This window comes from Acinonyx jubatus, chromosome X (assembly GCF_027475565.1).
Source record: "Acinonyx jubatus isolate Ajub_Pintada_27869175 chromosome X, VMU_Ajub_asm_v1.0, whole genome shotgun sequence".
In the NCBI taxonomy this organism is placed as follows: domain Eukaryota; kingdom Metazoa; phylum Chordata; class Mammalia; order Carnivora; family Felidae; genus Acinonyx; species Acinonyx jubatus.
Window position 1 is genome coordinate 104,128,334 of NC_069389.1, and position 66,115 is coordinate 104,194,448.

At 40.0% G+C, this 66,115-nt stretch overlaps 2 protein-coding genes across 3 annotated transcripts; one reads left to right on the plus strand and one right to left on the minus strand.

The window, feature by feature from the left end:
- Positions 1–3,155: 3,155 nt before the first annotated feature.
- On the minus strand, positions 3,156–34,877 carry ZDHHC9 (zinc finger DHHC-type palmitoyltransferase 9). Of its 2 annotated transcripts, XM_053201681.1 has the most exons (11): positions 34,661–34,877; positions 34,248–34,315; positions 32,765–33,066; positions 22,762–22,922; positions 18,031–18,189; positions 12,386–12,523; positions 11,429–11,467; positions 10,565–10,677; positions 9,115–9,218; positions 8,615–8,711; positions 3,156–4,745 (listed from the first exon to the last, which is right to left on the minus strand). In XM_053201681.1, the coding sequence occupies exons 3-11, from the start codon at positions 32,929–32,931 to the stop codon at positions 4,629–4,631; spliced, it is 1,095 nt and encodes a 364-aa protein (XP_053057656.1). In that variant the 5' UTR covers positions 32,932–33,066; positions 34,248–34,315; positions 34,661–34,877; the 3' UTR covers positions 3,156–4,628. The 2 variants fall into 2 exon arrangements, with proteins under 2 accessions (XP_053057656.1, XP_053057657.1); XM_053201682.1 differs by lacking the exon at positions 34,248–34,315.
- A 21,588-nt stretch (positions 34,878–56,465) lies between these two features.
- On the plus strand, positions 56,466–57,319 carry LOC106981582 (coiled-coil domain-containing protein 169-like). The gene has a single exon (XM_053201952.1). It carries the CDS (start codon positions 56,568–56,570, stop codon positions 57,210–57,212), a length of 645 nt encoding a protein of 214 aa, XP_053057927.1. The 5' UTR covers positions 56,466–56,567; the 3' UTR covers positions 57,213–57,319.
- The last annotated feature ends 8,796 nt before the right edge of the window (positions 57,320–66,115 follow it).

Here is a 66,115-nt window from a genome sequence, read left to right on the forward strand (position 1 = left end):
ATATAAGATACATATATATAGAATTTTATATATATATATACACACACACATATATATATATATGACTAGAAAGAAACACACCAAAACAGTAACAGTGATAATTATATCTTTCTTGGTGACGAGTTGATGGACAGTTTTTAAAATCTTCTTACTTTCCTATACTTTCCCAATTTTCAACAATGAGCATGTGTTGCTTTTAAAATTAAAAAGCATTTTAAGTGTGTGAGGGGAGGAGGATGTTTGTTTATATTCTGAATTTTCCAAATATTTAGAGGTAGAAAGGGACTTTTGAGATAATATAGTGTTTCTCAGCCCTATCAGCCCCAATACTCCCTTGGAAGATACAATATTTTGTGATGCACACTTTGCCACTCTGAAATGATGACTTTCATACTTAATATAACCAGCTTCTACACATAATTTCCAGAATAGCAATATAATACACTAATTACAATATGAAGGAGAAAAACAGGAAATTTGTTTATAAGATAATATGTATTTCAATACGCAAAACCTGGGCGAGACTATACTAAAAGATATGAAGTAGTCAGAGGTTCCACTTATACATGTAGATCCACTGTGAATGCAATTGCTACAAAGAAAGATAAATACAGGTACGTTGTATTGGCAACTTAAAAATCCATGAATGGCATTGTTGTCAGTGACATGATTTTCAAAAGTCACAACTCTTGGTAAAGTTCTGAACCAAATATAGTACCCTGTTCCCTCAACTTACAGAATTGTTGCATTCCTGGAAATTCAGTGTATATATTAAAACTGTAAAAACATATTTTGTGTTGATTTGTAAAATAATTAGGCCCAGCTAATTGCACTAGGTTTTCCCACCTACATTGATGTCCTCGAGGACGTTCAAAAGTTTACAGATGCAGATTTCTAGTTCCCATTCCCATTTTGTATTTACCCAAAACATGAAATTCACAATGACTTCCTTTTTTGTAAGTTGGGCTTGCATCCTTTAAAACTAATGATATTCACAGTTTTAGCCTTTGGTACTATTTCTAAAGCCTATTGCCTAAGAATAGCAAGTGATTCCTAGAATGTATTCTTAAAACTGACACAAATGTGTTTGGAATTATTGAAAGCACTGTTCTTCTTTAGTAGCACCAAAGCACAAGAGCAAATTACCACTTTTTAAAAACCATTTACTGTGATCCCTCGGTGATTTTCCCTAGCCTGGCCCCAGCCTCAGGAGTATAAAATGAACAGAGCTGGAAGAAAAGGACTAACAGGACTAGGCCATGGAGGGGGGTGGGGGACTAGGTTGCTAGGTTACCGCTTGAGCCATTCAGAGCAGTCCCAGAGGAGTACCAGACACAGAGGACAGGTCCCTCTCCCTGCCCCACTCAGCTGAGGGCCCTCTCAAAGGAAGGGGGGGGGCACAAAGGTGGGGGAGGGGCTGGTCACTCACACTAGGCACAACAAGTAAAGAAACAGACATCCCTGTATTTCTAAAACCATTCAAGTCTCCTTCATTGATTGGCTTCACCCCAAAAAGAAAGATTTCTTTATTAAGAAATACCAGAAAGAGAAAAACCTACCACACATACACATTTGTAGGCTCACACAAAAGTGCCGAGATTTACATATTAAATTGCATTTAAGTTAGAAAATATATTTAAAAACAAAATACTTTTTTCCCCCAACAAGGTAAAGAGATTTGGTCAGTAGGAAAAGGGGCCGTAGGGGTAAAGGCAGGAAGGTCAGGTCAGGAAGAATGGAATTTAGCTGCTATAGAATTGGAACCCACAACTACCACTGAGGAAAAAAAGCAAGGGGGGAGATGATGTTCTCTGCTAGGGCTAAGAGGATCCCAGAGCCAAATGGACATGGAGAAGTGTTCCCAAATAGCCAAATTCCACCAACCCCCAGAAGGTTTTGGATCTGTGCCAGCCATACTTCTGGGGAAGTGGGGTGCATAGGAAACTTAAGGGATGGAGAGGAAGGGGAGAGGTGGAAAGAATGTCAGCCATTGAAAAGAGTTGAACAATTTAAGGCTTATTCCCCCGGGAAGGACCAATTCTTCAATCTCCTCTCTAATCAGAACTCAGACTAGGGACAATCACAGCTGGTGCATGGTATGAATGGGACAGATCTTCAGGCCAAGGTCTTAAATACAGAAGATTTATAAAGGAAAAGAAAGAGGGCAGGGAGTATGAAAATGCAGAAACTTAAAAAAAACTCATTTCACACTAGAGATAAGGGATTTCCGTGTTTACCATTCACCTCAGAAAGAGAAATTTTCTCTGACAGATCTCAGGGACAGCAGAAAAGTCATTGAGGTAAGTTGAATGAGGAGAGAAATCTGTCCAAACCCAAGAGAAGACATGGGCTGAGACAGGGTAGGCTGAGAACTGACTAAAAAGGGGTTCATCTAAGTGTCAGGTTAACTGAAAAAAATCTAGTAACTTCCAAACTCTCCAGGTTTGGCCTTATATTGAACTAACTCAAATCTAACTACAAGAATAAAACTGAGAGATCCAGAAAAAGAATGGGAAAGTAGAGGCAGAAAGGAGAGGAATCTGAGACAGTCAGAGCCAGTCTCCCCACTCTCCCTAAAGATTGCTAAACTCAAACCTTGCTACAAGAAAAATAGGAAGACATACAAAAAATCTGCAAGCAGCCAAACTTCATTAATTGTGATTAACTGGGAAGGGTGAGATAGGTATTGGTAAGGAGTCTTGACTTTAGACCATTTAAAAAGAAATATATACCATCACTTGTAAAAGATCACTAACAAAATATTTCCAAGAGGGGGCCCTGATGAGCCTGCTTTAATAACTAAGACTCATTTGCAATTAACAGCATCCCTCTGCATAAAAACAATATTCTAATAAAGAATGTGTTCTCTTGAGTAAATACAATCCCCTCCAAGCCTCCCAATCTTGCTAACACTGTATATTGCCTTGAAAGCCCTTTTTTCATAGCCCAGAAAAAGGTAAACATCGGCCCAGAATGCAGTATAGATCAGTGGAGAGTTTGGGAGCTATCTCTCCAACCCAAGGACCCCGTAGAAAATGGAAGTATGGGTAGTAACAAGCAACCCCTTCAACCCCCACCCCCAACCCCCACCCCCAAAGACATTCACACCCTCATGGTGGTTCTTGAAATGGAAAGGGGAAGGAGGAGGCAGGCAGTTTGCATTAGACACAGTTTAATCACCTTCAAATAGATTAAAAGTTCTGGTTTACACTCCCCCCACCCCTCCCCATAAGTCATCCAGACAGGACCCTGGCTTAGAAAGAGAAAAACACAGGTGCTCTAGGAAATATAGCCACATATAATACATAAATCTTCTTCCCTGAAATAGAGCAGATCCTGAGCAGAGCTGACTGGGGGCCACAGCCCACCCCCAGGGTGAAGCGGCTCTGGGACTCTGCCGGTGGAAGTGCTGGAAGAGTGGGGCTTGGAGGAAGCCCCCATGTGGTTACCAAGCCCGAGGTGGGCCAAGGCCTTGGAGTGGGTTTACCCGGGAGGGCAGCAGTGCTGGGCTTTCCCTCCTCACTCAGCCGAGGCCTAATGGAAGTACTGGTTATTCTTTTTTTTTCTTTTTTGAGGGGACATGGGGGGGGGGGAGAGGAGAGGAGAGGAGAGGAGAGGAGAGCCTCTCTGTGCCTTGGTTTCCCCATTTGTGCATTCAGGGCCTCTACAGGCCTCACACAAGGAGTCTGAGGGGGTAGTGTTTAAGTGAGCACTCAGGCTTCCTCTGAGGAAAAGGAACCACCCAAGTGCACACTTTTATTACTGCCATTCCTGCTCCTAGTGGGAGCAAGAGTCAAAAGGAAAACAAAAGGAGCTAATGAGAAAGGAGGAGAGATGAGACAAAGAGTGCAAGGGGCCATGCCGTTGGCATCTCATAAATTCTTACTAAGAATGGCACAGGTATTAAAAAGGTTCCGGTAGTCTACAAGAAATGTGAATTGTTGTCTCTACTGCAACTACTTACATATATCTAACTGGAAACGGGTGGGGTTTGGGTGTTAGAAAGTGGGCAGGGGACAAAGGAGAAACTACATGAATAAATACAAGTGGAAGGTACCTGCCCCATTCCTGAAAGGATTTGCTGGCAATGTTGGCACTTTGTAGCCAGGAGAATCCTCCAACCCCACTCTCCACCCTCTTCACTTCTGAAAGTCCCAAGAATCCCTTTAGGATTCCCTGGCCAGAGTTCTCTATGACTGCCTCTGGACTCATGGCATGCAGCAGTTTGAGAGGATTTGAGCCAGTCTCAAGACCCTTTATCCCCAGAATTGGACCACTGACCCCAAGCAGGAGAGCTGGGATCTGGAGGAAAGAGAAGGGAGTCCAAGGAGACTCCATGGCTGAGGCCATGGAAAGCCAGTGCTGGGGTCCAAGAGACCCATTTGTCCAGTTACCAGAGGTGACTGACATCTTCTGCAACTGTCTTGAGTCCAGAAATTAAAAAAAAAAAAAAAAAAAAAAAAAAGCTTGCAGCAAGAAAATGCCAGTGTGCAATTGTGTGAATAAAGACCAAAGAAAAATAGTAACAGGGACAGCTCACTTGCTCTCTGTCTCAGGTTTATATCTTCTCCCCTTAAATCTCTCACAGCCCTAATTAAACACAAACAAAAGTCTCTTCCATAGATAGGCTACTTCTCAGCTTCAGTCACCTCCTGTGGTGGCTCTGGGGGCTCTGGGGGTGGCATCTCTTCAGGAGTGCTGGTGTCCTCCGGCATCTCATTTGGGCTCAGATGTTCTGTTGGGGCCTGAGAAGAAAAACATATCAAATTCAATACAAAGCTCTCCCTCAACATCCAAATGGAGATAATCCATAGACACTGAACTCTTCCTCTCAACCCATCAGCCACACTGATGCTACAGATATGCAGCCACCCACACCAAACTCAGAACCAAGACTAGACTATTGTCTTCTCAGCAAAATGCATCTGAAGTTAAGTTCTAGTCTTCACTGTCTGCAGAGGATAGATGTTTCCATTATTATTCATGATAATAATAAAAGGGACCACAAATAATTATGCAGACACCCCCCCTTCATAACAGAATGCTGTAACATACTTGTCTAACATAGGCCTGATTCAGTGATTCTCAATCTTTTTTTTTTCTTCGCCCTAACATACAGCTCAATAGAACAGTGATTCTAAACCAAATAGGGTGGGGTGGCAAAATCTTCAGATGGCATATGTGGTAGGAAAATGCCCCCTGAGTGATTCTAAAATACTACCCTTCCCTACATTCAACTTAGAGCTACTAACCTAGATTGTTACAATTTAAGATCATATTCATCAGAAAAATGATATTCAAAATGATGATAACAATTTATAAACAAGAGTTTGCTGTATTTTCAAAAAAAGAAAATTCAAAATTTAGGAAAGGCAAAGTAGAGAACAATGATCTACTTTACAAAAAATCATTCACTTAAAAGTAGGATTCTATTTGAAAAGAAAGTTCAAATCTACTAAAATCTATTACAATAAACAAGTCCAGCAAGGTTTCAAGACACAAGATCAATATACAAAAATCAACTGAATTTCTATAGAGTGCCAATGTACATTCCAAAAATAAAATTAGGAAAATAATTTCACCTACAATAACATCAAAAAGAATAAAATACTTATGAATAAATGTAACAAAAGAAGTATAAAACTTATATTCTGGAGGTGCCTGGCTGGCTCAGTCAGAGGAGCATGGGACTCCTGATCTTAGTGTCATGAGTTCGAGCTCCATGTTGGGTGTAGAAATTACTTAAATAAAACTTAAAGAAAAACCTTAGGGGTTCCTGGGTGGCTCAATTGGTTAAGTGTCTGACTCTTGATTTTTGGCTCAGGTCATAATCTCACAGTTGCATGAGTTCACAAGTGAGTGATTTGGGTTCAGGGCTGACAGTGCGGAGCCTGCTTGGGAGTCTCTCTTTGCCCCTCCCCCACTCATAAGTTTGCACTCTCCCTCTCTTGTTCTCAAAATAAATAAATAAACTTTTTTTTAAAAAAACCGTCTACTCTGAAAACTACAAAATATTGTTGAAAGAAATTAAAGAAGATCTAAACAAATGAAGACATCCCATGTTAACAGTTTGGAAGACTTTATATTGTTAGGAAGACAATATTCCAAAAATTGATCTATATAGATTCAATGCAATCCCCATCAAAATTCCACCTGGCTTCTAGAGGTACCTGGGTGGCTCAGTCAGTTAAGCATCCATCCGACTCTTGATTTTGGCTCAGGTCATGATCTCTCAGTTTGTGAATTTGAGCCCTTCATTGGGCTCTTTTCGGAGCCTGCTTGGGATTCTGTCTCCCTCTCTCTCTGCCCCTCCCCTGTTCTCTCTATCTCTCTTTCAGAATAAATAAATAAACATTAAAATTTCTTTTTAAAGAAGCTGGCTTCTTTGCAAACTGACAAGCTGATCCTAAGATGTATATGGAAATTCAAGGGACCCAGAACAGCCAAACCAATTGAATAAAGAATAAATTGAATGACTCACACTTCCTAAATTCAAAACTTACTACAACACTACAGTACCCAAGACAGTGTGATACTGACATAAGAATAGATACATTGATCGATGAAATAGGATTGAGAGTCTAGAAACAAACTCTTACATTTACAGTCAATTGATTTTTGACAAGGGTGCCAAGACAATTCAATGGAGAAAAAGCAGTCTTTTCAACAAAGGGTGCTGAGGGGGTGTCTGGGTGGCTCAGTCAGTTGATCATCCAACTCTTGATTTTGGTTCAGGTCATGATCTCAGGGTCATGGGATCAAGCCCTACATCAGGCTCTGCACTGAGCATGGAGCCCACTTAAGATCCCTCCCCGCTCTGCCCCTCTGCTGCTCATTCTCTCTCTCTAAAAAAATAAATAATAAAAATTTAAAAAAATTTTTAAAAAGGGTGCAGAGATATCCACATGCAAAAGAAAGAATTTGTAAGTTAACTTAAAATGGATCAAAGATCTAAATAAGAGCTAAAACTATAAAACTTTTAGGAAAAACAGGCATAAGCCTTCATGACCCTGGATTAGACAATGGTTTTTTACATATCTACTGACAACAAAAGCCCAACAAACAAACAAAAAAAGATAAAATGGACTACATCAAAATTTAAACTTTTTGTGCTTCAAAGGACATCATCAAGTAGGTAAAAAGACAACCCACAGGATGGGAGAAAATATTTGGAAATCATATATCTGATAAGGGACTAACATAGAGAATAAAGAACTCTTAGAACTCAACAACAACAAAAAAATTCAAATTGCCCAATTTAAAAATTGACAAAGAATCTGAATAGATACTTCTCCAAAGAAAATATACAAATGGCCAATAAGCTCATGAAAAGATGCTCGGCAGCATTAGGGAAATGCAAATCATAACTACAGTGAGATACCACTTCACACCTACTACGATGGCTAGAACCAAAATGCCAGATAACAATGACAAGTGTTGCCAAGAATGTGGAAAAACTGGAACCCTCATACACTACTGGTGGGGATGTAAAATGGTGCTGCCAGTTTGGAAAACAGTCCAGCAGGTACTCAAAAGGTTAAACATAAAGTTATATGACCCAGTGATTTCACTCCTGGGTATATAGCCAAAATAAATAAATACATATGTGTCTATGCAAAAACTTGTACATGAATGTTCATCATTGCATTATTCATGATAACCAAAAGGTGGAAACAACCCAAATGGGTATCAATGAATGTATAAATAAAATGTGGTATTATCCATATAATGGAATATTATTCAGTCATATAACATAATGAAGTATTGCTACATGCTATGACATGGAGGAATCTTGAAAATATGTCAAATGAAAGAAGCCACACATTATATGATTCCATTTATATGGAATATACAGAAGAAGCAAATATATAGGAATGAAAGTAGATTAATAGTTGCCTAGGGATGGGGCTGGGGGAACTAGGAGGAAAGAGAGAGTGACTGCTGATGGGTGCTGACGTTTGGTGAGGAGTAAGGAAATGTTTTAAAATTGATTGCTGGGATGATTGCACAACTCTGTGAATATATTACAAACCAGTGAACTATACATTTTAAATAGAGATTTTACAGTATGTGAATTATAGCTCAATAAAGCAATTATACAAAAAGAAAGTTCAAATAATACCTTTTGGGGAACATATTTTATAATGTATATCCTAAACAAGACAGCTGGGAGGTTTTCCACAACATCTACATATTCTAGGGAGGAAGCCCCTTCTACCAAGTTAACCACTCCATTAACTCTAACCCACTGCCCTGACCCCTATCTTTGCTCTGATAGCATTTTCTGCTTCCTTCCTCAAGGCACTTTTCACAACATTGAGCAATGGCCTGTTTTCTTGTCTCTCATCTCTACTAGACAATGAGCTCCTTGAGAGCAGAGACATCTTTGCCTTGTTCACTGGCATATCCCTAGCACCCAGCACAGTGACTGGCACAGAATGTCAAAGAAACTAAATCCACCTTGAGGGCACAAAGATTTGAAGACAATGTCAGTGGAGAAGCAGAGACAGAAGCTGGAGCCACTGGACATGGAGTTGCCTAATTGTATCTCAAAGGTGTAAATTTAGCCTACACCTTCTATCACTGACTCAGCCGTTATGTCAGGAATACTTACTGGGCTCTGTGGCAAAAGGCTGCTACTGGTCTCTTGAGTACTGGGAGGTCGACTTCCACTTTCCTCCAGTGGCAAAATACCCCTTCGATCCAGCACACTGAAGGAGAGAGGACAGTTAATAAAGCACTTTGTATTCCCCCCTCCACCCACCCACCCCACTGAACCTTGCTGTGTATACTGGAAAACATAAACCTGTCCTTTAGCAATCTAGCATTATCCTAGCACATGCCTCCTGTCTTCCGTTCTTTTTTCATTCCACAAACCAGGGAATACCACATTAAGCAAGGAACAAACAGATGAAATAAGAATGAAAGGTCGTCCCTTCAAAACAACTAGCCTGTGGTCTGTGGTCCATGCAGATATAGCACCAAAGGATAATCCTTGGGAATACCTATCTGACACGAAAAGGCCACATTCAGAAGAATGCATCAGACCAGGTAATAGGATCAGGTTGAACTGCTTGTCCCAAGAGTCCCAGGATTTTCTAGTCCTCTAAGTACCTGGGGGGCAAGGGGCCACATAGCACTTCACAGCAGTTCTTCACAATGTTGCCATGGCTATAGGGATTCTGGACACGATTCTTCCCTGTCCATGAGCCTTTGATCTGCAAGATAAAAGCCAAGGCTTGTATTAAAATTTACATTGAAGAAATGCAGCATGTAAGGGTGAAAACGTTCTGGGGATGGATGGTGGCGATGGTGGCACAACAACGTGAATGTACTTGATACTATTAAATTCTACATTTAAAAATGGCTAAGATACTGCTTCCGATTCTGTGTCTCCCTCTCTCTCTGCCCCTCCCCCATTCATGCTCTGTCTCTCTCTGTCTCAAAAATAAATAAACATTAAAAAAAATTTTTTTTAAATGGCCAAGATAGTACATTTTGTATTGCATACATTTTGCCACAACAAGAAAAACAAATACCTGCATAGACATGGAAAAATGTTCACAATAGAGTGAAAAATCAGGAGCTGGATAATATGTATTATTTTCCACTAAAAATACAAAATATAAGGGCGGCAGCGTGGCTCAGTTTGTTGAGCGACTGACTTTGGCTCATGTCATGATCTCACGGTTCATGGGTTCGAGGCCCACATCAGACTCTGTGCTGACAGCTCAAAGCCTAGAGCCTGCTTCGGATTCTGTGTCTCCCTCTCTCTCTCTCTGCCCTTCCCCCACTTGCACTCTCTCTCTCTCTCTCAGAAATAATGTTTTTAAAAAACATTTAAAAAGTTTTAAAATACAAAATATAGGGGTGCCTGGTGGCTCAGTAGGTTAAGCATCCAACTTCAGCTCAGATCGTGATCTCAGTGAGTTCAAGCCCCACATCAGGCTCTTCGTTGCCAGCACAGAGCCCACTTTGGATCCTCTGTCCCTCTCTCTCTTCCCCCCACCGCAAATAAATAATTAAATAAAAAAATACAATATATATATATTCATATAAACAAACACAGGAACAGGTCTGAAAGACTACAAATCATACCATTAACAATGGTGAATTTAAATAAAAACTGAAAAGAAACCAATGGTGACATCTAGGAGGTAAAGTTGTAACCTATTTGCTATTGTTTACTCATCTGTATTTTCTGATTTTCTATAATAAATATGGATTAATTGGTAATTTTTAAAAAGGAGGGATTTAGTCAGTGCAACTGTGCCTCTCCATTCCAAATCCAGAGGCACTAGCTAGCCTTTAAAGATGTATGAACAGCTGAAGACAGTGTACCCACTCAACCATTGAACCTCCTCTTCGCAATTCTACATAGGTACTCAGTTCCAACCAAAGCAGTCTGCTTTCTCCTCCACACAGTAAATTTAACAGTCTCCCACACCAGGTTGCCATTTGCCTCAACCTCCCAAGCCCTGGAGACTCAGTTCTCTAGCAGGTAATGACAGAATAGGCTTTGGAGAGGAGAATATGTGATAAGGAAAATGGAAAGTTGACTCACATCTTCATTGGTTGTCTGGTTGAGAGCCACGAGGAAAGTGTGAAATCCAGTCAGTCCCACGACGGACCAGAGTGTGAAGAAGCAAATGAGCACTTCTAGAACAGTGAGGTGATGTTAAGGAATGTTGAAGCAGCTACACCAGGGGACTCAAGCCTCAGCCCATACTCATGGCACCAATCACACCATCTTTACCTCTCAGAACATATATCACAAATGGCCAAGTATCTGTATATAACAACAGATGAATTCTTGACTCACTGGATATATGAAAGGAAAAGGACCCCTGTGTATTCACTACAAGTAGCTCTCTAAGAATTCTTGTGTATTTAAGTGTTCATTTATTTATCATTAGCTCTTTGAAGAGGACATTTCATCAAAGCTAAACAATGTTGGCCATCACTGCCAATGGAAAATCCATCAAAAAATAAACTTTGTAATGAAAAATTGGTGGGAAAAACAGAATGTGACTTCTAGAAATCCCATCTGAATCTCCTTTTCAGAAATACAACTGCTATACAAAATAAGCCTTAGCTGCAACAAAAAGGTAGGACTTCCATCAAGTGACATAAGAGGTATACTGAAGCAAAGACAGCCCACTAGAGGAGGCAGGGCTGAGACTGATCAGAAGGACTTAGGAGGGAGGCAGTGGAGAAAGGGGTGAGGGAAGGACCTCCTTTTAAGCCCTGGCCATCTTCCATTCTGGTTGCTACCACTACGACTACATTTTTTTTTATTTTAGACTTTGGCACTCTCTGACATCTGAAAAACGAGATGGTGGGAGAACTGCAGAGAGAAAGCCTACTTGAAACTAGTTTAAGAGGGCGTCACAGGGACATACTGCCAGGGGAGGATATGTTCCAGGAGTTTCTTTCAACGTCTCCAGGAAGCCAATTTTCAAGGATTCTGTTAAATTGGGAGGACAAGTGGAAAGAAAAATCAATAACTTTAGTAAAAAATGCACACTTACACTACTACCCACTCATTTTCCTCCCTCCCTATCCCTTGTTACAAGCTGGCAAGAGATTAAGCCCTCACTCAGACAAGGGACTCTCACCTACAAACTGGTAGTCTCCTCACTAAAGAGTTTACATTTTCAATGCAGGACCTGGCACTGGACTAGAGAGTCTGATAGAAGCCAAGCTTCCCACTCCTTTCCCTTTTCCCTAGCCTCCAACTATGGGCACAGATGGGGAATATTCATTCATAGCTAAAAGAAATCAGAAATATCCAAGAAAAATCCTCTCTCCTGATTAACCCGTATCTCTCCCTTATTCAAAATCTACTTGAGAACTCATCTCTTGATCAAGAGATACCCCCTTTAACTCCACATCCCATCTGCCTTTAGGGTTACTTGGTAGGTGTGTGTGTGTGTGTGTGTGTGTGTGTGTGTGTGTGTGTGTGTATTTTCTATCTCCCAAAGTAGACCATGAGCAACTAAAAGGTATTTTGCTGGTATAATCCCTCCTATCACCTGGACAGGGCAGCTCTTACAAGGCAGAAGAAGAAAGGATGCAGAGCCAACATACATCCTCAGTCTTTGAGACTGCCTCAGAAATGTCCACTAGTCTGGGTACAGGCCATAATCACAGCCTCAACCTTCAGCAGAGGGCCAATGAGAAGGCCAACACACTCAGTAAATACAGATGGATGTGAGCTGAGTTTTGGAGCTCTGCTCAAGAGCAGTGCTCATTTCTACCAGGTCCTAGGGTGCCTTTGCAATAGTAAAGTCCCACCAGGAAACCCAACTTCCCTCAGCTGTCCTTAAGTCTTCTCCCACTCCTCACCCCTATTCCAACAACACACACTGCCTTGCATACTCACTGAGGGCCACATAGACGATGTTGAAGGCGAAGACATAGATCGTGAGGAGGGAGAGAGACAGGATAAAGAGGTAGAAGTAGCGGTAGTTCCTCTTTCCAACACAATTCCCCACCCAGGGGCAGTGATGGTCGAAGCGCTCTGTGGGAGAAAGAGAGAGTCCAGTGCCAAAGCCGCCCAAACAAATCACACACAACATCTACATAACACCTAATTTAGAGACCCCCAGTGTCACTGCTGATTTCAACTGTAAAAAACACTGGTTTCTATTTTTCACTTTTTCACTATGTTTTCATAGTCATCTCATTTGATCCCCACAATCACCCTGGAAGTTGAGCAAAATAAGATATTCTTTTCCTCATTTTACAGTTGGAGAAACTAATGCACTGAGGGATCAGTGCCTCACTGCCTCACTGCTAGTTGACAAGAGACTTTGCTTTTCCAAAGAAAAACCTTTGGTGGACTTACTAAGTTCAGGAAGAATAAGTAGGTGAAAATACCCAAGGAAAGTTTTAAAAAATGTGTGGTTTTTCTTAACCTCTAGTTATTTTTTTTTTAATGATAAAACTAGGTGGCTCAGTCAGTTAAGCGTCCGACTTTGGCTCAGGTCATGATCTCACAGCTCATGAGTTCAAGCCCCACTTCAGTCTGTGTGCTGACAGCTCAGGATTGGAGCCTGCTTCGGATTCTGTGTCTCCCTCTCTCTCTGTCCCTCCCCGCTCGCATTCTTCTGTCTGTCCATCTGTCTGTCTCTCTCTCTCAAAAGTAAATAAACATTAAAAAATTTTTTAAATGATAAAACTACAACACTTAAAAGGATGTGGCATAGTTCAATGGAATGGAAAGTACCCAGAAAGTCTCTAGAATATTTAAGAATTTACTGTCTAATAAAGGCAGTTCTACAAAAACAGTGGTGAAAGGAAGTATTATTCTATAAATAACTGACACAATTGGCTACTTGGTGGAAAATAAAGTTAGATTTTTTTCTCCTCACACAATTAATCAAAATTAATTCCAGATGAATTAGAATTACATGTAAAAACAGAGTACAACCATAAAATAACTATAAAGAATAGATGAACATTTATCCCCTGTAGAGCAGGACATTTTTAGCATAAAAGTAATGGAAGAAAACACACATGATAAAGAAAAATATATTTGACTCCATAAACCTTAATATGCATTTTATATATGTTAAAAATACTATAAAGAATCTTTAAACAGGAAAAAAACCAATGGGAATGTATGTAAATTTTGTATGTTAGTATATGAGAAGTCCTTACAAATCAATAACAAAATAAAAATACTCCTTTAAGAAAATAGTCAAAGGGCAAAACATATATTTAAATGTTTTCAGATTCACTAATGATTCAGTGCAATACTAATACAACAATAAGACAATTTTTGCCTATTGAAATAAGAATATAAAAATAACATCCAGTGCTGGTGAGAATAGCATGGAATGGACACTAATATACTCTTTGTGGGAGTATAAATTGAGAGAAGCTTTCTGAAAAGCAATTTGGCAGTATGTGTCAACAGCCTTAATAAGGCTAACACCGCTTTGGCAAAATAAATTCATTTTTAGTAATTTCTCTTAAGGAAATAGAGATATGCACAGAAATTTAAGTTTAGCAATTTTTTATTAGTATTTTTTATTGTGGTAAAATATAAAGCATGCATTTTGCCAATTTATTCATTCTAAGTGTACAACTTAGTGGCAATTACTACATTCACGATGTTGCGCAATCATCACCACTACCTATTTCCAAATATTTTCATCACCCCCAAAGAGAAACTCTGTATGCATTAAAGAGTAATTCTCCGTTTTCCCCTTCCCCCAGTCCCTGGTAACTTCTAATCTTTCTATCTCTATGTCTATTCTACATATTTCATATTAGTGGAATCATACAATATTTGGCTTTTCTGTCTAGCTTCTTTCACTTTAGCACAATGTTTTCAAGATTCACCCACACTGTAGTATGTATCAGCACTTTCTTCCTCATTATGGCTGAATAATATTCCATTGTATGGATATACCACATTTTGTTTATCCATTCATTTATTGATGGACACTTGGGTTGTTTCCAACCTTTGGCTTCTGTAAACAATGCTGTCATGCTCACTGATGTACAAAAATGTTTGAGTCTCTATTTTCAACTCTTTTTGGTATTGATATGGACAGAATTGTGTCCCCCCAAAATTCATATGTTGAAGCCCTAACCCCCAATGTGACTGTATTTAGAAACACGGCTTCTAAGGAGGTAACTAAGGTTAAATGTCATAAGCTTAGGGCCCTAATCCTGTAAGATTGGTATCCTTATAAGAAGATGAGACACCAGGAGTGCATGAACATAGAAAAAGGCCACATGAACACAGCAAGAAGGTGGCCCACCTGCAAGCCAGACAGAGAGACCTCACCAGAAATCAATCCTGCCTGCACCCTGATCTTGAACTTCTAACCTGCAGAACTGTGAAAAAATAAATTTCTGTTGTTTAAGCTACCCAGTCTGTTGTATTTTGCTATGGTAGCCTGAACAGGCTAATTTAGGTATGTATATATATGTACACACACACACACACACACACACACACACACACACACACACACACACAAGGGGTGGAATTGTTGGGTCATATGATAATTTTAATTCTATGTTTAACTTTTTGAGGAACTGCCAAACTGTTTTTCACAGTGGCTATGTCATTTCATATTCCCACCAGCATTGTATGAAGGTTCTAATTTCTCCACATCCTGAAATTTAATCATTTTGATTGCAGTGCAATAATAATGAATAAAATGGAATAGTAAATAATATTTAATTATAGGAAACTGCTTAAATAAACTAGAATATTGAAAATTTTAAAAATAAACTAGAATGTAGCCATATGATGGATTATGCAGTCATTAAAATAATATATTCAAAACACATTTATTAAAGATCTGGAAAAATACTCAGGATATAATGTTAAGTGACAAAGGCAGGATTAAAAACTCTATCATGTGTGATCTATATAAGATCTAAATAAGTGGCACTGGAAGGAGATACAGCAAAATGGAGAGTAAATTTGGGATTAAGTTTTATTTATACTTTCTGTATTCCCCATATTTTGTACAATGAACATGGATTATTTTAATGAAAAACACACAAAGAATAAAATACATCATTTTTAAAAAGCAATAAGCTATGCACGGGTCAAAATAAAGACTGCAAGAATGGTACACCTCCTGGGGCGCCTGGGTGGCTCAGTTGGTTAAGCAACCGACTTCAGCTCAGGTCATGATCTCATAGTTTGTGAGTTTGAGCCCCATGTCGGGCTGTGTGCTGACAGCTCAGAGCCTGGAGCCTAGTTCAGATTCTGTGTCTCTCCCTCTCTCTACCCCTCCCCCTCTCTCTATCCCTCCCCTGCTCATGCTCTGTGTCTCTCTGTCTCTCAATAATAAATAAATGTTAAAATAAGTAAATAAATAAATAAAAATTAAAAAGAATGGTACACCTCCTGATTAAAGGGCTACAATATATCTTTTCAGAAAAGAAAAAGATGTAGAGAAGACACACACAAGTAGTAAGAATGGTATATCTCCTGACTAAAGGGCTACAATATATCTTTTCAGAAGAGAAAAAGAAGATGTAGAGAAGACACACCCAAGTGGTTAGGGTAATACCTGAATCAAGAATTACAGATATAGCCTCACTTTAAGCAAACCTGCCATAAAAATATTGGAAACTGTAGATTTATACAGATTTATTTTCACTACATTTTAAATTATACTTTTTCTGATAATATAATTAATATATGCTCATCATAGAAAACTTGAAAAAAATAAAAAAGAAAATGAAGGAAACAGCATCACTCAAAATTCCACAACCTATAGATAATAAACTATAAGCCTAAGCATTCTGGTGTATTTCCTTGCATATATCTTTACATATATTTTTTCAAATGTGCAACTGAGATCACACTATAAATGTAGCTTATCTCTATTTTATTTCATTTAGCATTCTGATATGAGCTTTTTCCATAAGTCTATTGCATAAATGTCCCACAATTTATTTGACTGCTTATCTACTGGTGGACAATTACATTTATTGAATTTTTAATCATTATAATAATCCTGAGATAAATATTTCCATACCTAAACCTTTTACCACATCCCTGATTATTTTCTTAGGACAGGTCTCTAGAAAAGGAATCACTAGCATCAAAGGGTATACATGTTTTAATAAGGCTTTTAAGAATCTCATTAGGTTGTCTTCCAAAAACTTTGTTCCAATTTACACTCTTACCAGGGTAGGACTAAGCATTATCAGGTTTTCCTTGCTAATATTCTAGATTTTAAAAGATCCTGTTTTAATTTTTATTTCTTTGATTTTTAGTATGGATGAATTTTGTTTCTTGTTAACTAGTTAATTGCATTTCCTGTTTCATAAACTGTCCATATTTCTACTGGAATGTTACTGCCTCTTTTTTTTAAAGCAATTTGTATGAGTTCTTTATATTTAAGAATATTAATAAGGAGAGGGAATTATTTATCAAAACCCTCACATCTGACCTTCTTGAAATATCAAGTTTCCTGGCTAATTTAAAATGAGTTTTAATTTATAAAAATCCTATCTACACACAGATTTTTACCATATAAATTAAGATATATCTTCCCAACCTTTGCCTAAAGAATTGGCTAATAAGAAGAAAGCAATGTACTCAGTCAGGCATATTCCATGGCATATATAAAGAATGCTAGAAGTACGCTTATTACATATATATATATATATATATATATATATATATATATATATGAAGTATACATATAAGAAGTATACACACACACATATATATATATATACATATATATATATAAAGAGTTGCACATATATGTCTATCGATGGATATGTTTACTGCCTGTTTCTGATCTTTCTCAGGGTGCAGCACACATGAGGCAATGCTTACAACTAAGCCACATATATGCAGATAGAAGCACAGACCCATGTATTATGCACACCTGCCACCCTTGCAGCATTACCAGAGAAAGATAAAATGACAGTTTTAGGATCAGACCTGTTCCAGTTGCATCTCACATTAATTACACGAACCTGCACAAAGGTGCTTCACCTATTTCCTCATCTGTGAAAAGGGGATAATACCTCATGGGGTTTTACAAGTCTTAAATGAGAGAAAGGGAAAGCACTTAGCACAGTGCCTCCTATATAGTAGGATCTCAATAAATCTTAGCAACTTTCTTCTTCTTGGGAACAGGATTTATATATCCCTTCTTTCCCCGAAGTTGCCCTCCAATGGACTAGGGTTTTCTTCCCCCTACATAAGATGGGTTCCACTTGAAACAAATCCAGTCAAGGAAAATGCAGATTTTAAAAACAGGTAAAGTTTACTTCCCCATTTACCAAAAAGGTTTTTTTTAGAAAATTTTAGACCAGAGGATATTTAAAATAAGATTTGATCTACACAAGTACAGTTGCTTTTTCACTTGTTCAGAAGCTTGCTTCCTATCTAAAGTTTCCTAACTAAATCTAGCTTATTTCCTATGTAAATCTATCTTCCCACCCCTATTGATTTTTCCCTAGAAAAATAACCCTGACCCTCTCCAACTCAGCCTTTCCCCCAGACAAAGCCCCTTTGGTTTTACTCACCCACACAGTTGTCACAGATGCTGCAATGGGAGGCCCGGGGTGGCCGGAAGATCTTGCACGTATAACAGTATTTCAGCTTCACAATCTGGTTGTTTATCTGAAAATTCTTGATACGAGGAGGTGGTCGCTGGCCCTGGGGCACTGCACCATTGGTAGCCTCTGAAGATCAGTAAAGACAGTTACTATCACTGCTAGCTAGCCATTATTTGAGTCCAAAAGCCCCACCGCTTCTCAAAAAGCACTGGGAGTACTCAATAGTGCCCTAAGGGCCCACTGTTTTCTACAGACTAGCATTCCAGAGGACACTTTCAACATCACAGTGTCCCCCCAAATTCCACTGAATGCCATGCAATTCTTTTGTGCATATGTGAAAAAGGGTTTCTTCAAGTTTTGGGTTTTTTTTGGCAGATTACAAAGAAAAGCATTCATAAAAGAAATAGAAATGGCTAAAAAATATATGAAATGAGGGGCACCTGGGTGGCTCAGTCGGTTAAGTATCTGACTTCGGCTCAGGTCTTGATCTCATGGTTCATGAGTTCAAGCCCCATGTCAGGCTCTGTGCTGACAGCTCAGAGCCTGGACCTGCTTTGGATTCTGTGTCTCCCTCTCTCTCCTGCTCGTTCTCTCTCCAGAGCCCCCTTCTCCTGCTCGCGCTCTCTCTCGGTCTCAAAAATAAATAAACATTAATATATATAATATATATATTATATATTCCATATATATTATATACATTATATATATTATATATAATAATAAACATTAATATATATATAATGAAAATACCCAAATTCACTAACAATCAAAGACATAAAAACCAACATAGATACTGTTTCTACCTACTATATTAACAAATACTAAAAAGAATAAGAATACCCAATGTTGACAAGGATGGGGAGAAGGTATTTTTATATATTACTGGTAAGCAATAAAGCAGTGGCTCCCAAAACTTTAAAGGTCTATATTTTTTGATCCATCAATTCTATTTCTAGGAACTTAACAAAATTACAAAGAGATATACAAAAGATGTTGGTGGAAGGATTATTTGTCACAGAGTCCCTTTTAATAGTGAAAACGTGAAAATAACCTCAGTGTCACAATAGGAGGTTGGTTAAGTAAATTATGATACATGCACAGGATGGAACATTATGCAACCATCTAAAATGATGTAGACAAGTGAATGAAGACACAGGACAATATTCACAATGTATTGCAAAATGAAAATGTAAGCTAAAAAGCAACATCCATAAAAAGATATTATCTTGCAAAAATAAAATATATGCATGAAAAAAGACTGGTAATACTTAGAAACAGAAAAACAACCTTTTAAAAATAAGAGTAATGTGTGCTTATTGTAAAAGGTTTGGAAAAAACAGAAAATACATATAAGAAAAAATAAAAATCACTGAGAGTCTCTCAACTCAAGGATACCCATGCATTTTGGTATATTTCCTTAATAGATAAATAAACATTCATGATTTTTAAAAATTTGAGATATAGATATGATTTTGTACCCTATATTTTTCACTCAACATTATATGGTAAATGTTTTTCCGTGGTTGTTAAATTCTCTTCCAAAAAGATGAATATTGGCAATATAATAATATTCCATCATATGCACATCCTGTAATTTATTTGACCATTCCATATAGTGGCGCATTTAAGTGGTCTCTGAGTTTTTACTATTTAAGTGATGTTGCATGCAAAAACCTAAAATATTACAGATAAAGCTTAAATCCACTTTGATCACCACCACTGGGAATCCCAGTTCCCACCTCCCTTCCCCAAGAATATATACGTGTGTTAAAATTAATTTCTAAAACAGAAAGAAAAAAAAGAAAAGCATGTTGAAATCTGAGTAGTAAATATGAAGTTGCTGGCATTAAAATAGCTAGGCCCATATTAAAAAGAAAAAAAGTTTGGGCTTAATTTCGGCTCAGGTCATGATCTCACAGTTGTAAGATTGAGCCCCATGTCTGACTCTGTGCTGACAGTGCAGAACCTGCTTAGGATTTCTCTTTCCCTCTCTCTCTCTCTCCCTCTCTCTCTCTCTCTCTGCCCCTTCTCCGCATGTATGCTCTCTCGCTCTCTTTTTCTCTGAAAATAAATTTTTAAAAAAGAAAAGAAGGACAAAGGAAAAAATGCTGAGCTAAAAATCCTTCTGCAGTAATTTGTATAACTCTCTGATTATTTCCTTTAGCTAAACTCTAAGCGAAGTGGAATTACCGAGTCAAAGGGTATGAACCCTTAAAACCCATACTGCTTATTGCCAAAATGCTTCCCAGGCAGATTGTATCAATTTGCACGCCCATCAATCTGTAGCGTATGAGAATGCCTGTCTTGCTGCCCCCTAGATGTGCAGGATAATTCTAAAAACAGAATAATTTTTCAATTCACTTTGATTTTAAAAATATCTACCATATGGAATTTTTTTCCTTTTTTTGAAGAGTGGGGTAGATGCTGTGAAATCAAACAATAACAGTGTGTCACAAGTCTTAAAAGGATGATAGCTATTCATTAGAGAATGATAAAAGTACCAGCATGCCACCTTAATATTCCTTTGCATGTGCTTTACATGAGGGCACCTGTGAGATACAGTTCATGGTTTGTCCTCCCCATGAGGCACTATGATACAAGGAAATCACAGTGTCGCCTGCTGCCCATCCCCCAGCCCTCATGCACAGCATACCCAGCATAGGGCTGAATGTAGTGTTGACAAAAACTTGCTAACATAAACATATGTATGAACTCAAGAATGCAATCTTCTACACAGAGAACATGCTAAAAGGGGAGGTCAGAATGTGACAGCTCAAACCTGGGCTCTAGGCCCAGTGATCTGGCAAAACAGAACTAACCTTGCTAACACCTGCTGTGAGATGCAAAAGACAAGTCAAGGCACTGCCTTGACCTTCAGTTTCTCCATATGTGAATGGAAATGGGATGATAAAAGAATAATCCAGATGGAGAAAAAATGGCACACACAACTCTCCCTCCTATCTTCCTCCTAACTACCCCAGCTTTACCAGGTCTCCCCTGAACTCCGGCTGCACCAACACACCTGGCCTCTTCTTTCTCCCCACCATTCCCACCCTCTCCCCATCCCTAAGTAGTTCAGATGTGCACAAGCCTATGTCCCCTTGGCTCAACTAAAACAGGATGGAATTTTTAAAAAAGAAATTCAGGGGCGCCTAGGTGGCTCAGTCAGTTAAGCACCTGGCTTCGGCTCAGGTCATGATCTCACAGTCTGTGAGTTCAAGCCCCACATCAGACCCTGTGCTGACAGTCAGAGCCTGGAGCCTGCTTCGGACATGTGTCTCCCTGTCTCTCTGCCTCTCCCCTGCTCATGCTCTGTCTCTCTTGTGCGCTCTCAAAAATAAATAAACATTAAAAAAAATTTTTTTAAAAAGAAATTCAGCAAGAAGCTAGAGGTAAATGCAGCTAAAATAAACAAAAGGAATACAAAAGCTTTCAAGCCACTCTAGGAGTATCAAACCATCATACTTTACACCTTAAGCTTGCACAATGTTGTGTCAATTATATCTCAATAAAACTGGAAGAAAAAACATCAAATGGAAATGGGAGAAAATATTTTGTTAATAATAGCATGCATATAAACATCAGGAATAAACTCAATATAAGAAATACAGAAACTAGGCTTTAAAACTATAAACATTTTATCCAAGGGCATAAAACTCAATCTGAAAATAAAAACACAACATTTTCTTAGATAGGCAGATAATATTATATAAATGTAGATTCTCTCAAAAAATATAAATGTAATGCAATACCTATTATAACCCTGATAGATTTGTGTGTTTTTAATTAAATAAAATAATATTAAAATAAAAAAACAAACAGTCTAAAAATCTAGAAGCATATTGGTGCTCCATGGGCATAGCTTTTAGTCTTACAACTTCTGGGTCCCTTTCTTCTACTCTGTCTGGCTTGGATGCTGACTCAAGCTACTTGGGTACTGGACTTGCAAACAATTTAGGGAGGCACTGATGTTGGGTCTGCTGGGTTCCCAGTCCCTGCTAGTACTGGTATCACAGCCTTCTTTCCCAGTGTGAGCTCCTAGGATATTCCCTCCTCTAGCCCTGGGATCTTCAGCTTTAATTTGTGGAGTCACCCTGGCCCGTGGCTATTGTATCACTTTATCTCTGTCCCAAAGAGACCTGAAAACTACACTGTAATCAGCCTATAACTGCTTCCATTTCCTTCCTTTACTTTCCTAGAATTCTCAATGGTTCTTGGCACCATGGCTGACTCCTCTCATCTTGTGTATTCCCTTAAATCAGGAATTCTTGGTGGGGCCCGTGAATGTGCTTCAAAAGATCTATAAGTCCCTGAAATTACAGCCACAATTATATGTATATGCAAACATATAAGAATATTTTTTATGAAAAGAAGGCTTATAGCTTTCATCAAAAAAATCGAATGCATTGATGACCCTTCAAAAGTAAAAAAGGCCATCCTCTTGGGAACAGTACAGCAGGACCTTGGTAACAAACCCCTCCCGAAATGCAACCCAACACAAGGAAGTATGAAGCACATGGCTTTCAAATCTTGCTAAATCTGCCTTACCAAATTCATAGGGTGGTCATGATCTCAGATTCAGTTTCTTACAGGGAAAAGGCTAGAAGTGATTCTTAATCTGCAACTACATGATTCTATTCCCTTAGTGATTAAAGTCACCCACTGCACAGCATCTTGCCAGCTGGTTAGAAAACTCACCTATCTCCATTTCTATGAAAGCTGCTTCATCTGGTAGGGCCCGCGGGATCACTCCAGGGTCACTGAAGCTGGTCCTCAACAGTGTAGCCATGGAGAAAAGGAAGAGCATGGCAGCAAACACAGGGATGGCAGGAGACAGCTGGACAGCCAGGTAGCGGCATCTGAAGAAAGCAGCCAATTGAACATTTAGTTATACCTACCCTGTATTGACCTCAAATTGTTACCAGCATGTCGATCGGGTCTCCACAAGAAAATCGGCAGTACCTTGAGGGAAGGGACCATGTTTTTTCTTCTCTTGAATTACCCATAACTCCTTATATACGGTTCTGCACATAATAGGAAGTCAACAATTATTTGATTGGTGGACCTATAACCTAGAGAAGACAGTCTCAAGGGACTTCTCCTATCACCAAGTCCAGTCCCTCCTTTTGGCCTGCTGAAAACCCCATTTCCTCTGTGCCTCATGAAAGGCTCACACCTATTAAGGTCAGGGAAGCAACTGAGCCTGGACTTGTAATTACCACAGGTTGCTCTTACTCTGGGAATGTGTAGAGCTTTTCAAAAACACTCATCTAGCATTAGGCCTGAGCTCAAGGAGGAGGAAGAAAAGATGAGGACCATTTATGAAGCAGGGTCCCAGTGTCAGACAGAGGGTAGGTCTGGCATGCTTCAAAGCCAATGAAAAGTTTCTGAGCTGCTGACTGACTTTGAAACATCCATTCTTTTCTCTCCTCAATGAGCTCTGCTAGTAGGTGCCTACTGACGTTAGGCAAGGAAAATCTCCTAGCACCCCTTCTCAACATAATGTTTCCTCCCCCATTCCTCATAATTCATCTGGAAGACTACCCCTCTTCCTCTCTGGATATCCCAGCTCTACTCATCTTTCAGATCCCAGAGACATCAATGCCATCATTGTCATCATCACAATTTACTGAGCATTCACCATATGCCAGGCATTGCACTAAGCCCTTTATATGCACCATCTCATTCAATTCCCACACTAAATCCACAAGGTAGATTTGATAGAGAGAGGTCTTAGAGCGGTCTTGCCTCCTCTGAAAGGCCTATCCTAAGCTGCACTAATCTCTCCCTTCTCTACCGCTGTCATCCTCATTGCCAGAGCCTTGTATTGTTTCCTAGCTGTTTTTCACTATGTTGACCTCATCTCCCCCAGCTGGACTTCATAAGAGCAAGAACCTTGTCTTTTTTGGAGTGGGAACATTTGGGGTTGAATTGTGGTTCTACCAGCTCCTAGCTGGGTGACTTAATTAACTTCAGTCTCCTTATCTGTGAAATGAGGATAATAATAGCACTACATAGGGTCATTTTGTGGATCAAATGCATGAATATAAATAAAGTACTTAGAACTGTACCTGACACATAGTAAACTTTAAGTAAATGCCAGCTGTTAACAATTACCATCATGCTTCTTTATCTCCCAGAGCTTAATGCAAGTACAGGAACAAAGAAGCTACCAACAAATACTTGTCACATTCAACTGAATTTCAAACCAAATAAATAGGAATATGCGATGAGAGTTATCACTGACCTATTTTTATTCTCTTCCTCCTGGGGGACATTTTTTCATTCAACACAGAGATCTTCTCTTAGAGGCAGACTATAAGTGGATGAGCAAGGACCAGAGGGAGAGCAGAAAAAGTACGCTAAGGAAAAAGGCTTACCTCATCGGCATGGGGATTAAGCAAGCTGCTGTCCATTCAGAGCAAACATTTAACCCTGGGTTATACATTCGCTGTAGTTTTGGAACAGTCCCCATGAGATCCTCCCCTTGCCTCCCCGCCACACACACAACTGCATGAAGGGTGCAAGTCAACTATAATATTAGGCTGAGCGGTTTGTCATAAAGGTGAACATATGTAGTAAACTTGCAAAATGATGTTTGTGGGTTTTTGTTTGCCTGCTTATTTGTTTTTTAACAAAATCCTTGGTCTTAGTCTGCTTTTGTATGACTTACTTCCTTCTAAAAGCTAAGGGTAGGGGACAAAATTTGAAGAACTGAAGGATCTGACTTAGTACAGAGTAATTAAAGCCCCTGCATATCACTACCTTGTGGATTACCCTCTTTTCCGTTGTTTCACCTTCAGTAGTACAGATAATCAAGAAGTGAATTCAGAAACAAAAGTCACCTCCACCTACCAGGGACCCAAAGGACACAAGAGAAATACAAGACTGTTTCACAAGCAAGCCAAGTAAAATTACCACACTAACAGAAAACAGCCATCTTTCTAATCACTGCCCATTTCTAAGATCACTCTTGAAAACAAGTAATGTCTCTAGGACTCAAACTGCTCTGGGTATACAGCATCCAATAAATAGACTTAGAAAAATCAGAGCCATCCAATCAGCCACCAAAGGGCTTTTAAATTGTCTTATTACCGGAAAAAAAAATAGAGAGGAAAAAGGGGCGCCTGGGTAGCTCAGTTGCTTGAGTGTCTAACTCTTGATTTTGATTCAGGTTATGATCCCAGGGTCATGGGACTGAGCCCTGTGTTGGGCTCTGCACTGAGTGTGAAGTCTGCTTGAGATCCTCTCTCTCTGTCTGCACCTCTCCACCACACTCTCCCTTTCTCTTTCTGTCTCTCCTTCTCTCAAATAAAAAAAAAGAATACTAAATAAAAAAAGATAGAAAATATATATACATCTCTCTCTCTCACACACACACACACGCACACAATGTTAACCCCATGCACAAAGGACCTGAGATTAACTAAGTCCCATTCCAACACCTGCTTGTCAACCAGACAAAGAACAACTTAGATTTGAATTATGCTACGCCGTCAAGGATAAAGGTCTCTGTAATCTCCACATGGACTATCTTCTGCACCTGCTAAAACAATCCACTCTGTGTGTCAACAAGTACACAATAGGCCCATTGTATTGTTCTCCAGAGATGAGGCTACTGGCAGCCAGTTGTCACTAGTGAGTGGGTGTGGCTGAGAAGGCAGATGTGGAACCAACAGGCCTTTCCACTCCAAGTAAGAGGAAACTAAGAGAGCCAGTGGCTAAGACTACTGTAAACTATAACATGTCATGTCTGTCTTTAGCAGTTATGATCAAAAATATCCACATAGGTTAATACCATAATTGCAGTAAGCTACGGGCCTGTCTCTGACAGGAATAGGGTATGTGTAGATTTGGTGGTAATTCCCAATATTGATCTGAAAAGTCAGGAGTATTCTAAATCAGTAATTTGTCTTAGTGAAAGATGGGATCTGTCATCCACAAATATAGGCTGTTTTTGAAACCCCCTAGTACTTTCCATTCATATTACTTCTTGGAATAATGATATCCATACGCTTCTTGAAACAGAACTCTCTTTTGTCTTCAAAGTGCCAAGAGAATTTCCCCCTTCTAGAGGGTTTAGTGGTTGCTTTTCTCCCTTGTAAATTTTATAAATACTACCATGTCCCCACTAAGTCTTCATTTATTCCACCTGAAGAGATATCATTATTTTAAGCCATCTTCTACCAACTTCTTGATTGGCCTCAGGCTTCCATAGCTAGGCTAAATGACTGGACTTCCACATGTCCCATGGGCCACATGGTGGTACTGTCTAGCAGTAACCAGCAGTGCCAGGCTGGGCTGGTGTGTCATGTCCCATCCCCCATCCCCAGCACGGTAGTTCATTGGAGGGACAATGATAATGACAAAGACTTCAACTGATGTGAAAAAACTCAAAAGAGATTCATAAGTGGAACCTGTAAGAAACCAGACAGATTCCATAGCAGGGCTCTGCCTCATAGACTGGGAGTGTGGATTGGTGTTCTATACAATACTCTACCTCTAAGTCTCCCCAAAAGCTCAGTGCCAACAAGTATTTATGGGCCTAACAAATGAAGAACAAGAGAAAATGGGAGTTAATATTGTTAGGGAAAACATAACTAACATATGAAACAGCTACAGAATAAGATAAGACCAGTAATCAAGGGTTAGGATGGTGATTCATACCCTAAGGACTATAAGTGGTCAGAGAAGAGCTCTCTTGGGAAGCTGGTGGCTGCTTAAAACTGCTCCCATAGCAGCCATTAAGGGTGGATTTAAGCACAGCTTGGAACAGCAGAAAGGGCCCAAGGATTAGAGCCCCATGATGGCCCTTAGCCCCACATAATGGCAATAAGCCTTTGCTATAAGTTCTCACTGATATGGGTCGTTGTCTGTCCTTTTACATACTACTTACCTCTAAAGCATAGTAAACATATAGAACCACCTATAAGACTGACTCAAGGGTCTTCTGATGACACTTCAGAGTCTGCTGATAGGGAAAAAGTTTCCTTAGACACTAAAAACATAATTGAAAATCAGCCCCTGACTGCTATGTGAAGGTCAGGGGAAGATGTATACCCTGTCTTGTTCCAGTAGCAATGGGGAAAATTAACCAAACAGGGACATTTTCAATTTTGAGGCAATGAACCATCCTCTCACTGAAGAGGGCCAAAATCTGTAGCCAGGCAAGCCCGCTAAGTAGTTGCTAAATCTGTTATAATAGCAAATTTCACATTTCAGTTATACCAAAAGTAACAAATTTCAAATATAACAAATAAAAAATTTCAATTATAATATACCCCTGCCTAAAAATTTAGAACAATTCCCCACTCTTTATTAATCCCCAAACCCCACAGGCCAGTATTCCAAGGCCCTCCATTAGTTAAACTGACCTTACCTAATCATCATCATAAGGTTCTTGTCTTCTCATTGCTCCATTCCAGAAACATACCCCTAATTACACTGAATTCACTAGCTTCTTGCTATTGCAAAATGAATAAGGTGCTTCCTTTGTTCTTAAACACAATACTAGCAGGCATCTCTGAGGAAGATTTAGAAGGTCTCTTCTCTCCTTCAATAAACATCTCAACTGATGTCGGCATGCTGGGGGACATCCCTGTTCTTTGTACTTGCTTTTCCCAAAATAGAAAATCACTATACTCAGTTAAAACTTATTCTCAAAAGATGGGAAATGCATTCAATAGAGATTGACAGTGTGAAACTCATTATCACAAAAAGTAGTAGAGACTGAATTATACACAGATAAATTCTGAATGATGGAACTGCAAAGAAAGGAAAGCATACTGTTCAGAAGACATAACTCAACCCTTCTGCAGGGAGTGTGCTTTATCATGAAGTTGAACTTAGCCAAGTACTATAACAGATTGGTATCAGAGAGACAACTATGATGTTCTAAAACTATCATTTGGTTGGCCAAGTCATAGACATAATCTTGGGCTAGGTAAAGCACAAGATAGAACCTGCAAAGAAAAATTTTCTGGAGAATGTTCTCTTGGTTAGAGATCATGATAAAGTCACATTTCCCCCTTTCCAATCTCATCTAAGTAACTTCAGGAACCTGGATCTTGTCACTATAGGCACAAATATTCTGCCAGGTCAGTTTGGCTTTTGTCTACATAGCTCTGTGTCTCCTCAAACCTGGCAACTTTGTGTTGTCAGATGACCATTTCTCTTTCCTCTGTCTGCAGGGACATGATGCCCCTTTCATCAGGATCACCCACATGGTAATGAGGTAGGGAGCACATATTGCTTAATTTTTCTCCAAGCCACCCTCATTCAGGCAGCAAGGACTCTGAGTGGTCACAGAGGTGATGACCCCTCATAACTCACAAAGCTTACTTTCTAGGTTCACACTTAGAGATGGGCTTCCCTGTTCCTGCAAGGCTACCAGAATGCCATGCCAGGATGCTACCAGTTTTCTACAAAGATACCTTCATTTCCTAGGAGCATAGCTGGGGAGGCCCAAATAACCTAGATGCCACTAGGTAACATAATCACTAGCTAGCAAGAACCCAGAATATGCTGGTCTAGCACTTGGCAATATGCACACTTTAGTAAACCTGAATGTCTTCTGGATTCCATATTCAAAAGGTTACAATGAGATGAAAGGTAGTGTGTCATACAGAGGTATTGGTTGTCCAGCTGATCTTGGTAAAGTAACCTCTTCTGTGGGCCTGGTTTCCTCACCTGCAAAAGGATGGAGATAGTCTCCAAGGCCCCTTCCAGTTCTACCATTCTATGATTATGTGAGTCAAGACATTTAAAGTGTATCCAGAATGTGTTATTAATTCAGTAACATTTACTGACCATCTATGCTACGTAAGGCCTGGCAGAGGGCACTGTGGGGGCTACATAGACATAGGAGATAGTCCCTGACATTGAAAGAGCTCAAAGTGCAATAATCATAGAATTTAGAAATCTAAGAAATGTCATAAGATTATGTGTTAAATGAGCAGTATGTATGATTAGTCCTACAAATGCAGGAATTATTAGAAAGGTTTCATGAAGGAAAACTCAAGAAGGGACTTGAAAGAGCGGTAGAATTTGGATAGGCTAGAAGTGGGTCAATTACTGAGCAGCGTTACAAAGCTTTTTTCAGTTCATCCAATTCAATGACTCCTCTGTATATCAGAAGCAACTATGCGTGTCAGTCCAACAGGGTTTGATAGTGCCTTGATACAATTTCCTCTACATACAGCACAATGAGGCATAAGCACTGATCATAGCAGCAAACTGCTTCTACTTCAGGTGTCAAAAGTCACATAGTCATTCTTGCCACAAGAGAAGTCTGGGTACCTTGACCCCACCAGTGATCTGGTCACAAAGTTAAAAGAGATAGCTAGGAAGCCAATTCCAGATAACAGTGCACTTGGTCCTTCCCCCTAGCTTTATCAGGAAGTTGAATTTGACTACCTACTACAATAGTCTTTGAGTAGCTGGACACCTCACAGTTGTCAGTGTCATTCTGCTATAATGTCCTGACATTACCAGCCAAGCTGGTGGCTACATGTTTACACAAGCTGGACAGGGTTTGGCCAGAAAAGACTGAGAATGGCTCGTGGTCAAAGCTGAAACTGGCATATACACGCACATTTCCTAAATGCCTCCCCCTAAAGATAAATTAAGAAATCCTTTTCTTAAGCACTGCACAATTTTCACTCTGCTTTTAAAGTCAATACTTTTACCATAGATACAATTACATTTAAATATGTAAATGTATTTAAATACAGCTACCTACTGGTAATCTATCCTTTCCTTTTTGTGTGTATTTGAATCTTCCAGACAAACACAACAGTTATGTAGAATTTCAGACTCTCAGAGTTGCAAGAGGCTCAGTGATAATGTAGTCCAATTTCCCATTCCAGGCAGGAATCCACTTTGTGACAGCAGCCCTTAGAGGTGGCTACCCAGTATCTTTGGAAACACTTATAACAACACAGAGCTAACTAGCTCCTAGATGGACAACCTTTATTCATTTTATGTATTCAGCCTACTGTCTGTCCAATGAAAATTACAGGCTCCTCCTTTGAGAAGTCTAAACATATAAAGGCAAAATCCAAAAATAAAAAGATATCCACTGGCACCACTAATACTGCATGTTTTTCATCAAGGGGTGCCCACATGCCTGACCAGATTTCTCAAGCCATCTGGCCAACCCAGGGCTGTGCCATGGGCAGCTATAAATCAACTTGCGCTTGTTCCTAAGCACCTGCTGCAAGCGAGACCCCACTACTAAAATGCAGGTCCAGATGTGCGGCAAGATCCAGACTTCCCCAAGGCAAAAATGCAACAGTAAAAGGATGTGGAATCTATGCTCCTAGACAATTTAGGGACGAAAATAGACAGCCCTCTTCACTGGTGGTTCAGACACCCTCACCAGCCTGAAGGCAGGGGACTGGATTAGCTGATTTCCTGAGGTCTCCCTATGTTCTAATACTAACTAAGGGGTCCGTATCCTGTCCCCCAAATCCCATCCCCCACTGTGTGGTTGGTAGTGAATTATATACTCCAAAGGAAACAGTCAACCAGAAAAAGATTTCATTCTTCAGAGGCAGGCTGGTGTCCTTTGTACAGCCTGTCATCAGCTAGGCATAAAGCAACCACCACCTAGAGTGTCTGTATGTCTATACATGACAGACACACATGGACAGACACACACACACACACACACACACACACACATATATGCACGCAAACAGATTCAACCACTCTCAGGAAAAATGATTCACTGCCAGGGTCCTCTCCCCTTTGGTCAGACTTATGCTTCCCCATTCCACTCCTTAGCTAACACGTTTACTTCCTTCTCCCTTCCCCCACTTCTCCCTCCCCCAGCCTTACACTAAAAAATATTTACTCTATCATACAGACAGCTGTAACTCAAGGCAGTTTATAAACAACCTCACCCTTCATATCTGAGGGCAAAGCACAAGAAATAACTTGGGGAAAAAAGTCGTCTTGGTAGAAAACTTAACCTGCCTCTGTCAAACAGTAACTTAGCTAATTATAAGCTTCATCCCACAGGCGGTTTTGTTCAAAGGCCTTTGGGGCCTAAGTGGGACAGATCCAAATCAGACTCTGTCTGGCTCCCAGATACAAAAAAAGCCAAACGCCAATAGCTCCAAATTCCCAATTCCCCTGGACAGTCAAACCAGAGGTTTTCTGGGCCCAGAATTACCAGCTCACTCAGGGCATAGAAACAAATCTCATCTCTATTTTAAATAGTTCCAACCTCACAAATTTAACTCTAAGATGGAGGGGAGTAGCGGCAAAAAGAGCTAGTGATTCAGCAGGGTAAGGACTGAAAGAGAGGGAGAATGATAGAAAGCAGAGTTCAGCTCTGCACTTCCAAAAAGCAAGGAAAGAATAAAGCAAAAAAATATTTCTTTTTGGAGAGAAGGGTGAGAGGGGACAGCATTTTATTAGTGTTACACGTATGCCTGCCTGATTGCACATGCTCACTTATACCACACACAAGTACACACATATACACACGCCACCATAAACCTAAGACTGGGAAAGCAACTAAGAAGCCATCTCCAACCTGACTGACTTCACCAAATACTTCACAAAGTCAGAAGCAAAAGAGCCTTTGACAAAGAGCTTCTCTGACCTTCCTTTTCTAGCCCTGTTATAAACTTCCCCCCACCCCTGCCACTGTTGCTCAAGCCAGCTGCAACCATCAAAAAGTCTGGCAAAACAGTCTGAAAAATCACTCTTGATGCACTGGGAAAGCCTGGAGCCCTTACAGAAGGACAAAAATAAGCTCCAAGAGATCAGAGCTCATTTTGATTACCCACAAAGGCTAGCCAAGGGGGCCCCCTCCTTCCTGCCACAGCCACACCCCAGCCTGGGAGCCTCCGGGGTCATGGTAGTGCATGAACTACAGCAGACTCATATCAGGGGTGGCTCACAGTCTACACACACACCTCTTGGCTCCTCAAGGCCCTCCTCATAATAATCCCAAAGCAATTAGCATTGTTCCCATCCCTAGAGCGTACAGCATTCTCAGCATACCCAGTAGTCAAGCCACAGTACCCTAGAATCCAACTGGTCACCTCCCTAGAGCAGTGACCTATACAGGCTTCAAATGGTGGCTCTAGTACTAGCTATTATATCAAAGAAAAAAACAACTCCAAAGCTGGTATCAGACACACACAGAATACAGAGTTGTTTATGCTGAGTGATCTAGAGTGAAACTCACATTTAAAAAGCACATATATGCCACACATGCAGCTGAGGCTGGAACCAATCTGCAAGTTCCCAGTTCAGTTGGCTTTTCAATTTAATAGCTAGGAGAGGTGACCCAGAATAACAGAATAGGTGAGTTTTGTGGTATAGAGTTATGACCATGAGGGCTGCCCCTAGGCCCAAGAGGGATGGGGAAGATGGAGTCTGTCACTAAACTCCTAAGGAGACCAGTGAAAAGGAGAGGTGAGTAACAAAGACAAATGCCTTTATTTCCCAAGTGTGCCAGGGGTAGCCCCAAATCTGTGCTACAAAATTGGTATCAAAGGTCTTGGGTTTTTAATGAAGCACATACCCTGTTACAAGCACAAGGAAATGAACTCAGCATAATCTATAGACATTACTCAAGAGGATAGTGGTATCCAAGGACCATCCACAAACTCTCCAGAAAGAAGGTTCTTCCCCTGGACTCAAAGTGACTATAATCAGGCAAGTCTACTCAATAGAAACTCACTCAAAGGCGAAGAAGAGTGTACATGTCCCCAAGATGAGGAAAAGGGTCAAATAGAAGATGCCCTTTTGCCGGGCCATCATGACTCGACCATCACAGCAGAAGGTGTTCCTGCCTGGGAGTTTCTCCCATTTCCGTGTCACCTTCTTTCTCACCACCATCACAGACATGATTGGAATTCCTGGTCCAAAACGGGCTTTGTGATTACAAGAGAGAAGAAAGAGAAGCTGAGCCCAGCTTTGAAATCACGATGCCTGCTATTGCTGCCGCGGGGTCAAACATCATCAAAAGTCCAATTTGTAGCCCTAAGAGAAAGCACAAAAAGAAAAATATGAGGCAGGAACAAGAAAATGCAGTTCAACCCTCCTTTACCAGAGGTGGAAAAATGAGCACTGCCTAAAGGGGTAGTGGTAGGGAAGTGGGAAAAGTTTATTTCCAATCTGTGTGTATCCTCTAAAAGGAGAAAAGGCTAAATGTTCTCAAAAAAGAAGGGGGTTACCATGTCTTCTTACTATGGATTTAATAATCCCTATATTTCCAATATAATACTGATGATTTTATCATCATAGAACCTTGGAACTAGAAAGGATTTTTAGGGCGATAGCCCCAATTACTTTGTTTTGGAAACAAGTAAAGACCAAAGAGAGGAAATCACTTGTCCAGGGTCACACAGCCGCAAAGCTAAGCCAAGAAAACACGTCTGCTGACTTTCAGGCCAGGGCACTTTCCACTGTACCACAGTGTTCTATAATCATCAGTAAGAAGACTCAAAATAATGGTAGAGTTTCCATCCTTAAGGAGCCATTCCCTCCCCTCCTCCATTCACCTTCTTTCTTTAATTAGCCACTCAAATATGAATCACACCAGGGAACAAGTCACCCTCTGGCAGGGCTAGGAGGTTCTGGACACTCTGTACACATATCCAGGTTGTATTTACTCAAAACAGATTTCCCCTAATCAAACCCTCTGTAACTTCCTGAGTCTGGGAAATGAACCAATCTTGCTAGTCTAGCCTAACATTTGTGGGAATCTTAATGAAACCACATCACAGACCTGTAGGTGAAAGGCTGACTTAAGCATGAGAGTTCTGGAATGGTTGGGGGTGGGGTGGGTGGACATGTCAGCAGCTAAGAAAAGTCATAAAGGTGCTTGCTTTCTGGGACATTCCATAAGTACCATCACCACTTGGTGATCCTGAACCCCCAGGCCCAGGCTTTCTCAGCCACTGCCACCCTTCTCTTCTCAGGTGTGGTGTTGTGGCCTCTATTTACTGACACCACATGCCCCACGCTGGCAAGAATGAGGTGGAAACCTGCAGCCAGGCTGACTGATGAGAAACAACCAACCCGAAATCATTACGGGCTGGAGAGGACAAGGGTCCAAATAGAGACTAGGAGATGAGCAGGGAAATGAGAAAGCAAGAAGCCTTGGCAAAGGGGAGGGAGCACCAGAGGGGCAGAGAACACTTCCTTTGTGTAAAACTAACCTGGAAAACAATCTCCTCCAGATAAACCGGCCCAGCGGGAGAAGGGAGACCAGGAAGGGGAGCCGGGCCTGGGAGAACAAAGATCAAAATCCGTCGAGAGCCAGCGACCGGCCCACCAGCCTGGGGCCCGAGGCCCGAGGCCCGGGCGGGCGGCGGGTGCGGCCTCGGGAGGCCAGCCCTGCCTCCGCCACGCAGCGGACCACCGCCCCAGGCAGGTTGGGACGCGCGCCACCTCCCCACGCTCATACACACTCACACACGCCCCGCCACGTGTAGTCAGCCGCGGTCAGGGGCTCGGCGGCTGCCCAGCTGAGAAGGCCAGTGCCAACGTCCGCGCGGCTGGGTACAGCGGAGGGGCTGTTAGCCCACCAAGCGGCCGAGCCCAGGAGACCCCAACCCCCACCCCTCGTTACCTGAACCCTGGAGACCGAACTCGGCGGGGAACTGAGGGCAGGAAGTGGACTGTCCCAGGGGACCGCGTCAGCCACCAGAGGTGGCAGCGACTTCTCCTCACCAGCCCCGAGGCTGCCTCCTCCTGACAACGGGCCCCACCGGTCGGGGCCCTAAACCAGCTGTGGCAACCGCCCACCGCTGGCCGAATGGAACGCTCCTCACGTCACCAGGTCGTTCCAGTAGTTGCTCGCCCCCCATTGGCTGCTCGGCCTCGGCGCCTCCGCCCCGGCCACCCCTGCCCCGAACTACCATTGGCTGCCCCGAACGCCACTCGACGCTGCCTCCGCCCCGTTCCCCCACCCGTCTCCCGGCTTCGTGCCCACCTGCCAAGCCACTGCCAGCCTCCCTTTGGGGTCCGAGAGCCAATATGAGAAGCGTCGCTTTCTACTGATATAGTTACGCAGACACGGAGGTGAAAGGTATTGCTGATGAGACAAGGAGAGACAGTGGTACCAGCCTCTTCTCACACACACGGCGAGACGCTGAAGCAACACTGGCTCGCAGATCCGGGTGCTCACTCGGGCTCACCCAGGGCTCATACTAGGTCCGCCCTGGGCCTCTTCGGCCCTATTTGCATGAAATCAACCGCGACCCGGGATTTTACTCGTTTTTAGCATAAGGACAAGTCCTCTGCCTCCCAAGTCCCATTCAGTAGTTAGGGACTTCACCTGTGTCCCAGCACCCTGGCTTTTGGAAGAAAACACACATAAAAAGGAACTTGAAAGGGACACCTGTCCCCAGGAACATAGAATCATTTTGCAGTACCGAAAACAAATAATTGACGAAGTTAGAAAAACTCTACTGACAGGACTTAAATTCTTCCAGGTAGGTAATGAAGTAACATTGCCAAGAAGGTTGTCAATTACTGTTCGTTTTGGAAAGCTTATGATAATTGAGGAGGGCGGGGATCCAAGGCAGAATCCCCACCCACCAACCACATTGATTTTTTTCCTTCTGCCACTCTCACCTCTGCAGTTACTGCCACAATGAGACACTGCTACTGATCTGAGTGAGTCGCATCCTTTAGAAGTTCAAGATTGGAGTGGGGAAAACAGTTGAGAACCAGGGAATTAATATTATTACAGAGGACTTTAAAAGGCATTAAGTCTGTTTTCACTAGTATGGCTCTTGGCTTCCAAATATAAGAGGAAATATGACAAAGGGCTGAAGGTGACCTCTCCTTACATGTCACACTGTTGGGAACAATGCCTAGATTGCTACCCATTTTCCTGAGCTTGAATAAAGTTTCTCTACGGTGAGAGTATTTGCAATTAGTACACAGGAGACTGCCAAAGCTCTTCCCAAGGCAGAGTTTTGGTGTGTTAGTTGAAGGACCATGTACATGGTCAGGAACTAATTCTCCTTTACAGTATTTGGGTCCCACATCATATGAAGGGAAAAAAAAAGCTATCTAATGATAATTACATTTGACACTTTCATGGCACCACCCTTCAATCAAAAATTTAAAAGGATTAAAAAATCACTAGGTAATTCTCTTATGAGAGAGATGTGTTATAATTAATTTGTAGGGTAAAGTATATCTTTATAAAGCTTCTATTGTTCCTTAGCACTCATGCTGATTATAATCACTGCTTTATTCCCTCTAAACTGTATGATCACTATAATTGCCTCCCATTCTCCCCTTTGATTCCTGGAAGGTGCTGGTGTTGCATACACTTGGCTATCAAAGGGAGAGGAACTTCCCTCGGCCCCATCAGACCCCTGGATTCCCAAGCCTGTACCCACTAGATGCCCTTAGGGATAGCATGTGTATCCCAGCTGCCATCCCCCTGACTGTGGAGCAGTCAAAAATAAATCTCTGCAGCTTCCAAACATACTTTGTCCATATCTCAGGTGCAGGTGAAGCCCAGGGAGTCCTGTAATTGATGTGTTACAGCAGTGCATTCCTGGGCTCTGCCCCTCCCTGCTGTGGATCACATCCCTCTGGGATTAAGTGGCTGTGTAGGTCAGGCTTCTTTTATTACAATCTGTTATTACTTGTGTTTACCACTAAAAGAAAAATAAGATTTATATGGACAAACATTCTGTAACACTTCCTTCTATGTAATTACATCATTTTATATAATCCTGAAAGTCTTAATGCACACACACAACTAAATTGTGACTATAAAATGAGATTGTTTCTTTTCTCTTCTCAACAAACCTCCCAGACTTTATGTATCCAAATGAGGGTTGGTTCCTTTGAAGGGGAGTTACAGCCATGTGATGGGCACTAGAAACACCACTGGAATAAAGGCATCAGCTTCCATTGTGTGGTATACATTTTGGTGTGCTTGTTTAAAAATATCTGTCTCCATGGAGCACGTGGGTGGCTCAGTCGGTTAAGCATCCAACTTTGGCTCAGGTCATGATCTCGCCATCTGTGAGTTTTCGGTCCATGAGTTTGAGCCCCGCGTCGGGCTCTGTGCTTGACAGCTTGGAGCCTGGAGCCTGCTTCCAATTCTGTGTCTCCCTCTCTTTCTGCCCCTTCCCCACTCGTGCTCTCTCTCTCTCTCTCAAAAATAAATAAACATTTAAAAAAATCTGTCTCCGTATTTATGGATCCTGCATTAGTGTGTATGGATGTGTAGGTATAAAGTGCAGTCCTGAGAGCTGCCAGTGGGTTGCAGCTTGCATGTTAGTGTTCCTCCAGGTATTTCTTCAGCAAACACCCAAAGACCCCTTTAGTACTTCATGCAAGAACAGACCCCCCAAGTCAGCCCCCATCCTGCATTCAAGCTCATGATGACCCTTTTTCTCTATTTTCTCAAGTTTCAACCCCCCTATGTCCCCTTGCCCTCCTCCCCACACACGTGTCCCATCCCACCCCACCTACCTGACCTGCAATCCTCTCCAGACTTTCTGGCTATAAATAAATATATATTTGTAGAATGAATTGATGAGCAAAAGAAAGAGCCACAGGATGCCCTGCCCACACGTAACCAACTAGTTCTTAGCCAACAGCTATTTCCCTAAAGCCTGGGCTACTACCACTAACATAGAAGAAGCAGAATGGTGTACATAACAGAAGGCACAAAAGCTTTATTGCCAGACAGACCTGGGTTCAAATCCTGACTCTTAGTAGCTTGTATAAACTTCTGTAAAATAGAGGTGCCTCGGTGGCTCAGTCAGTTGGGCGATCGACTCTTGATTTCGGCTCAGGTTCATGATCTCATGGTTTGTGGGATTGAGCCCCACATCAGGCTCTGTGCTGACAGAGTGGAGCCTGCTTGGGATTCTCTCTCTTCCTCTGTCTCTCTGCCTCTCCCTCTCTCCCTCCCTCAAAAATAAACATTAAAAAATAAACTCCTGTAAAATAGAGTTAATGCCTATTTCATAGAGTTATAAAGGAGATTAGAGATAATGTGTACTAAATGTCTGGCATATAGGAGAAACACAATCAATGCTATATGTTATGATGACATCTGTATGTAACTACCCTCTCTCACCTCATTCCTTTGTCTACACTACTGACTAGGGGATAGAAAGGTAAAAAGAAGGAAACCTATTCTTTACTTTGTTGAACCTGTGTCATCCATGTGCCCCCATGTCTTCATAACCTCTAAATTTGTCACTGAAGTTAATCCTTACCTGACTGACCTCTTGGTTCCCCAATCCCAGGGGCACCCCACTCTCTGACTAGGAAAAGCTTAGGCAGTAATCTTGTTCTAGTCAAATGGCTGTTCTCTAGCACCATCATCCTCACCTGTTAAGTGAATCCTCAACATTGCTGCCACATTATCTGTTGCAACAAGTGAGAGATCAGTGGAATCTCTTTCATTACACACCTCCTGTATTCATAGCACTGTGCTGGCATTGTTGGCTCCTGTCAGAGACTGAAAAACACCTTTAAGATGCCACTGTGTGAAAGCCGAACATACAGAAAACCCAATAAAAATGCCTGGAGTGGCAAGGAAGGTGATGTTACAATGCAAGTGAACTGCTCATACCGAGCCTTTGTTTCAGTCTCTAATACCTGTCTGCTCCTGCCAATTCTCAATTTTGTTTCATCTCTAGTCTGTGGATTTGTGACTCCATCCTGAATGGTTTTAGGTGTTGTGGTTAAGCCCTCAACACTTGCCCTAAGACTACTCACTCACCAATAAAGACCATTTACTGAGGACCTCTTCTGAGCCAGGGATTATGGTAGGTGCTTTATATAAATGAGGTTCCTAGATTGTGGTCTAAACTTGATATCCAAGTGAGAGCATCTGATACTGACCCAGCACAGCCCTAGTCTCTGACACTACCCAACCCTCTCATTCCAGGTGCTGACCTCAAGGGATTGTGTTGCCCAATATATAAACTGGTTTATCATTTAATCATTAGGTATGTATTGAGCACCCACAGTTTGCCCAGCCTATACTAAGCAGTATAGGAAATACCAAACAAGTATATGACATGATCCCAGCCTCTAAAGAACCTGAAATATTCAAAGACAGAAAAGACCAGCTCATGTGAAGTCATTAAATATAAATAAAAAACAGTGCAGAGTCCAGTTCTCAACTATGCACAGTAGAGTCTCCAACATTTTTTTTAATGTTAATTTATTTTGGGGAGAGCGCAAGTGGAAGAGGGGCAGAGAGAAAGGGACAGAGGATCTGAAGCGGGCTCTGCGCTGACAGGCTGACAGCAGCAAGCCTGATGTGGGGCTTGAAATCACAAACTGTGAGATCATGACCTGAGCTAAGTCTGATGCTCAACTGACTGAGCCACCCAGGTACCCGGAGCCTCCAAACTTTTAAGAAGAGCTTTCCTTGGGGCGCCTGAGTGGCTTAGTCGGTTAAGCGTCCCACTTCGGCTCAGGTCACGATCTCGCGGTCCGTGAGTTCGAGCCCCGCGTCGGGCTCTGTGCTGACTGCTCAGAGCCTGGAGCCAGTTTCAGATTCTGTGTCTCGCTCTCTCTCTGATCCTCCCCCGTTCATGCTCTGTCTCTCTCTGTCTCAAAGATAAATAAACGTTAAAAAAAAATTAAAAAAAAAAAAAAAGAAGAGCTTCCCTAGGGGCGCCTGGGTGGGTGAGTTCAAGCCCTGCATGGGGCTCTGTGCTGACAGGGCTCTGCTGACAGCTCGGAGCCTGGAGCCTGCTTCAGATTCTGTGTCTCCCTCTCTCTCTGGACCTCCTCCACTCACGTTCTGTCTCTCTCTCTCAAAAATAAATAAACATTAAAAAAAGAAGAGCTTGCCTCAAAAGTTTGTACCCTCTCAAATAGTGTTAGAAGAGTAAATTAGCAATTTTTTTCCAATAGGGCTATTCATTAGCATCTCTTACTGTTTTTACATTTCATAACCATTGACCCAACATACCTACTTCTATCCAGAAATACTAACACAAAAGCTCAAAGATATATGTTCCAAGATGTTTACATTAGCATTGCATGTAATTGCAAAAGTTATCAAACAAAAAATTCTTTAATGATTGCATTGGAGTACTATGAAGCTATTAAAAACAACATAGAGCATATATCAGAAAAGAGCATACCATTATCTTTCTATATGTTATATATTTCAATAAAAATTTTACGTTAAAAAGTTAAGCATGTGCTGATATGCAAGTATGCACAATATATATCAAGTTTAAAAACCAAGTTTCTAAATGTTTATAAAACCCAAATTTTATTTTTAAAAAACCTTGGGGCACCTGGGTGGCTCAGTCGGTTGAGTGTACGACTTCAGCTCAGGTCATGACTGCACAGCTCTTAGGTTCTAGCCCCACTTCAGGCTCTGTGCTGACAGCTCAGCCTGGAGCCTGCCTTGGTTCTGTGTCTCCCTCTCTCTGCCCCTCTCCCGCTCATGCTGTGTGTCTCTTTCAAAAATAAATAAACATTGAAATTTTTTTAAAAAATAAAATTTAACAAAAACACTTATTTTGTGTAGGCGTATATATGTATGATTTTATATGTGTGTATTTTATAAGTCTGGAAGGATATATAGCAAACAGTAGTTACCTCTGAGACGTGAGGGTGCTGAACAAACTTTTAAGTCTTATTTTATACATTTCTTTAATGTCCGACTAGTTACAAAGAACATTATTAATTTTAGGACTTAATAAATTAAGATTTAGAGGCACCTGGGTGGCTCAGTCTGTTAAGTATCCAACTTCAGCTCAGGTCATGATCTTGCCATTCCTGAATTCAAGCCCCACAGCGAGCTCTGCACTGACTGTTTGGAGCCTGCTTGGGATTCTATCTCTCCCCACCCCTACCCGTCCCACCCCTCTGCCCCGCCCCAACTTGTGCTGTCCCTCTCTCTCAAAATAAATAAATAAACTTAAAAATTTTTAATTAAGATTTAGGGGCACCTGGGTGGCTCAGTTGGTTAAGCATCCAACTTCAGCTCAGATCATGATCTCACATTTCATGAGTTCCAGCCCCGAGTTGGGCTCTGTGCTGACAGCTAGGAGCTTGGAGCCTGCTTCAGATTCTGTGTCTCCCTCGCTCTCTGCCCTCCCTTGCTTGCGCTCTCTCTCTCTCAAAAATAAAATAAAATTTTAAAAATTAAGATTTAAGGGGCGCCTGGGTGGCTCAGTCAGTTAAGTGGCCAACTTCAGCCCAGGTCATGATCTCACACTTCGTGGGTTTGAGCCCCACATCAGGCTCTGTGCTGACAGCTCAGAGCCTGGAGCCCCTTCAGATTCTGTGTCTTCCTCTCTACACTTCCCCCATTCATGCTCTGTCTCTCTGTCCTTCAAAAATAAGTAAACATTAAAAAATTTTTTTAATTAAGGTTAAAAAAATTATTGGGGCACCTGAGTGGCTCAGTTAGTTAAGTGTTTGACTCTTCATTTCAGCTCAGGTCATGATCTCGAGGTTCATGGGACCAAGCCCGACATTGGGGTCCACGCTAACAGAGCAGAGCCTGCTTGGGATTCTTTCTCTCCCTCTCTCTCTGCTCCTCCCCTGCTTGTGCATGCTCACGTGTTCTCTCTCTCTCTCTCTTTCTCTCAAAATAAATAAATAAACTAAAAAATGCCATTTTCCAATAATTAAAGCAACTAGAATGTGGAATGATGTAGAGCAATCAGTGGAGGTTGTAACATTGGAAATATCAAGAAGAAAATGTAATCAAGGCCATTCCTTGGCTTTTCACAGAAATATATCTATATAATCATAATAAAGTAAAAAGTATCTATTGGTTTTCAACTTTTGGAAACCAAACTACAGACAAATCACATAAAACTTAATTATGATTACAAAGTATAAAGTAAATATTAACAAACTTAATGTAAAAGCATAGCATACAGAAATTGGAAAGTAGACAAAATTAGGTGAGGTGGAAAATTGTGTGGAGGCACTAATATTCTAATTTTTAAAAGTGCAGAATCAAGAGATACTATCTATAGATGATGAAACAAGAAATAGAGACTTGTGTTTCTTATATAAAGGCACAAAGGTAACCAAGAAGACATACAAACAAAAAGATACACATTAGAATGGTTGTCTCTGGAGAGATGTACTAAATAGAGGAACTAATAAGAGTGATGCATTTGGAGGAAGAGAGGAGTGGTGCTGCCATGTAAGTGAGCGAAATCCCACCTATTAGAGCAGCAAGTCACTAGATGTTTACAGCCAGTAAGCCAAGCTCAGACAGTATACCCATATCATTTAGAGAAAAGGGATTATTGCAATACTCCCCTTACTGGTCTCCTTGCATCCACTCTTGCCCTCTTTTGTTCTATTGTTAACATTGCAGCTAGAGACATTCTTTTCAATGTTAACTCAGATCTTGCCACCCACAGCTTGTCGAATGGCTTCCCATGTATGAAATAACAGAAAAAAATACATATTGGTCTCTGCCCCTCAGTTCATGGCACAGAGCTAAAGCCCTTCTAAATTCCTAAGTGGTAAGAGCACTACCAGCATCTTTTGTTCTAATGTTTGGTCTTTGACCCTGGTTCCTGACACAGGGCTTCTGAAACCCTTGTAATTTCCTGGATGATCGAAGCATCTTTTGTTCTAATGAGGCAACTCTGGTGGGCTCTTGGATGGCTCCTGGATGGGGGATGGTCACTAGAAAGATCAAGTCATGATTAAAAGCTAGGAATTTTCGGCCCCACCTCCATCAAGAGGAAAAGGGAAAAGAGCTGGAAATGGAGTTAATGATTGATTATGCCTATGTGATGAAGTCTCCATAAAAATTCCGTGAGTATGGGATTTGGAGAGCTCCCTGGTTGGCGAATGCATCCATACACCAGGAAACTGACACATCCCAACTCCACAGGCACAGGAGCTCCAACACTAGGAACCCTACCAGATCTTGCCCTATGTAGATACACCATCTCCATCTGGCTGTTCATCTGTAACCTTTATCATACCCTTTAAAAACCTAGTAAACCTAAATAAGTGTTCCCCTGAGTTCTGTGAGCTGCTGTAGCAAGTTAACAAAACCCCAGGAGGGGGCCATGGGAACCTCAGATTTATAACTTGTCAGTCAGAAGCGCAAGTGACAACCTGGACTTGTCATTGGCATCTGCAGTGGGAGGGGGGAAACAAGACTTCTGGGACTGAGCCCTTAACCTGTGGGATCTGACGCTATCTCCAGGTAGATAGTGTCAGAATTGAATTCAACTGTAGGACACCCAGCTGGTATCACAGAGGATTCTTTGTTGTTGAGGAAAACCTCCGCACATCTGATGTCAGAAGTGTTGCAAATGTGACAGTAGTATGAGAGTAAAGGAGACACACACAGGAAGGGAGAATGAGACTTTTCTAACACACCATCTCACTCAGAACAGAAGCCAAACTCATTACAAGGGCTTACGAGACCTTACACAATCATCTACCTCACCATCTCCCAACCCCTGCACCTCCTGCTACTCCTTGTTCATTCTGTGCCAGCCCCAGTGGACTTCTTGCTGATACTTGAACAAACTGGACATGTTTACCCAAGACCTTTGCACTGGCTGTACTTTCTGCCTAGAATGATCTTTCCCCAAATATTTTCATGGCATGCTCTATCACCTCCTTCAGGTCCTTACTTAAATGTCCCTTTCTCAAAGAGGCTTTCTTTGGCCACACTATTTGAAATTGCACCCCCTCCCCAAATCTCCCTATGTTCTTTCTCTGATTTATTTTTCTCCCATAGTACTTAGTGTCTTTTTACATACTATGCATTTTAATTATTTATCTAGTGTATTGTTGCCCTCACCCACTAGAATGTAAATAAGAGCAGGGGTTTTCGTGTTTTGACCACCACTTTATCCCCAGTGCTGAGGAAAGTGATTGGCACATAGTAGGTGCTTATTAAGGGCTAAATTGCATCCCCCCGAAATTCATATGTTGAAGTCCCAGTATCTCAGAATGTAACTATATTTGGAGATAAGGTCTATAAAGAGGTGATTGAGTTAAAATGAGGCCATTAGGATGGGGCTCTGATCCAGTATGACTGGTATCCTTATAAGAAGAGGAAGAGACACTAGGGGTACAAATACACAGGGACAGTCACATGAAGAGGCACCAAGAAGGTGGCCATCTGCAAGTCAAGGAGAAAGGTCTGGATTGGATCCTTCCCAGATGGCCCTCAGAGAAAACCAAGCCTGCCAGAATCTTCATCTTGGACCTCTAGCCTCCAGAACTGTGAAAGAATAAATTTCTGCTGTTTAAGCCTCCCAGTCTGTGCTATTTTGTTATGGTAGCCATAGCAAACTGAGTGCTCAATGAATATGTGGTTTGAATGAAAAAGGATAAACAGGTGGATGGATATGGCAGGAACATTAGCAAAACCCAAACCAGAAACAGTTTAAAAGTGGTAGACCTCAGGGATGGGAATACAGGTGAAGAGGAGCTGGGCAGGAGATAGTTGCTTTCTATTATAAGTAAGTCCTTTGGTACTATTTAACTTGTATCTACGTGAATATATTACTGGTAAACAGTCTTTTTTATTTTAAAACATGTTTATTTTTTAAAAATCAATAAAAGTTAGCTAAACCTCAGGCATACAAGGGTAATATCTCTTTCCCTGTTGTCAGACCATAGCTTCTTCTATGGCCTGTTTTATCTTCCCCAGTTTGCAATCACCCACCTATCTTTTCTCCAGTTGACCCATTTTCTTCCTGGTAGATTCAGTCTCTTTTCCTCCCAGACTCTGGTGTTCAAAATCCTTTGGCTTCAGCACTTCTTTGTTTGAGAGACGCAGGAAGTATGGATACCCCTACTTCTCTGCCATGTTCCATAGCTTCTTCTATGGAAACAAGACAATTTCAGCATATTACTCCCCAAAATTCTTCATCCAAAGGTAAAATGTGTGCTCATTTCAATAGGAATTTGACTTTTTCCCTAGATGGAACTATCATAGCTCTTAGATGGGATGGTCACCCTTCCAGTCTCTGGAGCACTGTTCATATACTTTACTGTATTTCATCTCTGTCCTCAACTTTTTTATTTATTATTCTATTTATTGTCAAGTTAGCTCACATACAGTGTAGTCTTGGCTTCAGGAGTAGATTCCCATGATTCATCACTTACATACAACACCCAGGGCTTATCCCAACAACTGCCCTCCTCAATGTCCCTCACCCATATTCCCCACCCCCCAACCCCAACCCCATCAACCCTCAGTTTGTTTTCTGTATTTAAGAGTCTCTTATGGTTTGCCTCCCTCTCTGTTTGTATCTTATTTTTCTTTCCCTTCCCTTGTGGTCATCTGTTAAGTTTCTCAAATTCCACATATGAGTGAAATCATATGTTATCTTTCTCTGTCTGACTTATTTCACTTAGCATAATGATTTTGGTAAACATTCTTAAATATTAATTCATTTTTTTAAGTTTATTTCTTTATTTTGAGAGAGAGAGGGCAGGGGAGGAGCAGAGAGAGAGGGACAGAATCCCAAGCAGGCTCTCTTAGCACAGAGCCTGACATGGGGGGGCTTGATCATGACCTGAGTCAAAATCAAGAGTCAGACACTTAACCAAGCCACCCAGGCACCCAAAATGTTAATTCTTAAAAAGCAGTTTTACAGAACAAAAAAATATAGGTTCATGAGGCTTTATATTACTTGTTATAAATCCAGGACAGTTTTGCCCTACAAGGGACATTTGGCAATGTCTAGACATTTTTGGTTCTCAAATCTGGGAAGACTGCTATCAGCGTCAAGTGGATCAAGGCCTGGAACACTGCTAAATATCTTACAGTGCACAGTACAGCAACCCACAAAATCTCAATAGTGGCGAGATTACATAATTGTGTGGATTATAGAGCCATAACAAGTCATTAAGGAAAGTTATGGCTATTTAGTAAATAATTCGAATTAACCTCTGACAAGAACATAATATAGGAAAACTACCATACTATGCCATAATCTATTCTTTGATGCCTTTGTTAGAGAAAAATTCTGGACTGAATGGTAGTTCTGGTGGCAGTGCTAGGAACATGGGAGGCACAGTAAAATAGAAGGACTGACTGACTTCTGTCCATAGATCCTCATACAAACCGTCAATACATACAAATGCAAATGGCCATTCATCCTGTATTACCTCACTCTCACTGTACTGCCTCTTCCTGCAATCTAACTCATCCCCTCCGCTCTCCACTAATCAACACTCAACACTCCTTTCTTTTATCCCAAACCTGAATTCCAAGATTTCTCCCAGACCACAACTCATGCTGGTATGCCTTTTCTGCACCTTTCAGCCAAGATTTCTTTCTTCTTTTACATCTCTCATGAAATCTTCTCCATTATTTGGAAAAGAGTGACTAATTTCTCACTGGTTCCATCTTGCATAAAACAGAACCCCTTCCTTGCTCAAAAACCTACCAAAAGCACCTACCTTTTCACACACACAACTAAGTAACTATTTAATGTATGGATCTGTTTGGTATTTTGATTGCTGTCTATTCATGATAAATGTGTCTGTGCTAGTGTTATGTCCAGTTAGAGGTGGTGTAGACAAATGTCTGGTCATCTGCTTTGGGAATATTATTTCTAAGAAGGAGTGTGAAAAGAATCAAGGGCAGTCACTGTTCCACGCTATTGTTCAGAACATTGGTTTTGACCTCAAAGAGCAACACTTTCGTGCTGCCAGGTACTGGGAGCCTGCTATGGAAGGGGAAAAGTCCAGAATCAGTGCACTGTGGAATATCGGTAGAAGGAAACACAAGAGACTGGTAACAGTGGTTGCCTTCAGAGATGGAAACTGGAGAACTTAGAGATAAAGGTGGGAGAGAGACCTAATTTTCAGTATATAACCTTTCGTAACTTTGGAATTTTGCTCCATGTGCATATACTAGCTATACAAAAATATTAATTTTTATATCAGTATACTGTACAAAACTACAGTATTTGTATCTTAAGCCAAACTTCTACCCAGCTACAAATGGATGCGAAAATATCATGTTTTTTATATTCAAAACTGGGGCATTAAGGATATATTCTGGCAATCTGTTAAACTCTGAATCCCACACTGAGAAAAAGACTAAAAAGAAATTGTCTGCAATGATATGTTCCTTATTGATATGATTGTCTTTAAATTACATGGAAATGGGCAGAAGAAAATTGACCTAACTATAGTGTTCCTATACCTCCCTAAAGCAACACATTTAAAAATAATTGGAGGTCTGAAGAAAATGCAGTGACAAAATTTTATTTACATTTTAATGTAATATATAATTGATTGACCAGAAGTTTTAAGCACTTTGTATTCTTGATGACAAGAGAAGACCATTTTATCCAGGAATAAATTGTTTTCTGCCTTTAGTTTGGATGTAATAATCCCAAATCCTTTGGAAAGAAAAAATGCTTTATCGAAAACTCCATTTCCTCAAATTCTCCTCATTTCCCCAGTGATTATAATATCAAATGTCACACATTTAAAACAAAACAAAAACATGGAAATGTCCCTTGTCTAGACTGAGCCTCTAGTATGAAGATATACTCTTTTTTTTTTAATCTGACCTGTAAGACCCTTCCGAATTTAAGGATGTCTAGCACATCTCTGGCCATCCAAGGTAAATGGTCATCATTCTGGTGTACCTTCCCCTGGCCACTCCAAGGAACTGACTTGAATTCCCATTGATGAACCTCACCCTCCTGGCACCTCCCATCACATTTTGCTTCTAATCTCTGAATTAATCTGCACGGCAACTAAGCTGAAGACTGATTTTCAAAAGGTGACATGAGTGTGTTTTAAAAAATGTGGTTCTTAATGCCTCTTCTAAATGAAGGAGGAATCAGGCAGGCTAAGCTGAATCATCTAAACCAGGCTATCTATCTACCTGGAGATATTCAGTATATCTCTGTCCTTGTACGCTGTGTGTTTCTGTTCTGGGTTGAATAGACATCCCATCGGTTATTATATTTACCTATAGAAATTTAATCTCTATTATTCTAAGATAAAAAGAGGCATCTCTCCACCCTTACAAAGTCTGTTTCTATCTGGTAACAGCTTCACTGTTTGTGCATGTACACTGATATATTTGTCTGCTAAAGCCGCCATAACAAAATATGTAGACTGAATAGCTTAAACACAGAAATTGATTTTCTCACAGTTCTGGAGGCTAGGAGTCCCAGATCAAGTTGCCAGCCAGTTCAGCTCCTGGTAAGGGCTCTCTTCTGCCCTTATGACCCCACTTAACCTTTATTACCTCCTTATAGGCTCTATCTCCAATACAGTCACATTGGGGGTTAAGGCTTCAACATATGAATGGGGTCATGTGGTATTCAGTCAATAACAACTAAATTAACAGTAAAACAGACTGTTTTATATTTTAGTAAATTAGCACGTTATCTAAGATATATGCAGAAACGTGTATCTACCCACATATATACAAACATCTAGAAACGGCCAAGAGGCAAAACAAACCAGTTGTTTTGGAATTAGTGGGGATGGTGCATAGAATGCGTTTAAGGGCAGGAGGAAAAAAGGGTGTTAGGGATAAATGGGAAAAATCAGCTGGTGGGATAGGAAAAGAGGAACAGCAGCCCTCTGTACTGGCATTCTCTAACCAGGAGAACGTTAAGATTTTAGTAAAGTCTTGCATCAAAGCAAACAAATTCCACAGGATTGAATAAGATGCTTTGAATCTCCACTCCTCCTAATATCCACTAAGGCAAAGCTCTGCCAGGCAGGCTAGGATATGAACATTGCTTAACCTGTCCCTTCCTGATTTCAAGCTCACAGGAGAATAGCAACTATGTTCCTTTAACTCAATCTCTGCAGTATTGCTAGGCAAAAAACCATTTAAATGCTTTAGATGGTGATGATTATGGAGGAAAATGGAATATAAATGGCTACTGACAAGTTTCATTGTTACAACTTTTATAACCCCATTATTTAAGAGATGAATATCTTCATATTCCTAAACAAGAGGTAATCACATGTCTAAAGCTTCTTCGCCCCTCACTTATTTTGTAAAAATGCTATTCTCATTTATTCTCAATCTTCCCCCCCACCCCCGGGTGTGCATTAGTTACTATGGAAACATTGGGATACCATAGTTTGAGCGTATCAACATTCCTAAATTCTATTAGAATATGAAGCCAATTTATATTGTATTGGGGGAGAGAGTTCTCACTCAGAGTTATAAATGAATACAAGACAAAATGAAATGTATGGCACTGCCACGCAAACACAGGCCTCACTTAGCACCACAAAATGGGTAAGGCTCATCTCATCTGCCCACTTGATGTACCAGAATCCTGACAGGAGTTATCAATGAAATTGTCTTACTCTGTTCATGCTTCTATAACAAAATACCATAACCTGGGGTAAGAGGACTTACAAGCAACAAACATCTATTTCTCACAGTTCTGAAGCCTGGGAAATTCAAGATCACAGCACCAACATATTTGATGTCTGGTGAGAAACTGCTTCCTAGACAGCCTAAGTCTTCTCACTGTGTCCTCACATGGCCAACATGGCAGAAGGGGCAAGGGAGCTCTCTGAGGTCCCTTTAATAAAAGCAGTAGTCTTATTCATGCGAACTTCACCCTCATGACCTACGAACCTCCCAAAGGTCCCACCTTCTAAATATCATCACTGTGGGGGTTAGGTTTCAACATATGAATTTGTAGGGGACAAAAACACTCCATCTATAGCAGAGTACTAAGTAAAGACATTTATGTTTGCTAAGTAAAGACACTTATATATAACGACATCAGTATGAGTTCTTTTTTTTTGCTGTAACTAGCATTTATCATAAACAATTTATTTGTTTCGTTTCCACTTTGACTCAAGAGTTTTTAGAGTAGTCATTTTAAATTTAAAAGTGACCAGATTTTTTTTTGCTGAAGTTTTATTGTTAATTTCTCTTTTTTTATTTTATTGTGGTAAGAACCTTTGCCCACGTGTGTGTACCTACTATACATCTCAACCACAATGTACTGCATACAACTAAAACTGAATTTATAATCTCTCTTGAGCTAGATGCCCCTCTTTATTCATTTTTGGGTTTTTTGTTTGTTTGTTTTTAAGAGAAAGAGAGCACAAGTGGGGGAGAGGGGCAGAGGGAGAGAGAGAATCTTAAGCTCAGCTCAGAGCCTGACATGGGGTTCGAACCCACGACCCTGGGACCATGACCTGAGCTGAAATCAAGAGTCTGACACTCAGTCGACTGAGCCACCCAGACGCCCCTCCTCTGTATTCTTTGCTTCAGTTGTAATACCACATCTACTCAATACTCAAGCTAGAAAATCTACAAATCAGCTTTGCCTCCTCCTTCTCCCTTATTCATTAAATTGGATCATCACCAAGCCCTACAAATTTTACCTCCTAAAAATTCTTCAAATTTGTCCCCTTCTTTATATTTCTTTTTGTAAGTTTATTTATTTATTTTAAGAGACAGAGGGAGCACAAAAGCAGGGTAAGGGCAGAGAGAGAGGGAGAGAGAGAGAACCCCAAACAAGCTCTGCGCTGTCAGCACAGAGCCTGACTCAAGGTTCAAACCCACCAACCATGAGATCATGATCTGAGTCAAAGTCAAGAGTCAGATACTCAACCAAGTGAGCCACCCAGGCGCCCCACCCCTCCTCTATATTTGTTGACATTGTCTATTAAGTAATGCTATGAGAGATAAGGATTAAGCTCACTCCCACAACCCCACCTCTCATCCATCCTTTCCAATATAGTTTCAACATTATTATTATTTCCCCTAATGGTTATCTTTTTCCACTTTAAATAATATGCATAAACTTACATTTCTTGTTTGACCAACCATAGGTAGTTTCTCCTAACTTCCCACTTTGTAAGATGAAGATATTAGTGTTCTATATTTCCCCCTCCCAACCTACGTCTATTTTTCCACATCTCTATTTTCACACTTATCCAAGCCATCATCTTATCAAACCTCCTATTTGGTCTCCCTATTTCCATTCTCACCCCCTCTTAACTCTTCACACAACAACCATAGTGACTTTTTTTAGTGTAAATCAATGTCTGCTTTTGTCAGTGGCAGACTAACTTGTTTCAGACTAACCATCCCATTGAGAACAACTATAAAAGCTGAACACACAAAACCATTTTTTGTCACATTGAAGGGCCATCAAGGCAGTGAGAAATTGAGAGAAGCCGAGATTCTGGAGAAGAGAGGGGGGGGGAGGGAGGAAAGATATAAGCTAGACATCTGGCTGCATTTTTGCTTTTAAGGCATTTGGCAATGTAAACAGTTGTGGATTGAGAAGCTAAGAACCTTAGCAAAAAAACAATACAGAGAATAGTTCCCAAGAGTCTGAGAAGCTGAGAAGAACTTTCAGAAGTCTCAAGAAACTGAGAGAAGGAAAATGGAGTTGAGTGCCCATGAAGGAGAATCCCTGGTAAATACCACAGAATTTCAGTTGAATCTCCCAAAGAGTCACAACCCAAGAGTAAGAGAGAATGGGAAAAAGATCGGCCTTCATAAATATGGAAGCCCAGTCTCAGTCAGTGATCAGATTAAAGTGATCTATCCCTACCCTGAGTGCTTGCCAGAGTAAAAAATAAATCTCCTCTGGAGAAAGATAGCATGAATCAGCACCTCAAATTATCTTTTTAACTCTTTATGTGGTGCCCAACATTCAATGACCAACCATAAAGTGTGCAAAAAGATAACCACTGACAAAATCAAGAGAAAAATAGACAATAGATACAGAGCCACAGAAGATCCAAACATTAGAGTTCTCAGGCATAGATTTTAAAATAATTGTAATTAATATATCAATAAAATTAAATGACATAATGGAGAACTACAGCTATAGAAGATTAATTACATATAGAAGAATTATATTAAGAAAAATAGGAAACAGGTTTCCCCCTTTCAATCTAGTGAGATGGTCTGGGAGCAACAGCACCCTTGTCTTAGCTCAGATTACTATAACAAAATGTGATACACTGGGGGGCTTAAACAACAGAAATTTACTTCTCAAAGTTCTGTAAGCTAGGAGTCTGAGATCAGGGTGCCAGCACGATCAGGTTCTGGTGAGAACCCTTTTCCTGGTTTGCAGATGACCACCTTCTCATGGTATACTCATATGGTGGAGAGACCTCTGGTCCCTTCTTCCTATAAGGGCACTGATCCTCTATCCTCATGACCTCATCTAAACCTAATTATCTCCTAAAGGCCTCATCTCCAAATACCATCACATTGGGAGTTGGGGCTTCAACATATGAATTTTGTGGTGACACAAACATTCAGTTCATAACAGCCCTAATAACAATGTGCATATCTAGTGCACAGATCTTGGTTTTTAAACACCATTCCCCACTAAAAGGGACTGGAGATCCTTGGAGAAATGATTAATCCTAGGAATAGGGCACAGAAAGCATAAGACAAGGTTGAGCCTTCTTTTTGTTCCTAAAAGTAAAGAAGTGCTCAAAGAATAATGGGAGAAATATTAAAAGGACACAAAAGCCAACCTAAAAGGGTTCCCATTGGCTAAATTTGAGCATCATAGTAAATAATGATAGTAATATATTAAAACCCATTGAATAAAGTAGGAATTTATGAGTCCATACTGATATGAATGAATGAACGAATGAATTAAATGTTTTATGAGGAACTAGGGATAGATATAGATATATAGATATACAGTTTCAAAGTAACTACCCACAAAACACTTATTATTTGCAAAGGGAAAAAGAATCACCCTATATTGGAGAAGCCTGGAAGACACCAACTTAATGCAATGAAGGAACAAAGCACCACTTCTGTGATATTCCTGCCAAAAACTTATAAACCAAACATAACCACAAGGAAACATCAGATAAACACAAGTCGTGGGACATTTCACTAAATAACTGGGCTGTAATCTTTAACTGTCAAGGTAATGGAAGTCAAGGAAAGACAGAGCACCTATTGTAGATTGAAGGACAGTAAATAGACATGACAACTAAATGCAATGCTCATTCTGAAATAGATTCTTTGACTATAAAGGACATTATTGGCAAGTTGGCAAAACTTGAATGGGTATCTGAGTATTGAATAATAACAATATATCAATGTTAATTTTCTGATTTGATGTTTATATTGCAGCTTTTCAGAAAATGACCTCTGTTTTTTAGGCAATACACATGGAAATATTTTGAAATGATAGAGCATCATGTCAGTTACTCATAAAAGGTTCAGGCAAAAGAGTTCTTTGTACTGTACCTAAAACTTATCTGTAGGTTTATTTCAAAATATTTTAATGTCCTATTAGGTTTTAAAAAACATGATGAATTAAAATTCATGACATTAACAGCACACAACAACAGCTCAAGTTATAAGGGAATAAATTGATTTGAAGAATTGAAGGGTCCTTACATTAAGCAGTATTTAAAGTGGTAATAGCAGGTAAGTTCTAGTCAAAACTACATGTTTTTAGACTAACAACTAAAAGAATAATAAAAGAATGTATTACTAGTAAACTAGAAGATGAAAAATAGAATAAAAAGGACACATCATACTTAGTGGCTGACTTCCAAAGGATAGATTATGGGAAAAGGAAAATATAGTAACTTCATAGTGAAGTAAACTGGCAGACACCATCTTAATCAAGGTTAACATGACCAGTGATAAGTCATGTTGATAGCATATGCCCTCTGATATGATGTGATGAGAAAGGCACTTCATCTCCGTGGTACACTCTCTCAAAATCCAATAACCTAATCTAATAATGAGAAAACATCAGACAAACCCAAATTGAAGGACATTCTACAAAATACCTGACAAAATCTGCTCAAAATTGTTAATGTCATGAAAAAGACTAAGAAGCTGTCACAAATCAGAACAGAGTAAAGAGACATGACAACTAAATGCAATGTGGTATTGTAGACTGGATCCTGAAGCAGACTATTTGGACTATTGAAATCCAAATAAAATCCGAAGTTTAGTTAATAATGATGTGAAATGTTGGTTTACTAATTACAACAAAAGATAATATTAGGGAAAATTGCAATTAGGAGAAATTGAATCTGGGTGGGGGGTTTACAGGAACTTTCTGTGTTATCTTTACAATTTTTATGTAAATTAAAAGTATTCCAAAATAAAAATTTTACTTAAACTTCATAAATCCAAAAATAGACAAGAAAAGGAAAAAAAGAAAACAAAGAGCAGGTATAACAAATAGGAAACAAACAGAAAGATGCCAGATATAAACCTAAATATGTCAATAATTACATTAAATATTATTAGATTAATGTTCCAATTGAACAGTCCATCACACTCTCCAGTTCCATCCACGTTGCTACAAAAGGCCATATTTCATTTTTTCTCATTGCCACGTAGTATTCCATTGTGAAATAAGCCATACAGAGAAAGACAGATACCATATGGTTTCACTCTTATGTGGATCCTGAGAAACTTAACAGGAACCCATGGGGGAGGGGAAGGAAAAAAAAAAAGAGGTTAGAGTGGGAGAGAGCCAAAGTATAAGAGACTGTTAAAACTGAGAACAAACTGAGGGTTGATGGGGGGTGGGAGGGAGGGGAGGGTGGGGGATGGGTATTGAGGAGGGCACCTGTTGGGATGAGCACTGGGTGTTGTATGGAAACCAATTTGACAATAAATTTCATATATAAAAAAAATAATAAAAAAAAAACTCAAAATGGAAGAAAAAAAAAAAAAAAAGAAACAGTCCAGGGGCGCCTGGCTGACTCAGGCAGTCGAGCGTGCGACTCTTGATCTCTGAGTTGTGAGTTTAAACCCCACATTGGGGGTAGAGCTTACTTTAAAAAAAAAAAGACACAGTCCAGCTATATAAAATAAATCAACCATATGCTGCTTTCAAGAGACATATTTTAAATGTAAGGATACAAAATGGTTAAAAATAAACAACATATGGCAAAACAACACATCATGCAAGCAATAACAAAAATGTCAGGATAGCTATATGAATATTAGACAGAATTGACTTTACATTCTGGAGGATCTGGAAGGCCGTGCACATACAAAGGGTTGCACACATGCTCAGGGGAGATCAGAGATGGATGACCTTTGGCCCTATACAAGCAGAAAGTAAAAATCAGAGACTTGTAAACTGCCTGAACTTAGAATGAGTGTACCAACACATGCACAGATTCCCTAGGAAAAGGGTGGAAACCTTGTAGGCTCAAAGTGTTTAAGGAAAATATTTGGCAAACAATTGACTGATCACTAAGCTATGATGACCAAAGGATGAAACCTAGGTGGCTAGGCTTAAAAATAAGAACAAGAATTTTAAGAGGAGAAAAAACTGAGCAAAGATTCCAGTTGTCACACACTGCAGGAGAAATAGACACTACGTAATTAGTCCAAGCACATCACTGAACAAAACCAAAGAAATATAGTGCATTATACAAAATAAAAATAAAGCAACAAAGAAACAAGGTGTAGCCCAACAGGAAAAAAAATCAGCTCATATAAACTGTCTGCAGAAGGTCGTCCATGATAGATTTAGTACATAAAGACTTCAAATAAGCTATTTTAATATGTTTATCAAAGAACTCAAAGAAAATATGTTTAAAGAATTAAAGGAATGTGTGATGACAACAACTCATCACATCGGAACATTAATAAGGAGATATGAGGGATGTCTGGGTGACTCAGTCAGTTCAGCATCCAACTCTTGATTTCAGTTCAGGTCTCATGGTTTGTGAGATCAAGCCCTGCATTGGGCTCTGCGCTGTCAGCTGCTTGAGATTCTCTCTCTCCCTCTCACTCTGCTCCCCTCAACAAATAAACTTTTTTTTAAATAATGAGATATGAATTATAAAAAAGAAATGAATAAAAATTCTAGAGTTAAAAGGCATAACAACTGAAATGAAAAATTCACTCAAGGAGCTCAACAGCAGATTTGAGCAATAGAAGAAAGAATCAGCAAACTGAAAGGTAGATCAATAGACACTATCCAGTCAAAAGAACAAAATGTAAAAAGCATGAAGAAAACTGAAGAAACTTGAAGGCCTGTGAGACACCATCAAACACACCACATATGTATAATGGGAGTTCCAGAAGAGAAAAAGAAAAAAAGGGGCATAAGTATATAAAGAGATCATGAGTGAAAAGTTCACAAATTTGATGAAAAACAATCTACACACCCAAATTAACTCTCTACATCCAGTCTACATCCACATTCAATGAATTCTGAGTAGTACAAATCCAAAGATATTTATAGCTAGAAAGATCATTGTCAAACTGTTGAAAGTCAAAGCCAAAGAGAAAAATATGAAAACAGCAAGAGGAAAATTACATATGATATACAAAGGAACCACAATGAGATTAACAGCTGATTTCTCATCGGAAACAATGGAGATAAGAAGGTGGTGTTATGACATATTCAAAGTGCTGGGGGAGAAAACTACCAACTAAGAATTCTAGGAGTCAGTTCACCACGGCAACAGCTTATGACAACACTTTCTTCTCCCCAGCTTCTGGGTGTCTCTTCAGGTCTTCTGCTGTAAGCTGTGCTGAGGGGAAGGGTGTGGGAGGTCTCTGACCTCACACCATGGGGGACAGAAGAGGTGATAACTTCGAAAGTAGGGACATTGACTGCCTTAAATTGGAGTTAATGGAAGAAATCCACATGAGAGACTTAGTACAGCTTTCGATACTTGAATTAAGACAGGAGATAGTGAAACTGGAAGCCAAACTCAATACTGAAAATAAAGGTGGTGAATGGAAAACCCGTTATGAAGTCCAACTTGGACTGAATGATCATCTAGTAAAGCAAATTGCTACTCTCAAAGAGAAAATGGAAAAACTCCGTGGAGATCCTTCAGATAGACTATCTTCTATTCGTGTCTATGAGCGAATGTCAGTGGAATCCTTAAATACATTACTTAAACAGTTAGAAAAAGAAAAAAGGAGTCTTGAAAATCAAGTGAAAAATTGTGCACTTAGATTGGAACAAGAGTCAAAGGCTTACCACAAAACCAGTGATGAATGCCGTGCATACCTAGCTGAAATGTCTCAGATCTCTAGCTCACACCAAGTTTCTAAAAGGCAACAGATGGATCAACTTCATAGAATGAAACAGAATCATGTGAAAACAGGAAGATGTAATCCAACTAATCAGAAGATAGTAAATGCCAAGAGAGGACCAGCAAAAAAGATTACAAGATCAAACCATTTTCCAAAACTCAATCTGTAATTTCAAAACTGGGTGGATTTCTACTTCTTCCCTTTCTTCATCTGTAATATTCAACTCATGAAGTTAACATTCAGCACATTTTTGGGGTAATGAAATAATTTTTTTTAAAAAGAGCCATTAAACCTCTTTGGCTCCTCTTCCAGATGTTTGTTCCTTTCTCTGCATGACAGTAATTTTCTTAGTAATTTATTTTAGTTTCAAAAATTCTTCTGGAAAGTAATTTTAGTGACCCTAATATATCTAACAGCAGCACTTGTGATTCTTAAAAAAAAATCCTAGGGATGCTGAAGATTGTCATCATTACACTTGCTTTTAATAATCTATCCATGATATGCTTTGATGGTGACATTGCTATTGTATTTGGTTTCTAGTCGGCTGTAATCTGATAATACGAGTTCACGAAAACTTTTTGCTATTTTAGGTTATATAATGCTCATTTTTTTAGCCCAAAGTTTAAACAAATCAGATGCATTTTAAACTTTGACTTGAAGTATCATGGTATTGCGGAAATAGCCTTCAATCAAATATCAGCTTGTTGTAGCCCCACTCTGCCATGAACTTATGAGATTTGGGGAAAATCCGTTTACCTCATCTTTATTTCTTGTACCTGTAAAATGACTGAGGCAAACTCTGCAACTTCTAAGCTTTCTTACCATTCTAGAAAACCAACACTTACTCAACTACAGGATCCTGCCATAGCGCACATGGCAAATTCAGTCATTTTTGTGATGTTTATTAATTCATAGTGATGACCTTATTTTTTGGACCAAACATGGCAAGTGTCCACAATATTCAAGCCTAGAAGTGGACATAGAATGAGGATAGGATAGGAGAGCATTCTTTTAAGGCATTTATAAAATTTATTATATTCTCCTATTCATGATTAGACTGTTTTTGTAACTGTCACATAGGTCTGGAATACACATATAATTTATTTGCTCAACTTAATAAGTGAATTTAAATTCCCAGAAATCACCCAATGATCAGTATAGTTTTTAGCTAATGGTGTTCTCACCTTGCATTTGTTGCTAAAACCTAAATTCCAGTCGGCATCACCAAGTAATGAATACCAAATGCATTTCTATATCTCTGTAGTTATTCACTTTCTTTCCTTGAGAATGCATAAATTTCATAGAGCCAAATAATTATTTTATATGACTGTAAAATATAATGCAATGAAATATAAAGTAACTTCTTATAAATTACTCTACATTGGAGCTGTTTGAAAATATTTTCCCCTGTTCTTAATAAAGCTAACTACAGATATCAGATACCATGACCCATATTATCAAACAAATGCTAGATTTTTATGTTTTACAATATCTTTCTTAGCATTAGCAACAAATTAATAATCTAAATTTAGTAATAAATATAATCACAGATCATCACTGCAGGATAAAAAAAAAGTTTTTTCTATCATACAGAGGAAGGCCATTGTAGGGATTGAATTAAGGAACATTTAAAATTATCTCAATCATTGTGATGGTATATTAGTTGAACATCTTACCACGGGGATCTATCACATTTAGTTGTTAGTTCTGCAGGAGTGTCTTTGGAATACTTTCCAAATGTCTGAAAATGTCTGTCTTAAACACAGTGAAGGAGGGGCACCTTGGTGGCTCAGTCGGTTGGGCGTACAACTTCAGCTCAGGTCATGATCTCACAGTTCAGTTCATGAGTTCCAGCCCTGCATCAGGCTGTCAGCCCAGAGCCGCTTCAGATTCTTTGTTCCCCTCTCTGCCTGCCCCTCTCACACTCTTTTTCTCTCTCAAAAATAAATAAACATTAAAAAACCCCACAGTGGTAGAATGTTGACGGGGTAGTGTAAAGAACTTAAATGGGAGACTTTCGAAGATCTGTGTTCTGACATCAGCTCTGCCACTTCTAAGCTTCTGACTATAAGTAAATCACTTTTCATTGCCTCACTTTCATTATGTATAGGGTTGGAAATATTCACCCTAACTACTGCCTTGGGATTGCTGGGCAGATCAAGGTACTTAACTAAATATTTACCTATATACTGTTTTTAGACCTTATTACCTTCTGAAAGGGTGCAACTAAATTTACAGGTATAAAAGCAACATCCACAACATACAAGATGAAAATAAAAGTTAAACAGTTTTTCAAGAGTTCATGACTAAGAAAAACTCTAGCTTTAAGCTTTCCAACAGCCAGTACAAAGAAGAAATGAGTTATGCGGCTCTCATTATTTTTGTAGACAGAATACATAAGTAGTAAAACACTTTTATCTAGTTCCCTAGTTCTAAGCTCTGAAGATAATTTGTCATGTGAGGCCTTATAAGAAACTGCAATTATTTATTGCAATAATCAGAGCAAAAATGAGAATTTGGGATCCTTCTTTGTTTAATACTGGAATATATATTACTATCAGTATTTTTAAGTTCAAAATTCATAAAGCAAAAAAATCAGTAAAGCAATAGTATATTTCAAATATTTTAATGTCTAAATCTATTACAAAATATCAAGAAATACCATTTATAAACACGGATGTTGCTATAATAAAAAGGACATATAATAAGTATTGGCAAGGATGTGGAGAAATAGGAACCCTCATACACTGCTGATGGGGATGCACAATGGTGCAGCCACTTTGGAAAACAGTTTGGCAGTTCCTCAAAAGGTTAAACATATAGTTATCATATGACTCATCAATTCCACTCCTACATATACACCCAACAGAAATGAAAGTCTATGTCCACATAAAAACTTGTGCGTGACTCGTTGTAACACCGTTATTCATAATAGCCTAAAAGTAGAAACAACCCAAATGCCCATCAGCTGATAAATGGATAAACAAAAATAGTATATCCAAACAAGGAATAATATTCAGCAATGAAAAGAAATGAAGTACTGATACATGCTACAACATGGATGAATCTTGAAAATAATAAGTGAAAGAAGGCAGTCACTAAACAGCACCTATGGCATAACTTCATTTATATAAAATGTCCAGAAGAGGCAAATCCAAAGAGACATAAAGTAGATTAGTAGTTGCCTGGGGCTTGTGGGGCCAGAGGGGAGGGTGGGTGATAGGGAGTGACTACAAAAGGTATAGGGTTTATTTTGGGCATGATGAAAATGTTCTAAAATTGATGGTGGTGATTGTTGCATAACTCTGTGAATATACCAAAAAAACACTGAACACTTTAAATGAGTTAATCATATGTTATATGATTTATATCTCAATAATGCTGTTATTAAAAAATAATCTTATACCTAGAAAAATAACTCTTAAAAAATGAAGGTCCCACAAAAAAGAAGACATTCTCAGGGGGGAAAAAAGCTTAGGAGAACTAATTGCTATCACACCTGCCTTATAAGAAATAAAAAAAGGAAGTTTGTCAGGCTGAAGAGAAATTGTAACTCGAATCCACACAGAAATAGAGCACCAGTAAAGGTAATTATATAGGAAAACATAAAATACAATGTAAACATATTTTTCTTTCCTTCCCACTACTGATTTAAAAGACATCTACATAAAACAATAATTATTAAAATATTGGTAGATTTAGAACATATAAAGTTGTGATGCATATGGTAATAGCACAAAGGAAGGAAGAGGAAAGGGAGTTATATGAAAGCAGTTTTTGAACACTACCAGAAAGAAGTTAGGATAAATGTGAAGTATATTGTTTTCAGTTAAGATGTACATTGTAATCCCCAGACCTGCCACTAAGAAAATAATTCAACAAATAGAGTAAATAAAGGTAATTAAAATGGCACACTAGAAAATATCTATTTAGTGCAAAACTAGGCAATAAAGAAGACATAGAGGACAAAAAATACGTAAGACATAGAAAATAGCAAAAAGGCAGTTATAAAAAATTAAATTTATATTATAATCAATAATTACATTAAATGTAAATGATATCAGCATTAAAATAAAAACAGATTATCAGATTAGATTTAAAAATGAGATCTAACTTGGGGCGCCTTGGTGGCTTAGTTGATTGGGCGTCCAACTTCGGCTCAGGTCATGATCTCATGGTTCGTGGGTTCAAGACCCATGTGGGGTTCTGTGCTGACAGCTCAGACCCTGGAGTCTGCTTCAGATTCTGTGTCTCCCTCTCTCTCTCTGCCCCTCCCCTGCTCATGCACTCTCTCTTTCTCTCAAAAATAAATAAACATTTCAAAAATGGGATCTAACTGTATGCTGTCTAGAACAGGCACACTTTAATTTTGTTTAATATTTATTTATTTTTGAGGGGGGGAAGGGGTAGAGAGAGAGGAAAGAGAGAATTCCAAGCAAGCCCCGTGGTGTCAACTGGAGCCTGATGCAGTGTTCGATCCCATGAACCATGATACCATGATCTGAGCCAAAATCAAGAGTCAAATGCCCAATTGACTGAGCCACCCAGGTGTCCCCAGGCACCCCCAGACACACTTTAAATTTTTTTTAAGTTTATTTATTTATTTTGAGAGAGAGAGAGAGACCGAGTGCAGGTGCATACACAAGCAAGGGAGGGGCAGAGAGAAAGAGAGACAGAATGTTAATTGTACTTCAATAGTAACAACTTTTTAAATAAATAAGCAATAAAAAAATTAACAACTGAATCCAGCAACATATAAAGAATATTATACACCATGGCTAAATAGGATTCCCCCCCCCCAGGAATGCACAGTTGGTTTAACATCCAAATATCTTAAGGGGTGGTCTTTAGTGGCCATGGGACTAAGGGAGAGGAATATTGCCTCTTAGATGCACTGGCCAGATGGAGGAGGCACAGCTCTGGATTGGTTGGTTTGCAGACCAAAGGCTGAGTTCTTTGCTATCTCTAAGAATTAGCTAGCCCTGGGAGGGGCAGTCTCTCCACAGCCAGGAGAATTTTTTAAGATGTCAAAACATCATAATATACAACAACTAATTTTAATGTTTTTTTGATTTTATTTTTTTAAATTTACATCCAAATTAGTTAGCATATAGTGCAACAATGATTTCAGTAGATTCCTTAGTGCCCCTCATCCATTTAGCCCAACCCCCCTCCCACACCCCCTCCAGTAACCCTCTGTTTGTTCTCCATATTTATGAGTCTCTTATGTTTTGTCCCCCTCCCTGATTTTATATTATCAAAAACAAATTTTAAACATGACTAATACAGTTGGTCCTTTGATGTTTTGAAATCATATTAAGAAAATTTTAGAAGGCTGATAATAGAGGTTTTCAGTAGTAGGGCTTAAGTTGTCCCAAACAGCATAGACATTTTATTATGGGAGTAAGAAAGCAGGAACACAAGTGAAGCTATAAATCCCTGTAAGTCAGCCCATAACTAGGTTTCTTATTTATATGGTATTAGCTAACAAAGTACATTTTAAACTTTGGAGGACTCTAACAATATCTTGGTGGAATTGTAAAGTGTGTTAGAAATATGCCTCACGTTAAGGTGGCAGGTCTAGCAGTTATGTTGTTGGAGGGTATGAACTGATAAATCTCTGTAAAGATTAGTGGTATTTGTGAGTAATTAAAGTGAAAAGAGAGGTTGTGGTTATCATGGTCAGAGATGCAAGGCAGGAGATAGTGGTAGATAGCTGGAGGAGTGTAGTAGAAGGCACCAGGGAGTGGGTGGTCCTCTCCCCAGGAGGTCAAGGGATTGACTGATATGAAGCAGATGTCTCCTGGAGAAAGCAATAATCTCCATTACTTTTAATTTTCATATTATGGGTTTATTTATTTGTTTTAGGGAGAGAGTGAGAGCGAGCGGGGAAGGGGAAGAGAGAGAGAGGGAGAGAGAGAATCCCAAGCAGGCTGCACACTGCCAGGGCAGAGCCCAACATGGGGCTCAAACTCATGAACCATGAGATCATGACCTGAGCCAAAATCAAAAGTTGGACACTTAACTGACTGAGCCACTGAGGCGCCCCTCCATTACTTTTTAGAATGACACAGATAGTAGTAACCCCTACCAGATTTCCCTTTAAGCATAGGAGTACAGGCATGTACTTTTTAGCCAAGAGCAAGGAGTATAGCAGGATCATGGCCTCTGCAGACAGTGAGCTCAGGGACATAATAGGATCCCTAATATCAAAAGAAGAAAAACAAAAATGTCCTGTGTCCCGTTTGTACTTTAGGAAAGGCAGTTCATGCACACTGTTTGAGTGGAGATCTTAGCATCTAGGGTGAAGTTGTCTCCAGCACAGGGAGTAAAGTCATCTCCAATGGCGAGGTCTTGGGTTGAGGTGATGTTGTCTGAGGTGATGTCGTCTCTAGCGGTAACATCCTGGGCCAGGGCAATATCATCTAGCGACTTCAGGTATCCTTTTTAAGGGGATACCCACTCAGGTTGATGTGGGTCTTAGCATTTGCTAAGTTGGACCTCCCGATTATAAACCAATGAAAGTATCTAGACCAGTGGTTAATAAGACTACAATCACCAGCATGGCGTGCAGCTGCACTTAACATTTTTTTTTATTTTGGGTGGAAGTTTAAATTCAAATGGGTCATATATCAGATGAGCAGCTCCCCTGCCCATGGGACAATCTATGGTTAAGAGATCCTAGGAGAATATGAACCCTTGATCTGGCCTCCAGCCCTTATGAGATGCAGAAAGATAAAAAATGTAGAGATTGGTTAAGGCCTGAGGTAAGATACTCATTTAAGAGTTTATTTAAACTGGAATTTGAAAAGGAATTGTTTGAGAAGACCATTATGTCTCTTAAACAGGTTATTTGGGACCTTCTAGGGACATAGAAGTTCTATTGAGTGTCTCTTCCTAGAGCCCAGAATTGTAAATTTTGAGAAATGAAATGTGTACTGTGGTTAATATTAATACTTCTAACTCCAAAGGTAATGAGAGTCTTGGCAAGGATTTATATTGTGAACTTAATTAGAGAGAGACATATGTCCTTTTACATTTTGGGTATCTACCAGGCAAGAGATTCCCAGATTTCTTTAACCTGAAAGAAGCCATTTTAGACAATGCCCATCAGTTTTGAATTAATGTAAAGATGGTACCACTTGTTGGCTAGGGCATCCAGTGTTAAGATGACTGCCTGAAGTTTGGCTAAGTGTGTTGTTTTTTGGGTTCCATCCTTTATTAGGGATATCCTTGCTAAAGGATGGAAAGCACCAACATTTCACTGAGCTCCATCATGTATAATGGTTAGCAGTGTCATTCACGTGATCTATGAACTCTGGTGTTCACTCAGTTAATCCCAGAGGGTTTCCCAGGTATCTGTCTGGGGGAGGGGTGACTTCTAGGACCCTTGCATCTGGCAAAGGACTGAGGACAGGGAAAGCCACCCCTCCTGCGAGTAGAATATGTCAGAGAGCCTGGGTATGGTTGCTTCCTGCTTTAAGAAAGCTTCCTTGAGGTGCCTGGGTGGCTCAGTCAGTTGAGCATCTGGCTCTCGATCTCGGCTCAGGTCATGATCTCATGGTTTGTGGGTTTGACCCCGGCGTCCGGCTCCATGATGACAGCAGAGTCTGCCTGGGATTCTCTCTCTCCCTCTCTCTCTGCCTCTCTCTCTCAAAATAAATAAATAAACTTTAAAAAGAAAAGGCCTCTATAGCTGTGTCAAGTTTGTGGGATGCTGTTTCCATGACTCAAAGCATACTGGGCAGCAAAGTATGGAGGGTCACAGGCTCAGAGTCTAGGAAAGCCCAGTAGGTAGCCAGTCGTTTTGCTTGTTTGTTTGTTTGTTTGTTTGTTTTAATGGTGTATGGCATAAGATGAGGGGGGCAGTTTTTTGCACCTGAAGCCCTTGGTCAACTTATGGCCATCAGAAGCATGTCAGACTCCAGCACGTATAAGAAGAGGTTGCCAAAGTGTCTTTGGTGAAGGAGCTTGGTGTCAGTGGGGGCAGGGGGGCACTAACAAGAGTGCCTGTTAATTTTAATTGGGGAATAAAATTTGTAAATGAGGGGCTCCTGGGTGGCTCAGTCAGTTAAGTGTCTGACTTCGACTCAGGTCTGATCTCACTGTTTGTGAGTTCGAGCCCTGCATCGGGCTCTGTGCTGATAGCTTGGAGCCTGGAGCCTGCTTCAGATTCTGTGTCTCCCTCTCTCTCTGACTCTCCCCTACTCGCACTCTGTGTTTCCCTCTCTCAAAAATAAATAAACATTAAAAAAAATTTTTAATTTGTAAATGAGGAATATGTTGCCATCAGAACCCAAGATGGACTAAAAGATGTTGGATTCATATGTCGTTAATGAGTGTGTCTAATGAATCTACTTGGGGGAGGGTTATCAGTGTAATATCACATCTGTTGAGGTGCACCATGGGTAGGATGGAGGTATTGTGTCCCTTCAGAGGTAAAAGGAAACTGCAGCTGAGAGGCTGTTGAAATAGATTCTGAACAGAAAATGATAGCCATATCTATAAAGGCAAAATATTTACCAGTTTTTCATGAATAAAATCAGTAATTTTAATAACATTGGATGCCTGCTGTGGGGGCCTTGATGGATGGGACCACAGCATAAAGATTGTAGTAATCTACCATGAGGAATACCTTCCCACACACAACTTTTTTCTTTTCTTTAGACTTAAGAGCAGGCAAAATTGGACTGTCAAATGGAGAAGCAGTGAAGATAATCACCCATTTGTTAATTAGGTTCTATAGAGTGAGTTTTAATCCTTGATCATCCTGTTTTAACTTATATTGGGCCAGATTAACTATTTTATCTGGGGGTCTATGGGGTCCTATTTCATTAAGCCAATTTGTAAGTGTCAAAGACCTACTTTAATTTTAATTTATCACTTATTGTGTCACAGCATGTATGTCCAAATGGAATATTTTAGGTCAATGAGTATTATAATTTTGGAAATTTAGGCAAGGCTATAATTAGAGTGAGGCAAGCCAAGTTTTTTTTCTTCATTTTATATTTAGTTACCTTCTTAAAATTATAGGGGAAACAATGCTTAAGTTTACTAGGATTCCCAGAAACA

What these genes read in the sequence shown, in the direction of transcription:
- LOC106981582 (XM_053201952.1), top strand. Translation starts at nt 56,568, where the DNA reads ATGGGGGACAGAAGAGGTGATAACTTCGAAAGTAGGGACATTGACTGC.
- ZDHHC9 (XM_053201682.1), bottom strand. Translation starts at nt 32,931, where the DNA reads ATGTCTGTGATGGTGGTGAGAAAGAAGGTGACACGGAAATGGGAGAAA. An exon ending in ACCAGACAACCAATGAAGAT is followed by an intron (nt 9,219 to 10,564) that starts GTGAGTCAACTT and finishes TTTATCTTGCAG; the next exon opens with ATCAAAGGCTCATGGACAGG. An exon ending in GCCTTTTGCCACAGAGCCCA is followed by an intron (nt 4,746 to 8,614) that starts GTAAGTATTCCT and finishes TTTTCTTCTCAG; the next exon opens with GCCCCAACAGAACATCTGAG.